The 72089-nt window shown below is 40.2% G+C and overlaps 2 protein-coding genes across 2 annotated transcripts; both read left to right on the top strand.

Moving 5' to 3' along the window:
- The first annotated feature begins 15665 nt into the window (after window positions 1-15665).
- CCDC112 (coiled-coil domain containing 112) lies at window positions 15666-24495 on the top strand. The gene is made up of 10 exons (XM_063180941.1): window positions 15666-15724; window positions 16069-16184; window positions 17337-17458; window positions 19039-19128; window positions 20392-20467; window positions 21050-21440; window positions 22234-22641; window positions 23381-23476; window positions 23980-24098; window positions 24177-24495. Exons 1-10 carry the CDS (start codon window positions 15677-15679, stop codon window positions 24205-24207), a joined length of 1497 nt encoding a protein of 498 aa, XP_063037011.1. The 5' UTR covers window positions 15666-15676; the 3' UTR covers window positions 24208-24495.
- A 44-nt stretch (window positions 24496-24539) lies between these two features.
- On the top strand, window positions 24540-61900 carry PGGT1B (protein geranylgeranyltransferase type I subunit beta). The gene is given in 10 exon segments (XM_063180942.1): window positions 24540-24744; window positions 29538-29656; window positions 37770-37837; window positions 43857-44008; window positions 45354-45486; window positions 51706-51751; window positions 53447-53631; window positions 53940-54048; window positions 57474-57608; window positions 57611-61900. Coding segments are annotated over 10 exon segments (1125 nt in total). The 5' UTR covers window positions 24540-24610; the 3' UTR covers window positions 57655-61900.
- Window positions 61901-72089: the final 10189 nt, after the last annotated feature.

The following is a 72089-nucleotide window of genomic DNA, read 5'->3' as shown; positions in this document are numbered from 1 at the left end:
TACTGCAAGACCCTTTCTGTGAGACTGCTACTTTTACCAGATGAGAACACCAGCCTTTCAATCTGGCCCAAGGACATTCAGCAATTTCTACGCTGTTTTAGTAAAAGTCCTCTTCTGGAGTGAGATGTAAGAAAACACACAAAAACTAAATATGTGCTTTGGATTTTCTCTTGTGGCAAATGTCCATGGTTTCCCCATTGGCCGAGCAGGTTTCCTTCTTGGAAAATTAGTTTTTAGTTCTTCCCTCTTCATGTGTAAAATAAATATATCTAGCAATGAGTAAATACATAGCCACCCTGGGTAGGCCTGAAAAATGTTCCCAGTGGTGCTGAAAGCCTGTTCTGAACAAGTATAGGAAAAATTTCAGGGCAGTACCTGCCAACTTGTGGTCATGGGCATGATCCATGGGCTCTAGGAGGCAAAGTGTGCACTGCCAGCCCTCTGCCATCCATGCAGCCACAACCTCTGGGCACAGCAAACAGCCAGCCTGCACCTTCTGCCATTTCAGAAACATCAGAAACTGAAGACTCATTAGAAACTGATGACTCAGGGCATTTCAGAACTGATGGCTTCTTTCTACCTCTGTGACCTTTTCCGTGGCAAGCAGTAATTTCACAGTACTTACATGGTATTAAAGGTACGGAAATAGTATGGTATTAAATAATTGGAAACACAAGATATATGTATTCTATTTTAAGTAGTAAGATGATGATCCTTTATCATCAAAGAGACATTCCTGCACAGTCTGGAGCCTCAAAGGCAGCTTTAACAGGTGAAGTTGTGTCTGTAGCACTCTTGGCTTGCCTGTGTGTCATTTCAAAGCTATGTCATGAAAATGCCCTTCTAAAGAAGTGTCAACATTCAGAAATGTTGCAAGACTAAAGTTCTAATATAGTTATGCTCCTAGAAATTGCAGATTTATTGGCAGGTGTTTTTGTTTCAGGTTCATTTTAAAGTGTCCTCCCAATAAAACAGGACAAAACTGCATGCTACTTTGCATTTAGGTCCAGGTATCTGAAGGTAAACTTAATTTATATTCATGTTGTCTTCTTCTATTCTAGTAAATGGGATATGTACACACTTTTTATGAAGAAGTGAAATTTTCTAGGATGAAACGTATCATGCAAGAAGAGGAAAGAAATCACCATAATAATACTAATTTGCATTTGCAATATCTTTCATTTCAAGTGGCTTTAAAAACCCTAGCTTTTGCTCAAGCTTATTCTTTTTGTGGACAGGTCTAAAGTTCATACACATATTTGCAGTAAGGCCCCATGAATTTATTTGCACAGAATATGCAGAATCACAGGTATATTTAGTGTGCAGTGGAGTCACAGTTGTATAAAGGAAAGCCTCCTGTGAGAAAGAAGGGATTACATTACTATCATTGTTTGTCAAAGTAGTGTTTTCAAACATTTCCTAGCTATTACTTGGCCCAAGGCTCTCTTTCAGTAAAGGACCATCCCTGAGTCCAGAAGGTGTTGGATCAGGCCTTCCTGTATATCCTCTCATGTCACAATATTTGAAGCACCATTTAAAGAGCTTGTTTTGTCTCATTGACATGGCATCTGCCTTTACAATCACCAACTCTCTTTGTGGCAGCTGTCTATTCATTCCCCAGAACATTGAACTAGCTCTAACTAGCGAGAAAGAAAGTAAAATTAGTGTAACACTTCAGGCTTCAGCAGCTGGGTCTTCAAATAGAATTCCTGGCAGATCTGTGCTTGTCTGTAGCACATTCCGCTGCAGATGTACTGCTGCAGGTTGAACGGCCCTTTATTGCACAGTTTCTAGCTGGATCTACTAGATCAACTGTTTAAAAGTCAACAGGAGAACACCAGCCAAAAAAGGTCCTGATTAAATCAGAGTTAGCACGCTACATGCAGAAAATCATGGTAGACAAGGGAAGATTGAATATATACCCAAAAATTAAAACCCTGATATTGCTCAGTCAAGCTGGAGGAAGACACTTGGCACATCTGCAGCTTCCTAAGCCAGCAGAACGACTGACCTGAATTAAATTATGTCTGCTGTGAACTGCACTCAATCAAAAGAAATAAAATTATCCATGTTAAATAAGCGATCCTTTGTATTTGCTATAGGAAATACATATTTTACTTAGGAGCATTAGGTCTTCCCTCTAACATCTAAAAGGCTTGGCCTCTGCTGGCAAAGCAAAATACAAAAAATCAGGTAAGAGAAAAGCTAAATCTTTTGCTGTTAAAGAAATCAAAAAGCTAAATTTAGAAGATATCATCCATAGCAAGAGCTATATGATGCAGAGAAAAACAATGGAGTCCTTTTCTGCAAATATCTGTCAGATGCCTGACAGGGGGCCCCGGGCAAACGTGCATTTGGGAGGTGTGCAGTATGTACACCAGCTTTGGAAGCTATTTTGGGACAGCCATGTGTGTCCAGGTGGTCACCATCCCAAGAGCAGACTTCCAACAGAAATGCAACACTTCAGCCCTTCAGCAGCCTCTGGAGGCAGTGTTTGGATTTGTCCCAGTGTTAGCTTCCAGGTGATGGTGGGCACACTGCCGCAGGGGGTTATTCCCCTGTCAGCTGGGGCTGTGGCTCACCAGCAGCATTTGCCCTTCTCGTTGCCCTCCCAGGCTGCTCTTCAGAGGCTCATCCACCACTTCTGAGGAATTTGCCACACACAAGAGCAGAAGGCAGGTCTTGTCTTCTCCTGTGAAGTGCCTCTTGTGATCCTAATGTGCATTGGGACAATAACTTCTGGTGTTGACTTATGCAATGAATCCAACATTTTAGTGTATTTTTAAATTTATATTAGTGTACCTTCAAACTGCAAGAGTAAAAAACAAGATAAAAAGCAGAGGTCTATGTATTTATTTGTATAATTTGAGCTCCTGCTCAAGCATTGTGTATTTGATGCACTTCAGAGCAGACATTATAGCAACACATTGATTTTATCTAGGTATTGTGAAAGGGTGCTAACACTTTTCTGCAAGATAAATTTCTTGAACACCTTTAATATACTGATGGGATGCCAGAAAAATAAAAATGTCCCTAGGACTAAAGAAACAGCTGGGATAGCAGTTTTAATGTTTCTCTTTCTGATTCACATTGTAATAGTCCAGGTGTTACATTCTTACTTGTCCACAGAATTTTACAGCAATTTAGAAATAAAACTTTTACTATTGTCATCAAGAGTCAGAGGCCTGTACATTTCTGGATTATGCATAAAACTTTCAAAAGGTGAGCATTCATTTTTTAGGAATAATTAAATATATTATCTGATTAATTTCTGTATCCATTATATATTTTCCTGTATCAACTTATTTTTGTTTCCCAAAAGACAGTTAAGACTTTTTTTCAGTTAAAATTTTTATATTAATCTTTTTTTTGGATTGCATCGTATTCAAAATATAAACACCCCTAACCGCTGCTCCGCTAACAATATAGGAAATTATGAAGATAACAGCAGTTCAATGCCTTAATTCAATAAGCACCAAAAATGTTTACTGCCTGGTTTCTGGCTCTGTCATTAATACTTTCAGAGTACACAGCTTTCTGCAGCAGTTCTGCAAGCAATGCATTAAATTTGTAATACTGACCCATCTCTGGCTTTTAGACAGCTGGCTTTTGCTCAGCAACTTCAAATGAAAATGATAAGTGCTTTAAACCAGCTTTTTAATTATATCTACTGGGATTACTAATGCAAATGCATGAAATGTATCAATTTACTATTACTAGTTTTTATAATCAGGGGAACATCTGATTTAGTCCATTTGGCTTTGGAACAAAAAAGCCTAAGGTGGGTCGCTCTCCCACAGTACTGGTTTCTGTAGAAAAGACAGTTATGATTTAACCCTAGATTTTGAAAGGACTTGTGCATGACCATATGTCCAAACTGACTTAGAAATGGTATTTCTGCAGGGATAAGGTATTAATTGTTTAAGAAAAATAAATTTGATCCTCATATACTGTAAGCATAGTACAGCACGTCTGAGACTCAGTGGTCATTGTCTCTATTCCACAAGGAAGTAGTGAACACTTTGTACTTTCAAGTAAAGTACAAGATTTTACTTCCTAATAGTCCTTAATCACTGTAATGAAAGGTATTTCAATTTAGTTATGTCTTACTTTAAGCAGTAGGCCAGTTTTGTAAAATAATGTAACACACTGAAATGTAATTGAGTATAATGCAGAGAGGGGTTTGTAGAGACAGAGGTTACTGCCACCATCTAGGTACCTGCACAGATACTGTGGGGAAAGGTGAAACTCCAGATAAATACTCGACAAAAAGGACAGTATAACACTCTGGGTTTGTTGGTTGTTTTTTTTTTTTTTTTTTTTTTTTTTTTTTGTGGCTTTTTGTTTGTTTTGTGTGTTTGTTTTTTCGTTTTGTTTTGGGTGGGGTTTTTGTTTGGTTGGTTTTTATGTTTGGGTTTTTGGGTTTTTTTTGTGTGTGTGGTTTTTTGTGGTGGTTTTTTTTGGTTTTTTTTTTTTTTACAGTCTAGTGCAGAAAATATATCTGAACATGCAGGGTGACCTGACCATCTCAGGCACTCAGCAGCCGTGTCACCTCAGCAGCTGTGTGGCTGTGTGCAGGGCTGCCCCAAGCCAGGACAGTATGGGGGAGCTGCACAGGCACTTTTCATGCCCCCCAGTCAACACCCAGCAGATGGCAAACATGGAATGGAAAGGTCCTCAGGACTGAAGAGAAAATGGCATTTACTGTTTATACTTTTTAGTGAACTCTGACAGCAGCTGCCATTTCAGGTGCTCCCCACAGAAAGCTTTCCACACATCAGAAGAAATGCTTAGATAACTCAAGCACAGGTCTGGGGTTTAGTCATTCTGTACAATTTTGTATTGAATTTTCTTCTAGATACAGTGTTTAATGCTGCATTTTTTTGGTCAGATGGGGCCTAACTGAGGAAAAGGGCCTATGGAGAGACATGGCCTCACCCACTGAAAAGCACACTATGATTGAAATGTTCAAATGAAATATATTATAAATGAAAAGCATCTGGAAAAATCTGATTCTTATGTTTTGGATTAATACCAATTCCTGTGCATTAAGTTTCAGGAGCTGCAGGTGGTTGCACAAGCACCTGTAAATTCCCGTGCCATTGTTTGTTTCCTTTAATTGCTGATTGTGGTCCTAGCAGTGATCTTTCTTTTAATTTCCTTGCTCTTCTGTGACCTTTACAAAGAGCATTTCAACTGTCTGGGAAACCCGACATAGCAAAATAAGTAAACATTTTAAACACATATTTTAAGAGAGATAAGATAGAGCTGTTAGACAAGGAATGGTAGTTAAGGTCATTTTTGGAAGTATGTAAAACCAGACCACATATACATATCAGCAGGTTCCCACAAGAATGTGTCCTGAGGCTATCACTTAGTATTGGCATGGGGATTGTGTTACATATTCCTCAGTACCTTGGAATCTGAGACCACAAACATTTGTTTTATGGGAGACCTACTCAACCATGTCAAGTTATCTATGCATATACCTGGTTACAGGATTTGACACTTGGGTTAGGATTTGACACCGACAGACACTACATGAGACAGGACAGAGCTGGCAGGCAAGGGCTCAGTCTGAATGGGTGTCTCCACAGCCAAGCCACTCTTATTTCCTGCAGATGGTCCAGCAGCAGTGCTAGAGAGGGCTCTGTCAGCATCTGCCTCTTCATCCATCCAAGTGTAATTTCATCAGATAAAAGCTAAGCTATGTAAAAGTTGCATGAAATGAAAGGGTTACAGTACATTTTGGTTACTTCTCATTTGCATATTCCTGAGTAAGCTATGACACATAATATTGTGTCATATTTGAAAGGCCCAGCATTCCCTTTTGACTTCATGCTGTGGACTGTGCCTGTCCCTTCGCCCCTGCAGGAACCTGTGTAAGTGCAAACACAATCAGAGCAGTTGTGAAGTGAAACATAATCTGGCAGTCAGACACACACCACACTGATTGCATCCAGAGGGAGACTGAGGGCAGGATGGAAGGCAGAACTACAGATGCTGATCTGCAGGTAAATCATGTTCCCCATGGAGGGAACTCATTGTACCAGATCCCCATCAAAGTCAGACATTTCCAGGTACGTGGCCCGTTATTTTGGAACAAGCTTTGACCCCTGGCTGTGGGGTTCCCTCAGCTGGGGAATGGAATAGGCATCAGCTCATAGCCACCTGGGACATGGGTGCACTGGGAAAATCCTTCTGGGCCATTCATCTGGCTTTGGGAAACAACACAAAGTGACCTTTAATACATAGCAGCATCTAGTGGCAAGGGCACAAAAGCCAAGTGTTAGAAGGGCTGCTTTTTTTTGAAGAGGTAGTGAAATGCTAGTGTGTATGGGCTGATGTGTTAACAGAGGCCTCTGACACAAAGATCATGCTAAATCCATGTATCTCACTGCAGGACAGTTCTTCAAGTGCAGGAAATCTTCAAATCCCATTACATCAGCATTATCAGTGCAGGAGTGTGCCTTGGCTCATGTCCCTGAGTCCTAGCAAATGGCACTCATTTGAGCGTTCTATGCATTGCTGTGACAAACCCCCACCAGTTTGCAAACAAAAACCTGAAAATGTCAATAGAGGCAGAAAAAAAAAAAAAAGACAATTACTCTTAGGCACACTAGGGTCAGATAACTCACAGTATTTTGTCATAAACTTTTATTATCCTCAGCGCTGCAGGATACAATTGGGATACTAAAAGTTCTCAGCAGAGTGGCGAGCTCTGATTTTGTAATCTGACTAGCAGGAATGGTCAGGATCCAGATTTTCTCTCCCTAAAAGAAAGTTTACTGGAAATAGCTCTTGACAGATGTCAGAGGGAGAGACAGTGTATCAGTCCTACTGGAGTTCTCCAATAAATAAAATGACACGGGGGAAAAAAAGAAAAATGAACTTTGCTTGGAAATGGAGAAAATTGCCTAAGAAGTTCTGTCAGAGCATATAACATTTCGCTTAATGGTCAGGGAATTGCTCAGGGAAAGTTTCTAAGCAGAATGTTGAACTTGAGGGATGTTATCCGGCATTATCATGCACCAATCTAGAATATGCTTCCAGATGGACTATTGTATGCTCAGGCATTTAATATCTCTCGCAACACAGCTTCAGCTAAATATCTGTAAAGGGCACACATCTGTATTTTCTTTGCCTTGAGTAAATAGCTGGTATTTATTTTTTTTTATTTATGTAGCACTGACAGTGTGTGTTTATCGATTTACAGAAGTGTGCCTTCTGACAAGAGAAAAGTCCTGGCATCCAGCTGCTCATTTCTGACTCCCCATCCCATGGGTACTGAAGTGATGACTCAGAGAGAAGGCAAGGAGGGCAGTGGCAGTGGCAACAGTGGCTTAAAACAATCTTTTGTGCTGCTTTAGCTCAGAAGTATCCTATGAAGATTTATGTGGGAAGTAGATTGAGCCTGTGATTACAGCCCATTGAATACAGGAAGAAGTGAAAACCTGTGGATGTAATTTTTAGCAATACTACAGAACAGCCTACACCGAAAAACACCAGTTTGGCAGCTGGCTTTGTGAGCATACTACTCTTACCAGAATTAAAACCACTTGTAATCTCACCGTGATCTTTAGATTTTAGGTCATGCGCAGCTAACATCATCTAATTATCCCAGGCTATCTGCTGATGAATTATCCTTGCAAATTCTCCTATTAACAGTCTGTTAATAGAAAACATATTGCACTACATATTTTTGTCCCAATCTGCCAGGAAGTTCTATAACATATATTCAAGCCTCTCACCTTTCTCATGCAGGTGATTTTCTCTCAGACATTTAATCATCAGAAATACTCTTTCTTAAAGACTTCATTAAGGGAAAAAAATCTCATTGTATGACTTACAGCATTTCCTTATCAGTGCCTGAAGTGTGACTTAGCCTGGTGCAAGATCTTGTTTGAGAAGAAATCAAGCATGTGTCCCTCACTTTCTCTTCTGTGCCCCACAAGACTGTTTTTTCCAATCAAATATATTTCTGATTCTGACTGGATTATCTCACTAAAGGCCACCATGATGTGCAGGCTCACAATCCATGTTAGCAAGAATAGCACACTATACAAACGCTCTACATGTGATTGCATGGGTTTTTTCTCCTAAATCATGTATTCTAGACTCACTGCATCACCGTGCCTCTACTGGGAGCTATTGCATTCCAGCCGTCTCCAGCACTTCGCATTTTTGATATCTCATTATGCATGAAAAGATTTTCTTCACTTAGATGCAAGTGACTGTGTTTTATATATTCTGATAGCTCTTTCATTTTCCTTGAAAACAGCTTGACAATTTGCAATTCTGCCAACAGGCAGGAACTAATAAAAAGGGCTCCGCTTTCATTTTCTGCTTTAAAAGAGATAAAATCTGGTATCTCAAGAAAAGCAAAAAACATAAATAGGAAAGAATAAAAATTGCAAAAACAGAGTTAGTGACCTCTGTTTGGCTGTGTGAGTTTCTCACTAATTAAATAATTTTCAATACCTGTTACCACAATCCTTACCTGACACGGAAGGTTTCCAACAGATGATTAAAAATAATGTTCCTTTGATCTATTTTCACTTTCTTGATAATTTCAACTATTTTCTAATTTGTGTCTACTGCAGATAGGAATCAATAATGGCTATGCAGATCCTTCTAAGGTAGCTATGCAGGAGTAGCAACACAGAAAAAAAAAAGGGTCTATGTCACTTTGTGCTTCTTGGCTAAATATGGAAGGAGAGATCATTTTCTTCAAACACACCTGCAAATTCATTGACACGGAGTATGTTTCAGGTTCTTATTACAGTGTCAGTTTCCGGGGGCTATGCTGGGAGCCATAGGACTGGCATCATGAGGTGCCAAAAGGTATTGCTACAGGCATGGTTTTGTGGCAATGGCAGCAGACTACCAGATCAGTCGCTGCATTGGTAACAGGTGCTATCTCTTCCGGCCCTGTTGCCTATCTGTTTCCACTTTTAGATTTTCTACTGGATGTTTTCTTGCTCTAAGTACTATTTTAAAATCAAGGAAAACTACAAATTAGGACAAGAGCTTAAATGAAGGCCTTTAAAGGCTCCTGAGCTGTTTCCCTTCTCACTACTTGTCAATGCTGCTTCTGTAATATTTGAGGTGGAAAAACCTATCCAAAACCTTATCAAAAGCATCAAGCACCATTTGTGTCAACTTTTCATACAGCAACATTCCTAATGACTCTACTGGGAGGTTATCGGGACAGAAATCAGGAGTCCTTCCCCCAGAATCACGACTTTGATAATGTAGAGAGAGACCATGAAAGATCAATGGGACAGACAATATGTTGAGGGTCTTCACTAAATCCCTTCCTGTAAAATAGTACCAAGGTCCTATCTAACACCCACAAAATGTCTTTATCATGTCTTGTGCACAAACACTTACTTAATATTGGCACAAACTGGTATATTCTTGCACATGTACTGTCACATATTCCAAATTGTTCTGAGGCAAAAATTAGAGGCAATGTTTAATATGGTCTGGAAGGTCACTCTTTGCTAAATGGGTGTTGGTCAAAGAAAACTCAGTGATTGTGAATAAAACCTTCTAGCAAACTGCTGGTTTTCATTGCGAGAATAAATCGGTGAAAGCCACAATGTTTAACTCTGTGCTACTGAAATCTGGAGTAGCCTTATGGTGGCCATGAAAGCAGTAAATGCTACCCCTAATTCAAGTTTATTTTTTAATCTGAATTTGGACAATATTAGGGGGGTTTTGCTGTAAGTGGACTTTATGTGTTCTTGTTTTAAACTACAAAGACATGTTAAATAGCAGTGAGTGTGTCTTGCACCTTTCAGCCATATATCTAGAATAATGGAGGTGAAAATTGTGAAAATTGTGACTGTGATTGACATATGTGTGTTGCTGGGCAGGCTGTGCAGATACAGTCCCAAGTCACACACATGCTCTTTCAGCTGCTTAAGCAAAAGGACTTAGAGTAACTACAAAGAGAAAAATATAGAAGCACTACATTCTAAATTGCACCTTCTAATTCTGACCACTAATTTAATCACTTAATTCTCATAGATACTATAGCAATAGTATCTATTTCTCAGTATCTGGTAGGAACCAGAACTGAGGAAAAAAAAGCAACTATAAAACTTAAGGGTTTTAATGTAGCCATTAGAAACTCTCTTTTTTGCAGCACACACTTCCCTGGAGAACCTGCCATTACATTGGTAATGCATTCTCATTTATTTGTGTCTGACATATTTGAGGTCTTCAGAGTGTGCTCAGTGTGACTTGAGTTAGTCAAATCTTGGCCTTTAGGTGACAGGAGGAAAAAAAGCTCCCAACAGCCCAAAGTAGGCAGCCAGCTTTTTGCAGATGCTTCAGAACAGGGCAACAAAAGGCCATAAGAAAGTCAATCACACTTGATTGCATTAATAACCAGTTACAGAAAGCAGTATAGGAGCTGATAAATTAAAAACTCATGATGAAATAGTGGCAGAGACAGCTGCTGAGTAAGGTCTTAAAGCCCCAGCATGACTGATGTAGTGGTGTGACCTATACAGTCTGCCAGTTCCCAACACAAGCAGCTGCTAAGGTTGTTGATTGAATGTACAAATGTGTACCAGGGACAGCATCCAACTTTTTGCTGTGTTGAGGTTTGGCCAAGACTAAAACCTTCTGTAATTTTGCCAGAGCACTTTTCTGTCCTCTGCTTGCCAAGATCTAAGAAGAGCAGTATTTTGGAACACAGAGACTTGAACTTAGAACTAACACCTTCATCACATCCAGAATGATTTTCAAGAAAACCTTTGAGACTTAAAACACATTAGGAATTGTTTGTTTACTGGCATGCTTGCTATCTCTTTTTGTTTCTTTCAAGTACAGTTGTGGGAAACATTTTCCTCCTGCTTTTAGAACAGAAAAGGGAGATAAATGAGATAATTACAAAAGAGGCGAGAGTCAGAAATCAAGTGAAAATATAGTAAAAATTCTCAAAAACTGAAAAAAAAAGAAGGGAAGAATTGGAGGGGAAAAAGGAATGAATAGGATTAATAATTATTCAGTTGTCTTTTATATAGTTATAAATCAGGAGAAAGGGAAGGAAACTATTATGTTCATTGCGGACCCTTAGATTTTTTCCAGGGTTTTTTCTTTTCCCGTTTGGTTTCCATTTTAGTATTAATGTGAAATCTAGATTTCAATGAGGGTTCTAACAGGGAGGGGAAGGGAGGAGAGGGGAGGGGAGCAGAGCGGATATCTCAGTGGACACTTAAAATACAGCTTTTTTATTTTATTTTTATTATTCCTACCACCTATATTCTTCCATGTCAAGGTTGTTACTGGGTCTAGGGTCTCCAAAGAGACACGAGCAGTTGTTGGCTGTTATAATGTTGTTTATTGCATGAAAACATCAGTCTCAAAGGCAAAGAGTTCAAGGTGCTAGAGTCTGTGTTAAAACCTTTCTAGTACAGAGTCCCAAGCTGGAGCAGTAGCTGCAAGGCTGCTTTCTGGTATACAGTCCCAGGTTCTGTGCAGGAACAGCAGCAGCAGCAACAGTTGTTCTCAGGCACAGAGTCCAATGTCCCAGCTGCAGTAGTGGAGTCTGATGTGGAGAGCACCAGCAGCAGGGACCACAACTTTTCTTCTTTCTTCTTCTGCCATCTTCTTCTTCTCGTGGCTGCTGATGTGTTGATGCTGTGATGATTGATGATGATGGTGAAGCTGATGCTGAAGATTATGTTGCCCATGATGATGATGATTGTATCCCACTATGGGTCTTTTCATTTATAAAACACCCAATCAGCTAAAAACACAATTCTAAAACATTCTTTCTAAACCAATCTGAACTTCATTCTAATGTGTGAAAGTAGTATGAAAGTAGTGTCAGTTCTTATCTGAAAAATGATGTATATAATATTATCTATTTACGCAAATGTACTGTCTGTTTTCTTACTTAAAATTTACGTGAATAAATTTATCTATTTATGTGAATAGTTCTATCTATTTATGCATGAAGTTTTCTCTATTTTACATAATTCTATATGTTCTAGTGGCAAGGTTCTGCTATGTTTTTTTTATGTCTAGGACTAAGTTGCTGGACTTTCAACAAGGCCTAAGGGCCTTGATACAATTTCTAAGGGCTAGTTGATACAATTTCTTAAGGCACTTAAAATGTATTTCTACTTACTTAAAACCTAAAACTTAAACTTACTTAAAATTACAACTTACGCTTCTATTTACTTAAAACTTAAACCTACACTTCTAAACTTTATATCTATGTGGCTTAATATATCTTAGTTTCTCTAAAGGCTTTAATTCCACCCCTGCATTCACCTCCCTCTCTGAGGAACTCAGAGAGGCTTGCGTTCCAACACTCCTACAAACACATACTAAAACTAAGTTACTTACTCCAGGCCTCTTTTCATATCTAGTGCTTTTAGTTTCTTTGGAACATCTACGGGGTACTAAACATGGAAACCAAGCTACCTTTCCTTGTCATCATGCCACCAACCAAATTCCCTTCTACCTAAAGCACAGCTTTATGCTAAAATGAGTTGGGGTGAGTAGAATAGGCACTCATTTAGGGAACAGAAAATTAATTTCTATGATGCCATTGTCAAGTTGCAGCTCCTTGACTTCTGGGGCAAGTTAGGCACGGGCAGGAGAAGGCGCTGGGAGACACAGACACTGGTCTGCAGCTGCAGAGCCAAAACCCCATCTACGTCCAGGCTGCCACGTCTCCAAGTCAGGACTCGCAGGAAAAAGTGATGAGCACTCAGTCCTCATCAAATAACAGGAAACTGATGGAATCAATATGGGGCCATATCATACCATAAAGAGGGATAGAGACAGCCAAAGTGCTGAATGCAGGCTCTGCTATCTACAGACACTAAAAGCTTGCTGTTGGTTTCTTTAAAAAAAAACGAAAACAAAAACAAACAAACAAAAAAAAAAACCAACAAAAACCCCCAACAAAAACCCAACAACCCAAAAGCTAAGCCTTCAGCAGCTATCGTGTTTCTCAGATGACACCTGGTGGACAGAAGCTGAAGAGATGAAAGCATTCTGCCTTCATAGTGCAGAACCTTGATCCTTACTCACAACTGTGCTACTGCACTTACTGCAGGTGCAGCTGTCCTCCATATTCTGCTAATCCACCCCACGCCCCCAGCCCGTTATTAGTTTCCCTGAATTAGCATTTATCACCCATGTATCTTCAACAGCTTTTTTTTTCAGCACTCATATCCATTTTCTTCCACAAATAAAAATACAGGGAAAGCCCCTGGTAGCAGCAACAGGGTGCTTTTATGGTGTGGGATAACTAGACAATTTTATGAGTGCCTTCATAAGTGGATAGTTGCAGAGGGTTAAAGGCTTCAGTTTCTTCTGATTATTAATTTACTCTTTTAAACTAATTCCAGTTCACTTCTGTTACAGTGTCTGTCTTTTCTGTAATTGCCCTAATGCATCCCAGTTGAGGTCTCAATATAAAGTGGGGGGGAGAGGGGGGTAGGTATCTGAAGAGAAACATATAGAAGTGTTTCTTATGGGGATGCTTATACCTTGAGGTTAAACAGGTGGTTTCCTCAAGGATCTCATGGATAGGAATATTAAGTTCTGGTGCAGTCCTGTCTCTCTATTTGGCTCAAAGGATTTCAGAAAATGACAGATACTGCTGAATCAATGCTGTGACATATGAGGCCTCTGCCATAAATAAGGTGACCACGACCAATTGTTTGACTGCTGGCATTGCATCTTCTAGGATTTTTTTTCTGTTATTGGCTTTTTTCCCTGTTTTATGTGTACTCTATTCCTTTAAATGTTAACAACTTAATTTTTTTTCCTTGGTATATTTCCATGCCTTTTTTTCTGCCAAATCTTGGAAGATTTTATGAAGCAAAACGCACAGAGAAGTTGGGGATTCATTGACTTCAAACACCAAGATAAGCCGAAAAATAATGTGGTAGAGGTCAGAAGGAAATTATTACATAATTATCTGGATTGCTTCTTCTGGATTCAGATTATCTGTTTACCTGTTTGGCAAACTGGCCATCCAAGAGTTGTGGCATTGTATTTGGTCTGGCTGAGGTGGAGTTAACATCCAAACAGCTGTGCTTTGTGTTTGTAGCCACAAAGGCTGGGCTCCTGGTGAGCCATGCTCAGGTGACATCAGGGCTGTCTCTCCAACACCTCCCTCAAAGGCCAGCAGGTCTAGAGTGTGCAAGAGGCAGGGAAGGGAGACACAGCTGGGACAGATGGCCCTAACTGACCAGAGCGACATTCCATACCATATGATGTGTAAAAACAAAAGCCAAGGGGTGCTGAATTTTTATTATTAAGGTGTTTGTCTTCTAAAGCAACTGCTACATGTACTGGGGCCATATTCCCAGGAAGTAGCTGGACATTACCTGCTAAGAGCAATTAGAGAATGGATCTCCTTGCTTCTCAATGTGGCCTTTGCCTTGATCGCAACCAATTGAGTTTTTCATCTCATTTTCTTCCCCTGTCCTGCTGAGCAGAGCAAGTGGTGAAGCATCTTTGTGGAGCCCTGGTGCCCAGTCAAGGTGAACCCACAGCAGGCATATCCTGGATGAAATGAAGTTTTCTCCACAGAAAGAATGAATAATGCCCTGGCACAGCTGAAAGCCAGGGTTCAGTTTTATACCAGCGTTGCAACTTGATGTTCAAGTCCCTGCTGTCCAAAGCCAGAAGTAACCAAATCTAACTATGTTCTGACACCTGAAATATCCCCTCATATGGTTTCAAGAACAACTCTGAAAAGTCCTCAGGACTCTGAGTAACTCACAAGTAAAGTAAAATAGTCATAAAGATTGAGCAGCCAGAAACTGATGAACTACTGAGCAGTACCTGATTTACACTATGAGTGGAAACACCTTATTAAAGCATTTTCTGAAAAAAGGTGCTTTCCGCAGAGCAGTCCCCAACAAGTGACCAATTTGCTGCTCACAGAAACAGGAAACTTGGAAGGGCTGACAATCACCAAAAGAAAGCATATGCTAACATAACTTACTTTTTTCTCTTACACCCAATAGTGAAGGCCAAGGCAAAGAGGACTTTGAAACACTGCTAAGAGAATACTTTTACAAGCTTTTCAGATAGCTATTTGTGAGAACAACACTCTTTATTTTATGCTGAAAAATACTTCCAGGCTTTGAAATGTTCACCTTTACTTTTTAATTCCTATTCAGCAAATATCAAGAGAACAAGTATAGTCATAAAATACAAAGAGGAAAATGTATCTGGAAAGTGCTCTTAAGAACATCAATTAGACAATACAACGTCTTCAGCATAGTCCTTTGGGCAGCATCTGTGAGGGCATTTGTGTCCTGCAGCCAGGGAAACAGCGGTTCCTAAAGCCTCTGGGGCAGGAAAGCCACTGGATAAATAATTACTTCTGTTCCACAGAAATGCTAAATGACCATTCATTTGAAAGTCTGACTCGCATACATGAGTGAGAAATAAGATCTTCAGAGCCCGCCCCCAAGAATTCATTGAATCATGTGGAACTCTCCACATTCTGACAGGCTAATGAGAGCCTATCCCAGTGTTCCTGAAGGAAGCAAACCCTACGAGCCCTGGAACATAGACCAGGCCCGGCAAGGGCACCCCGGGAAGGGAAGGAGGAAGGAAGGAAGGAGTTAATGGCGGCAGCGAGAGGCGCGGCCGCCCCTCCCCTGGGCGGGCCGGCGGCAACATGGCCGCGCTGGCCCCGGCGCTGGCGGCGGCGGCCGGGCGGCTGCAGGTAAAGGCCGCTGGCACCCCGGCCTGGCGGGGCCGCGCCTCCGGAGGAGCCCCAGGCTGCGCGGGTGTGTCGGGCTGGCCTGAGACAGCCCTTCGGTGTGGCGGACTCGGTGTTTCTCTGTTGAACAGTGCATTGGTGTGTGCGGGCGTGTCATACTCCTCACTCCACCTTCGTGCCCCTGCCGCTTAAATTTACCTGAATCGCGCCAATGGAAATCGAGCTCTGCCCTGTGGTGTTGTCTGCTTGAAAGTACCGAGCATTAAAAACAAACAAACAAACAAACAAACAAACAACAAACAATCAAAAAAAAGGTTGTTAATAACAATTGATTTTGTTATCTACAGAATGAGAGCTGTTCCAGTACTGCAGGTGCTGGCCGACAGGTTCAGAGCTGGAAGATCAAAGCTGAACGAGCTAAGAAAGTTGAATTCATAAGAACTGCAGAAAAGCTAAAAGCTCAGTAAGTTAAACAGTTTATCATAAGTATGTTTTTTATTCTGTTCTGGAGGTAACATTATTAACTCGAAGTAAGAATGTATGATAATGAAATCTTTAGGCTAAAGGTATCCTTTTCAGGAGTTCAAATTATTGTGGTTATTACAGTAGCTCAGGATAGGCTTATGAGCTCCAAAATGCCCTGTTGTTTGAATTACTGTTTGGACTTATGCCAGTGGTGTAGTAAGACTTTAGTTCAAATTGATGCTCTCAGGTGCACCAGAAAAGGAAATGTGTGAGGCACAATTGAGTTCTCAGTCTTCCTACTTAGCTGTGCTTACCCTGTAAAGACCTAAAGCCCTTAAGACATGCTGACAAAAGGGGAACTGCAGCAACTGCAGAAGATTGAAAGACTTCATCGAGAATATGTAGGCCACTGTTTTGAAAAACAACGGTTCAAGACATGCCAGGCACAGAAATGATTTAAACCTGCTTCCCCACATCTTGATCAAGTGCTGATGACAACTGCACTGGCAGCTGAAAGAACAGGGAGTTTTCTTCTGGAGCAGATGAGCTTTCTGGGGAGTAGCTAATGTAGCCATCTGACTGAAGGAGAGTTTTGCAGATGTGAATCCTGATTTAACAGGGCACTTAAGTCTCACACCGGTGTTTTACACTGCGTGTCTGGATCGAGTTCACCTTGATTACCCTGGATCCTGGGTTGTGGTTGAGAATTTGACCGCTGGGTAATGTAGATGTTCCTAAGCCTCTTGAAGCGAGGCATGCCATTTAACTGTGGCTCAGCGTCCCTCTGTGATGTTGTCTGTGCTGGGGCTCCATCTAGGTGTGCCACTGCATTAACACAGCCTGTCTGCCTGCACTTCCCAGGGAACAGGCTGCAAGGCTCCCAGAGAGAATGCATGCACATAAAATTTCAGTGTGTAAACCGATGCATGCCACTGAGGTGATTTCCTTGTTAATTTCTTGTTAAAGTTCTTGGGTTACTGTGGTGTGTAGTCTTATAGCTGCAGAAATACTTTCCTTGAAAACAGTTGTAGAACAAACCAGGGATTTGTACCAAATCTAAGACAGTCCTGTTAACACAGCCTGCCCACTTGCCTTGGAAAATCTTGGGGCTTTGCTGAGTGTTACTGAGAAAGGCACCCTTTCTTCCTAGGCTTGCAAATATAGAAAAAGACAAAACTGGACACCTTTATAACAGAAAGAGTGATTCCAGGGTAGAATACAGATTACTTGAGGAACTGGAACACAGCATGACTGTCAGCAGGAAAATGGAAAGTAAGTGAGGTTTTATTTGGGTTTATTTGCCTTTTTTAAAATATTATGTTGTTTTTGTAAATGGTTTAAAAATCAGTAATACAGAGGGATCAGTTTAGATAGAAGATGGATACTGGTAAGTGTGGTATTTCACCATGTGATTAGAAACACAGTTCACTGCAAAATTCAGAAGCATAAACATTTTGGGCCTCATATGTTACTAACTGTTATCTTTTAATCTTCAGTGTAAAACCACTGTGGTGGAAAGGTACTGTTCAAGAAACTTGGAATCAATTTTGTGTGTATATTGTGTGTATATTTGTGTGTCCAGCTAAGGTACAGTAAAAATATTCTTACTTCAACATTCACACACTGATTGTTGCCTATAAATACCCCTTTAAACTGTTCTGTGTTTGCATTTTTTGGGCAATGAATATTCCTACTTCAGATAGTACTGTGAGATGGTAGACAGTGTCCTATAGTATCTGTTCCACTTAGACACTATAGGATAGTTCAAGAAAAAAAGTTACTCCCTTTACTCACAGTACTTGAATTCTTTCAACAATAATCCCATAAATCATGCTATGCTATCTGATACAGATCAAAATGAGTTGAAGAAAGTAAAGGAATGTAGAAACAATTAAAAGTATACTTTCTTACAAATTTGCGTGTGTTCTGATGTGCGCCTTTTATTTAAGGAATCTTAGAATGTCCTTTACATCTTGCAGTCCTTAAGAAGTGTACATTTTTTGAGGAATGACTAAGCTAATAAGTTCAGAAATTTTTTTCCATGAGTAAGAAGGGAGCATGACATATGGATGGAAATGATGCTAAGAGATAATAAAGAGGACAGTGATGAGAGCACTACATGTCAGATGTGAAGGAGTATATCCTAAAAGATACAAAAGTGTACAACCCCCCCCCCCTCCAAATTCCCATTTTACTGTGTTGAGGTCTTTCAGCATAATCTGTATACTGTAAGATTTTCTGTGGTCTCAGCAGGAACTTGCACTTTCCTTAATGCAAATCTTTTGGGATAGACGATAAAGGTCCTTAGTATCTAAGATGTAGCCAGAATTTCATCCTCTTCAGCAGTGTATGTATGGACTCACAAGGAGCCAAGTGGTAACTTGGCTATACAAATAAGTGCACACATGCTTGGAGCACATGAAAGCATTGATTCTTCGCTATTTAACCCAACGAATAAAGGAACCTTGTTGAAGTAGTACATTCATATACACTTCAATGATTGTTTTCTCTTCATAAATGGGTGTTTTGAAGCCTAGGTCAAAGTCTGCCTCAGAACTCTAGAACTATCACCTGCATAGGCAGTATTCTCCAAGTTCCCCTTTAGAAACAGGAGCTACTAATTCTAAAATCTGCTGATGCTGTGTAGGAAGCTAACATGGACCACATGGTCAGCTACATGCAATTACCAGTTGAAATGCTTAGTGTTGTGGCAGTTTCTTATCATCAAAAAGAATTTGTGTCCCTGCTTAGAAGAAACCCCTAGTTTATTTTGGACACTTCACTGCTGTTGTTTTACTGAATACAATGCACAAAGAAACTGTCAACTATCAGCATCTTATTTTATTTAACAGAAGCTAAAATCCTGCAGCAACTATCAAAAATACAAAACAACGTGAAGAAACTTCAGCAGCAGTTGAAAGATGTGAAGCCTACACCAGAGTGTAAGTCAAGATGACAGGTTTAAAAACATTTTCCTCTACAGACAGGTTTCTTGCATAGATATCTTTCTCCTGCAGACTTGGGATACTCCTCCAGTCTTTAAGATGTTGCAGGAATCTGGAAAGGGAAGACTAAACCTAGAAATCATAAAAGACTCTGCAGTTCTATGTGGAAACAGCAAATTACTTGTCTTACAAATGGTGTATGTTTGTTCCTTGAGGTTGTTAAAAGCCCAATTTCCTATCTGTACCATTTGCCTTATGCAAAATAAACCTGATATTCTACTACCATGTAATTCCCTTTGATCTGGTAAGAGGTCACAGAGTAGGTTCTACAGGGAATTCATTTCTAGCCACTGGTTTGAAATGTAGACTGGAATATTCCACAGAAAATGCTGCTGCAGTTTGTTCAGTTTGGATGTTTTAAAGCTTTTGGGAAACGGGTTTTGAAAGAACCGTGTCGTGTGGTACATACTACCTTTTGTGAATCTCAGGTTGAGGGCCTCCTACTAGCTGAGGACTTTCTGATGCTAGATAAAATGCATCCCATTTCATTTATTCAGTGCTTTATCTATTAAAAAAAAATCATTATCTACTTAAACTGTCAGTTAAGGTACTGAGGCATGAAAGATGAAAAATTAGATTTAGTTTCTATAACTTTACCAAAATACAGGTTAGTTGAACTGCATTCAGTGTGCCCATAGAGATGTTGGGCTGATTTAAAAGAGACTTTAGTCTAATAATATAATCTAATCTAATGGGTGGATTTTCTTCCACTGCAAAATATATTTTCTCTGCACAGCTGTATTATCATCTTAAGTCAGGACTACAGCATGCTGACAGTACAGGACAAAGTCTTACTCTGATGTTTCTTTGTCAGCTTCGTAAAAGTAGTTACCTGCAGGTTAAAAGGATTGCTGTAATGTGGAATAAACCAGAGTTGAGTGTGCTTAAGTCATTAACTGCATTGCTATAAGAAAAAAGTGGAACTCTAGGATAAGTCTGTCTTAGTTCGGGCATCAGTTGAAGGTTAGTCAAGGTGAGACTTCTTTAAGGGAAGTAAACATTTATATTGGCATTTGCATCTAGTTAGCTAAGTCCTTTCATAAACACACCTTTTGGATAAATAAGAATTTGTCTTTTAAGGCTGTTTGAGATGGAAATGCATGGTTTTTTGTACAATGAGATATGTGTCCTGAAAGTCTCCACAAGTCTTGCATTTCTGGATAGTGCTTATATGCTTTTTTTCTTCTTTTCCTTTTTTAGTTGTTGACAAGATCAAGGAAATGATGGAAGAAATAGAAAATGCAATCAATGCTTTTAAAGAGGAACAGAGGCAAATGTATGTTTATATGTGCTTCAGCTACTAGAAAAAAGGCTGTTGTAAGACAATGAAAACTTTGCATTAATCTAGCAAACTGTTCTTATGATTTACTCTTTTGGTAGTGATTCCTGAGGTACGTAAATCAAAGTACAACCTGTCAGAGTTAGCATCTTGATAAACTGACTTTTAGAGAGGTTGTTTATACAGCTATTGCAGCATTCCAGCATAACAACAATTTGCCTATGAATAGGCTTTTTAGAGAGGCTGTCGAAGAGATTAGATTGTGGGGTTTTTTTTCTGTTGCTGTTCTGTTTTCTAATCGGGTTTTGGGGGTTTATTTTTCTTTCTACTGGTGTCAGGAGGGGATTGAGTTAATTGTATGCATGCCATAAATGTGTTCTTTCAGTAAAAGGGTAACTTAATTCTCATTTTGTAGGGCTTTATTACTGGATCATTACAACTGTGCTGTTACCACTCCAGTTCTTAATCTCTGAAGAATAGCTCTTGTGTGGCATTGAACAATTCCAAAATTCATTTTTGGTGAATGTACAATGAATACTGGATTTTTTTTCTTACGTTTCAGTGTTTGTCTCTTTTCAGATATGAACAGCTTTTGAAAGAGGAAAAAGCTGTCATTAATGAGCTCAGTCTCTTTGAGAGAAAGGTGGAACTGTGGGCATTAGGGAGCTCAACCACAGAAAAAGTTTGGAAATTACCATCAGCCAGGGTCACAGTTGATAAAACACTGGAAAATCATCTACCTGAAGAAGTAATAGAGTTTGAAAAATTTCTTCAGCGAACAGGGGGGCGGCAAGGAGGCTGGGATGATTATGATCATCAACATTTTCTGAAAATACGGACAAAATACAGAGGAAGGCTGTCTTACATGGATGAAGCCCTTGAGTATCTCAGTGGAAGAACAAAAGAAGATATAGAACAGCATGACAAATGGTATCAAGAATATGTAATTTTACATGAAAGAAAGAAAGAGGTAAAATAAGCCCTCTAAGGCTTTTGAAGATTTCAGAAAATGTACTTATTTTTCAAAGGCATAATCTCTTGTTTTTGTATCTGCCTCTCTGGTTGTAGTGCTAGGCAGGTTTCTGTTACAGTTGATGGTATACAACTGAGGTCTTTATCATCCCCAACCTGCCAAAGTACTTGTCTTTAATAAATAATTACAAATAGGCAAAGACCTAACAACGCAGAGAGGTGGCCTGTTGTATTGCCAAAGTATATTAGAAATGCTTTTGAAGTCAGTGATTGTGCAAGCTGGGTGCCAAGCCCAGAGCAGTTACTGATCCTGTCTTCCTGTTATATTTGTCTCTAGGAATGTGTGTCCCACTGTATAAGCAATACACCCAAGACAGACTGACATGCAGAATTATGATTCCCTCAAGAACTATCTAAGTAATAAAAGACATACTGACATAAGAACTACTATAAAACAGTGGGTTAATTGGAAAGAAAGCAAGAACTGAGATACATTTGCATTAAAAAAGCATATTGCATCAACATTCATAACTACCTGAAGTTATTACGATTGCTGTAACTGTTTTAGCAGACATATGTTGAACCTGCTTGTGTAATCCACAAAATAGGGGGGAAAAAAGAGAGGAAACACATATAGGTGCTTCTTGGTTTTAGGTTTTGCCTTCTATAGACTTTTAATTCCTATGTGCATGTTTTGTGTTCTTGGAACAAATGTCTTCATCAGATTGAATCCATGTGAATATGTAAAATTTTCATGAAACTTTGGATTTTTTTCTTATGGTCTCTTGCAGTCAATTAAAAAGTGGAAAGAAAAGCAGCAGCAAGAAAAAGAAAGAAACTTGAAGGAAAAAGAGAAATTAGAAAAAATGCTGAAGGAAAGATGGCTGCAGCGTGAAGAAGCTCAGAAGCAAAAAGCAGAAGAAGAAAGAAAAAGAAAACATGCTGCAGTTGAAGTCTGGAAGAAACAGAAAGTAGTAGCATTTGCAATAGATCAAGCATCCCAACTAAAACTAGAAGACAAAGAGAAAAAGCAGCAAAAAGAGAGCCAATGTCACATGAAGTTAGTGTTGGAAAGGAATACCTTGCAAAAAAAAGTAAAGGAGGAACTTGAAAAGCTTGAAAATGAGAAGAAAGAGGAGGCTGAAAAGGAGGGAAGGAAGAAAATTGCTGCAGAAGAAATTTCTAAGTTTCAAGAGCATGTGCGTAATTTCACCTCCATTTTTGCATGTCGTTTTAAATTTGATATGTCCTACTACAATATAATCTGTTAAATAGGTTTTAAAGTCCAAGTACTATTCATCTAAATCCATTATTGATTCATTACAAATAACAGCATCTATTGCAGATAAAGAGTATGAAACTTGATTTTAGACAAAGATGCTCCTCTTCTGCAATAGGTATTGAATTCTACAAGATTACTCAAGATCGTATTTCTTTATTGATACAGAAGTGCTTTTATTTCTTCACTAAATAATTTTTTTGAGAAAAACTGCTTGGGCTGTGCTGCCTAAGAAGACTTCAGAGGACCTGAGTGCTCTATTCAGATGGGAGGTAGAAAGAGTTGTTGCAATATCCTGCAGGTTTCAGTATCTGTTAGGCAAAGGCAGATCCCATATCAATGTAAATGCAATTACTGGAAAGTTGGTATTATTGTCAGCATTCATACTGAAATTTTATAAACAGAGTATGAACTACTACTTTTTTATTTCTTTCTTTTTATACTACTTTTATATAATTTGTTTGTGCAAGACAATCTATAGCATGTAACTACCTAGTGAAACCTTATTTTTTGCTATTACAATAATTTCAAAACAAAAACAAACAAAAAAACCAACCAAAAATAAAACCAAAAAAGCTGTGAAAAGGCTGCATCTGTATTTTTACATCATTTGTCTTACTAAGGAAGAAAAGTTTGCTTTTTCACTCATTGTGTTTCAGGATCTACATAAACTGGAGCTAAGGGTTCTACAGAAACACACTAAAGAAATAGAGAAACAGGAAAAAGAAAAAAGATTGGCAAAGTTAAGAGAGAAGGTAACTTTTTGTTTGTTTTAACCAGAGATGTGTGCAGCTCGGTGGTTTAAGCAGACTTTCTTTTCATTGATATGAAAGGCAATTGTTTTAAACTATTTAACTAGTTGATAAAGGAAAACAAAAAGTCATGCCTTGTTATCAGTAGACAGAATTGCAGTAGGCATAGTTATTCCTGTTTAAAAAAAAATGGGGGAAAGTTCCTACAATTTATGTCTCTCACAGTAGTATTTCACTGGGTAAGGCTTATAAAAGTGATTCCAATATGAGTGGTGGCTTTCATTTTTCATATAGTTTTCTACCATTACTTAAATAAATAGGCTGTCTCCCAGAAGCATTTTGCATATACTGGGTTTAAAAAGAGTTTAACCTTTTAAATTACTAAAATTTAATGTGAGCAAGCAGTGTCACTGTCTTCTACAGTGAAGACCCAATGAGCGTCATGAAACTCCATTTGTGAAGAACGAAAGAGGCTAATTATTTTTGATTGTTTGTTTCACTCTGAGGTCGAGGTTCGGGTGACCAGAGACCGATCCAGGTTGAACAGACCTTCCAAGGGCTGGGAGGAACGCAGTCAAGAGATGGCACCAGCAGCTGCAGAACCGCTGTTGCGTGTTTCTCAGAGGTGAGGAGGGGGACCGATGGATGTGCAGCATGACACAAGTGCACTTTTATATTTTAAGCCTTTCTGATTTCTTGTCAGAGCTGTTCCAGCCTGGAGAGGAGGGTCCTAGCTGCGCACCAGCCCGTCCCAGCCGCAGTACGGAGCAGCTGCCGGCACTTCCCGGCACAGAGCCGGCCTGACCCATGGCGTGCATTACCTCTGTCTTTTGCGAGTGTCGCGTTTGACACGCCGGCTGCCAGACCGGCCGGCTGTGATGTCCCTTGGCATTAAAAGCGCGTTTTCCCCGCAGCTGGTTGTGGCGGCCCCTTAAGCGTGGGGTGGCCACGCCGGCCCCCGCCGCAGTGCACTGAGGCGTCCCTACCCTTTCCCGTTCCCCCGTTCCCTTTCCCCCCTGTCCTTCCTTTCCCTTCCCCTTCCCTTTCCCCCTGCTTCCCCCTTCCGTTTCCCCGCCCCGGGGCGGGCGCCGCGGCTGACGCTATCCGGGCGCGCCGGGCTCGGGCAGCAGCGGCGAGATGGAGATGGCGGCGGCGGCGCCGTGCCCGGGGGAGCCGGAGCGGCTGGACTTCCTGCGGGAGCGGCACGTGCGCTTCTTCCAGCGGTGCCTGCAGATCCTGCCCGAACGCTACTCGTCCCTGGAGACCAGCAGGTAGCAGCGGGACGGGCGCCGCCGTGTCCGCCCGGCGCCCCCCGCCCGGCCCGGCCCGGCCCGGCCCGGCCGCGCTCCCCTGCCGCCGGGCGGTCGCGGTGCCGGGGAGCCTCTCCCAGAGCGCTGCCGTGTCCCCCGGCCGGGAGGAAAAACATCCCTATAAATCTGCCCACCAGCAGACGGCTCCCAAAAAATACGTGTTAGTGTAGGGGTGTAGTCACCGCTCGCGTAAACTGCTTGACATCCACGAGGGAAGACTTGTTGATCCTTCTAATCTGTTTTAAATCTAGTGCTTCACTCTCTTAATCTGCCCTGGAAGCCATTTTAAAATAAATCACCTAAGCTTCGGCACGCAGGGGACTCCTCTTCATGTAACAAATATTTTTAAGTCTTCATTACCTAGTATAAAAGAGAAAATACTAGTGAAATGTGTTCCTCACTTTGAATGGAGCAGCATTTGTTCCTTTAATGGCTTCGGAATGTCTTTATTTGATATCCTTACATCGGAAGTATAAGAATACTGTAATGTGATTATCAAGCTGCACTTGGTAAAATATTGGAGACAGGTAGATGGTTTGATAATCTTATTCAGCCAATAAAATAGTAAAATTCTTTTCCACTTTATAATGTCTGTGCAGCAAGCTCCATGGCTTTGATCAGGTCATCCTGCTTTATTTTGGTTGAGAGCACAAACGCCTGGCATAAACATGTAAGGACTAGAACAGGTAGTGCTGAGCTGTGTGTGAAATAATGTAACTTTATATTGAAAAGTTAGAAGTGGAACTACTGGAGAAGGGCCAGCAGAAGGCTTAGAAGATGGTTAAGGGACTGGAGCATCTGTCCTGTGAGGAAAGGTTGGGTGAGCTGGACCTGTTCAGCCTCAAAAAGGGATGACTGAGAGAGGGTCTTACCAATGTGTTCAAGTACGTTAAAGGGTGGGTGCTGAGAGCATGGGGCCAGACTCTCTAAGTGATCCCTGTGACAGGGCAAAGGGCAGCAGACAGTAACACAGGAAGGTCCATCTCCGTGGAGAAAAACTTCCTCATACTGAAGGAGGGTAACAGCATCAGGCTGATCACTGAAACAGACTGCCCAGGGAGTTTGTGGAGTTTTTTTCCTGGAGATATTCAAAACCTGCCTGGACACAATCCTGTAAAAACTGCTCTGGGTAAACCTGCATTAGGAGAAGGGGGTTGTATGAGATGATCTCCAGAGGTGCTTTCCAACCCCAGCTATTCTGTAATTTTGTGAAATTTTGATTGCAGAGCTGTAGATCATTTATTCATTAAAAATTAGTTGGTGTTTCAGTCTGCTTTCTCATTTATTGTAGGTGACAGCAAGGGGAAGTCTAGGCATCCTATGCCTAACTGTGTATAGGCCTTAAAATGACCACAGCATGCAGATGTACCAGAGCAATAACACAAATAGCTTACCTTAGCCCCACTGACATTTGAAAAGAGTTAAAGAAATGGGATGTCTTCAGCCTAGATAAGGAGGGATCTAATCACAGTCTTCCATGGGTGGGTAACTACTTCCAAAGAAAGACGGAGGTGTGCTGTTGGCAAGGGATCATGGTGACGGGGCAGGAGGCTGTGGGAATGAGGTACCTGGGGGAGAATTGTGTGGCTGTAGAAGAAATGTCCTTCACTGTTAGAAGAGTTAACCGTAAAAAGCTTGCCTATTGAAATGATGGAATCACCTTTGAGGATGTGGCTTCTCAGGATCCTGGGTCATCTCCTCTGAGGCCCTGTGTTCTAAAAGTGGGACCAGTGATCTCCAGAGGCCCTTGACAATGTAGACATGTTCTGCAGGGCTGCACACCTGTCTGTTGACAGATTCTAATTGGGAGATTGAACCACAAATGCATAATTTCCAGCTTGATTTCAAGGGTATTAAGTTTCCCTTCTTGCCAAGTTCAAGGTCACTGAGTTCAGCAAACCTCTGGAGCTGATTCAGCTGCAGAAAGAAATGCTGTTACCCTTTTATTTATATTTCCCCTGTTCCTGAATTGGAGTTGTTCTATTTTGAAACTCAACTAAAACTCAACTAAATTAAAGAGAGATGTGTTGAATAAATAAATAAAGTAATTTGTCAGATTTTTTTTTCACTGCACTGCAGTAGAAAACTGTGTTTGTTGTCACCAGACAAGGATGGTAGAGGAATTTTCCTCACTGTGATGGTGCATTCCAGCTTAAGCTGTCGATTGTCAAACAATAACGGAGATTTAAGAAAATTCATTTCATGTTCTCTACTCAACTTCTTGCCTCAAAACCCTTTGCAATTATTTTTATCTGTAGTTACTCACATGCAACAGTAGCTGCCACAAGAGTAGTTTAAACATTCTGATTGATGGTGTTTCATACACGTTGATTGTCAGCACTTTGAGGTTTTGCAACTTTCTGGTCTCTGAAGTCTTTAAGATTCTGGTACTTCCCGGTGCTCTTTGTAGCACAATCAGTTTCTCAAATTTGTCACTTCCAATGCTTTTTGAATTCTTCTGTAAAACTGTAGCCTGTGTCCTCGCTTGAAGACAAAGAGGTCTGAATTGGGCATCCAAAGTGTCCTGGTGGCCATCCTCTGTGGAAATGGCTATAGATAAAGTTTTACACTTCTTGGCATGTGTCTGTCACCTGAGGTGCTGCTAAGAGCTGCTTTTGCTAGGACATATGTCTGTTAATTTTCTGTGAGGGAGGATAGCGTATGGAGAAAAGATGCAGTACCTAAACAGCTGTATTGCAACCTGTGTATGACCAGTGCTGCCAGACACTCTTGCCTACCATAAATAAATTCCATCACACTACAGGCTGTTCTTTAGTAAAGCTGGAGACAGACAGTCAACTCTGAATAAATGAGCTGAACCCTAACTATACTGAAAACTACTTTTTAAGTTCATATATCTGACACATGCATTTTCAACTGTAGATGAGATTTGCTGTCTGTGCTGTATGTATAGCCTTGTGGTTTTGGACTTTGCAGCAGTTTCTAGTGTGGGTGTTGGCATGTTTGTGCCTCATTGGAAGTAACTTAGCTGGGTAAGATGGAGTGAAAATGTATTTTTAATAGCTGTAGTAAAAGATTGTCAGTGTTCATGAAAATCAGAACATACAGGCAGTGTTTCAAAGAAATAGTTTATTGTAGCTGAACAGTAAATTCCTTGGTTTTTTAAAATAAAAGTAGTGATTTTTATGTTGTTGTTGTTAGTTATTTATTACCCAGGGTCAAATTCTGGGTTAAACAGAAATCTGATCAATGGGAAAAGTTGATATAAGCCTTGAAGTGTTCATTTTACACTTTGAAAAACAATTTCTTAGTCATCAGAAGGGTTAAAATATACTCTTGTTCTACATAGAATACTTTTGTGTGCAACATACTTTTTCTGGCTTTCTCTACTCAAAATTTATTTGAAATAATGACAGTAAATATACATATTTTACTAGCCTGCTGGTAGGAATGTCACCTTAGGAGGTTGTGCCACTGTATTGAGATTAACATCTGCTGCATTGCCATTTGGCTGCTGTGTTTTAATTAGAATAATTCCTTTGCATGTGTGCTTTGGGCTGACTCACATGGTCTTACTGTTTGTGGTTCTGATGCAGAACCTCATGCAGACATTAAGTGGCTGTGGCGGCTCCTGTCCACATCTGTCTCCTCAGAGGTGCCAACCTCTGGCCAAGGTGGCTCACCAGTTTGTGAGGTAAATACGAATTACAGCTTAATCTTGTAAGGAAAGTTGGTATTAACTGTTGGCTTTCCTTTGCATACTGAATTTTGGTTTCTGCATGTGTAGCAGTTGTTTCACAAGCCGTCATCTTATCTGGTGGGTGGAGAGCAAGAATTTCTAGAAGGGTCAGACAAGTGTGGGTGGCAAAATAAACATCCAGCTAATTTCAGTGAGTCAGAACATCCAAGGTACCATTACAAGAGCGTTTTCTCTCACAGTGAGTGCTCCCAAGTCCTAACCCAGTGCTGTTGCTTTGGTGCTCTGTCAGAGTGAGTAATGCACTGCTGGAGGGCCATGCCACCGGTGGCTGCAATGGTTTGAGTTAAAACAAGCCCAGTAAAGAAGGTGTTAATTAGCAGATATGATAGCACACATTCATGGAAGAAAACAAGTTGTAGGAAAGAAGGACATTCAGCATGCTAGCTACTCCACTGCTCTGTGGGATACTTGAATGTGACATGCTTAATTTTAGATGTTTAAGTGAGGTAGTCATCTAGGCTGCTTTACACCCAGGGACCAGAAATAAGTACCTCTAGATGTTAATTCATTCTATATGCCTATTTATGCATGTTTGCTTACAAAGTAGGCTTTGCTGTTTGACATTGACATCTAAAATTGGGTTTGTGACACAGTAAGAGGCAGCTTACTATAGTTAAGGGTTACCTTGCATATCTGCCTAATGCATGTTTAGGGAATTGTTCATGTAAGAATTCTTCACAGAGAACTAGTGCTCCATATGTTAATATCATAACCTAGTTTACTTCTTAGTGGGTTGTTTTGTTGGGGTTTTCTTTGGGTAAACAGCCCCTTACATAAATTTTTAATTGACATATCATTGTTATATAAAAGGAGGGACAGCTTATGTGAAAAACCTTGATGAGGCAGAGAAATGTTTTCAATACAAAGAACATTATTTTGTCCAGTAGATGACTTTCATGTATTCTAAGCTAGGCTCTGTGTTGCACCACTATCAAAGGCTGGCAATTCATAGATGTGTCTGTTGCTGCAACCGTTTGTTAATTTCCCCATGATATTTATGGTGGGAAGTGTAAGTCTTATCTTTTTCTTTTAGGTTGACAATTGCATTTTTCGCACTCTCTGGTCTGGATATGTTGGATTCCTTAGATGTGGTGAACAAAGATGATATAATAGAATGGATTTATTCCCTGCAGGTCCTTCCCACAGAAGACAGTGAGTGAGTTTTTAGTTTTTTTTAAATTGATATTAACATTTTTACTTTTGCTTTTTACTTGGGGAATAGTGGATGACTCTTGTTTTTATAAAATACAAGGTTGACCTTCCTGAAGTACAGTCCTGATAATTTCAGGTAGTGGTGTTTAGCAGATCTTGGGTATAGATCCCTCACAAGTAATAAAGCTAGAAAAAGCTGAAATTAATTTCAAGATCACCCAGTATAAAATAGTATAATAAAGTTATTTATATATATATATATATATATATATATATATATATATATATATATATACACACCTTTAGATATTTCAGAGGAATGTTTCACCTGCTTCTAAAAGAAATGCATTTGTTTTAAAAGTATTACAAGTGTAACAGTGATTATATTGACTTCCACTTCAATGCCAGGAGCTGTGAGCATAGGTGTGGTTTTTTACAACTGCTTTTGGAGATTTGGAGGTGTAAGAGTAAGAAGCAAAAAGGAATAACGCAGTCCCTGCCTGATGTTCCTTAGATCTGTGAAGGTTGAATTTACCCTAGGTTTTGAGAAGGAATAATGCTGCTGCTGAATCCCAGCTGTCCTCAGAATGGCAGGTGCATAGCAGAAAAGCTGGCGAGAGAACTCGCAGGGATGTCCCTTTCCTGGCTGGTTGGACAGGGGTTCGGGAGGTGCTGTTCCTGTGGGCTGGTTGTTGTTGGCAGGTTTTTGCGCGGCCGCCCAGGTGAATGGCTGTCAGCGCTGTGAGGGCTGGCAAGGAGGGAGGGACACGGAGGCGGCACCGCTGCTCTGTGACAGAAGGGGCTGGCCTGTTAAATGCTGCTGTGGGCATGGCTCCAGGCTGCTGGCCTCTCCAGTTGCATGTCTGTGAAATCATTCATCCATCCATCCATGTACTTTGGATGGATATAGGCAGAAAATTCAGTGTTTCCTTCTGTTATTTATTCTAATTATATACAACAAATGGGGTCTCTAAATACAACAAATTAGGTCTCTAAAATTAGTTTTATGAAATAAGCATATGGAAGTCAGGACTGCTGATGCTTTATTTTTACAGTAATAAAAAAAAATCCTTTTTCTTACTCTGGAGATTTAGAAACCATCCGATCCACCACAGGAACTAGTTTTGATGGATTTGTTGTTTCTCGTATTGTCTTCCAGGACTGATTTTTGAAAAATAGGAATTTGGATTATATAAAAAATCCTACGAAGTTTTTTAATGATTAGAAGGTTCCTGTGCCTTACTGTTAAGAAATCTTTCCCCAGTGTACATGCTTTGTTTCTAGGAGTTGCTCACTTTGTGACTTTTATACCAGTCTTCAGGATTTAATTCCAAAAGAAGAGGGAAGTTTGCAAGAGGAGAGATTAGAACAGGCATTTCTGTTTGGTTGTTTGTCTTTGATAGTATGCAGTAATTCTCTGGGGATTCTACCTGGTCAGTGTTTAGAATATTGCCATTGTCTGGAGCCTCCTAGGGAGGGCAGTAAAAATATAAATGTGCTGACGTGCAGGCTGACAGTTTGGCAGAGATGTGCTCCTTCTTTTTCTACCAATCATCCCCTCAAAACTGAGAGGAGTTTTGGGGAGGGCACTTTTGGCAGTGCGCTCTGTGCTTTCCAAGTAATAAATCTGCTTTTCACTAGAAGAACAAGCTGCCCTTCAGTTCTGTGTTTTTGTATCATACTGTAATAACTCTTGTTCTTCCTATGCTTTTGGTAATAACACTGCTCTTATCTGGTCACTTGACTGCTAAAACTTCAGCGTCATTTGTTTTTCCTTTTTCTGTTGGACAAAATGTGCAATAGAAAGTGCAAAATGTAAATGATGCTGATAGCAGCAGGCTAGATACTGAATGACTAAATGTGAAGAAGAACACCTACACTCTGGTAATGTCTACTTCCAGTAAAATGTATCAGCTCTCTGGTTTATAATCCTGAATGGGTGCAACGCTTGCTAATTGGCAGCCTCCCAGCAGCAGAGCTCCTACTCCCTCTTTCGGCCTCTTTGGAAAAGTGGCTAAACTGTGGTAGGCTACAGCACGGAAGTTTTTGGTTTCAAAGTGCTTGTGCATCTCTAGTTAAAGAGGAGATTCCTAGCTTGATGGATTGGAATCTGTCCGGATCTAAAAAAAAAGAAAACCAAAACCAAGAAAGCACAATGTTTTACTTTCAAAGAAACATTCTATTGCAGCATTTTTTTTTTTCATGCATTCTGATAAATGTCTCTTTCCCTGGAATATTGATTTATAAAAATTGCATCAGTGGTTGAATTTCTAAAATTTGGTATCAGTCAAAAAGAGAATTCCTGTAATTCTTATTAGAAAATAAATTTCTTTGCTTTTCATATTTGTCCCACCAAAGGTTTCTTTATGCACAGCACTTAACTTGATTTTTATTTAAAGCATTTTTAAGAGGGTAAATTCATATTATTTTGAGAACTACTGCTGCCTTAGAGTCTTCTTTCCAGTGGATGGGAGACAGAGTAGTTGGTGCTCCACAAACTTAGTATCTGTTTGTTTTTATCAATAACTGTTATAGTGGGTGCACTGGCTGGGCTAGAATTAATTTTTTTTACAGTAGCCTCTAATCTGCTGTGTTCTGAGCCTGGTACCAAAAGAGTGTTTTAGTCTTTCAGCTATTGCTGAGCAGTGCTAGTCAGGGCTAGCTCTTTTTGCCTCCTCTGCACTCCTTTTCCAATGGCAGATACCGCAGGGGACACAGCCAGGACAGCTGACCCAGGCTGACCTCAGGACCATCCAGAGGGACACTCCATAGCATCTAGCATCATTTTCAGAAAAAAAAAAAAAAAAAATTTAAAAACTTGGTAAGAGAAGGAGAAAGAGGGCAATATTCATGGTTCTGGCATTTGTCTTCCTGAGTAACCCATACACTTGCTGAGGCCCTGCTTTCTGGGAAGTGACTGTATACCTGCCCAGCTGATGGGAAGTAGTAAATGAATTCCTACTTTGCTTTGCTGTGCACCCACAACTTCTGCTTCACCTATCAGACTGTCTCTGTCTCACTCTCTGAGTCTTCTGTTCATCTCTCTGTTTTCTTGCCTCAGCTGCTGGTTGGAGTCAACCCACTACAGCAGAGTGTTACAGAACCTGCTAGAAAATTCAGAATTTGGTGGTTTAGAGCGCTTCTTAGATAAAGTCTCGCAATATCCTGTGATAGCCTTAAGTGACATGTTTGCATTTACTGGTATGTAGTATGTCTGATGGCTAATGACAGCTTCACTTCAGAGGTTTGTAGTTTTGAAACTAAAGCACACTAATGTTGAGATCTTGATCTACTGAGTAAGAAGGCAAACATATGCTCTGTCAGCCTAATCAAAATGCACTTGAGGAAGTTGAAGATTAGAATCTGTCAGGATAGACTATATTCTTCTGTGGGTTTATTGTAGCTGTGATTCAAACAGAAAATGTCTTTTTGGTACCATAAGTTTAGCTCAACTCTTCCAGAAGCTGGCTCAATACCACTTCTAATTAGGAGGGAATGGCAACACATCCCATGTGCAAACTGAGCCTCACACAGAAACACATACTTAGCTGAATGCTTCCACTTACTGCTGCCTTCTGCTTGTTTGAAGGATCCCCGTCTTCTGTAACTCATGCTAAATAGTTTGGCTTTATCTTTGATTTTGGCCATTGTTACCTTTCCTTCCCTTTTAGTGAATGCTTTACTTAGGTGCATAGCTACTGTGGTTTTGTTTTCTTTGTGTGGTTGGTGCAAGAAGACCTAACTATGTTTCTTCTTAGAAAGAAGTTGAAATCTTAAAAAGTGCTTTTTTCTTTTTTAATTTTGTGGAGGGTAATGTTCTTTTACAAGCCTTGCCAAAATGATACATTGTTAGATTAAAACGCTACTTTTTGAAGTGTTAGTGAAATTGGGAAAGGGTTGACAAAGCACCCTCTTTTAGCTAGTTGCTTGTTCTTAACATCATGTCAGTGTTTTACTGTTTTTCCTCTCATAGTGCAGCTCCTTGACAGAGCTATTTCAAGTTTATTTTAACTAACTAAAGTGCAACTCATACAATTTAAGAAAGATATATTCCAGTTTCTTGCAAGTCACATTCAGGGCCAGTTCAGCACTTTTAAAAGAGAGTGAATACAGAACTTTGTACTCAAGTAATCTAATTACACAGTGGAAGCACACTGCTTGGCCATATTCATCTACCATCCTCCCCCATAGGAACAGTGGCATTTGTTTGACCCTGCTTGAGAGCTTGCTGCAGTGGCAGAAAAACACACATTTATTTATCTCACAGAAGGTTAGCTTTGTGTTGCATTGGGTGAACTGTGTTGATTGGGAGCGCCAGTGCCAGCCCATTATGGGAGAAGGAAGAAAATTGTACTTTTTGACAGCTGGATGCTTCACTAGCTTTGCTGTACTAAAAAAATGGAACCAAAAGGAATAACAAAACATATGTTATTTATTGGTCTGAATCCCCAGGACCCATGGATACTACACTGAAAACCAGTATGATAAATGACAGACCTAAAACTTACTTCTATCAAAGTCTAAATTCAGATTTGTATGAATGATTCTTTCTTCTTATGTGGCAGTACTGAAAAAAATGTATAAAATGTCATTGACTTTTTTGAAATCATCAATACATGTGAGCTTTCTGATCATGAGTTTCTTGAGCAAAAATGCAAATTTTCTTCCAGCACGACTTGCTTTTATGGCTGCATTTGAAGTGTTTATCTAGATGTATAATGGGCATTTTAGAGAATGGAACTTTGCATTTAGTGACATCCTCTAGTGCTTCGATTTACAGGGACAATTACAAGCTCTAGTTCAGTGAGAAGAGCTTATGCTTACTTTTATCTGGATGTATGGACTGAATAATGATTAAAGCTGTGATTTTTTAAATATACTATTTTAGTAATAAGTGTAAACTCCTGTAGTTAGCAAAAGGAGACTAGTCTTGCAGCCAGAGGAATGTATGGATAATCTGAATGTTAAAAATTAGTGGTAAAAGTTTATCAATTCTTCCATGCAGTATAAATAACAAATTCCATAAAATATAAATAACAAAAATTCCCTGTCTGTAAAAAAAGAGCTCACAGGGTAAGTTGTCTGTGGTCATCACTTGAAGCTCTTTTACATATCTTAAGGACTTTCTGGTTTAAGGACACATAAGTAACATCTTTTTCTTCACAGGAAAGTTTCAGCTCTTGATTTAGGCATTGGAGTCTCTTGGTTTTGGAAAAGGGTCCATTTTCTTTAGCTGTCAAATGTGAAACGTTTTTCCAGGTGTGTTTTTTCAAACCACCACAACTGGTCACACAGCAGTTTATGAAGCACTTGCTACTTTTTGCTCTGTCTTAAGCCCCTGTAGGAGGAGGTGGCTGAGTGAGGCTGGTGGTGGAAGTGAACACCAGGAGGAACCATTTCTCAGCTGCAGCGGGGACGGGGCGCAGCAAACTCTGCTGCAGCCGGACTGGCCACCCCAGCAGCTTTTCCCCAGAAGGGACATGGGCTGCCATCACGGCCTTTTGATTTGTTTCCAGTTCGTTTTTAATTCCGTTTCTGATTCTGACAGCCCATTTTTGGTTCAGGAAAGTGAAGAGTTTGATTAGCAATACTAAGCTATTACATAAAACAAGAAGTACAAGTAAATTGCAATAAAATAGTAAAGCCAACTTCACAGGAGATGAAATTTCACTTTGTAAAGTTTCTTTCATGAACTGAAAGACAGTCATTTCCTGTAACTTGCCTTTGGTTTTCACTTGATTTTCAACTAGTATGCTCACAGGATGCTAAAAAACCATTTTGAGACGCTACATCAGTGTTCCAGAGTCATGTGGTTAAAAACAAGCTGTTTTCACTTCCTGTTTTAATGCTTCCTTTATCAACTCAAAACTCTATTTTTTACTTCATGTGCTGTGACTAGAGATTTAGCAACTCCCTTGTGATAGTCTAGGAAGGTCTAGGAAGCATCTATTGCAAGCACATTAATGCATTTAAGTGAGGAGATGATCAAATTCCCTGCAAAGTTTGCCCTAAAGTTTTCCTAAAACGGCATGCTGGTCTCCTCTTTTTCCTAGGAGCCGGTGTATGAAGTTTGGAGTGGGAGATGAGAATACTGACAAAAAGTGTCAAAATAGATTTTTATATTCTTAGCAATTCAGTTAAAAATCCCAATTTTAAAATTGTGAATGCGGTTTTCTAATTGATAAAAGTACAGTAGTAGAAGAACGGTTTTGAAATACTACATGAAAATTGAACATCTAAAGGGAGTAATGCATCATGATTTCATTAATGTACTTTATTTTTAATCTATTTGTATAGCATCTGTGAACTCAGAAGGGGATCAGGCTGACCCAGTAACAGCACACAAGCTTGGGTTTCATGCTGCCATTTCTACCTTGATAATGAATTATAAGCTACACTCCAAAAGGCCAGTGATGGGGATTGGTATTTCTGGGATGAATCGTTCCATCTAGCAGCTGTCAGCTGAGTTCTGGTTCAGCTGCAGAGCTGTCTTAATTGTAGCATGTGTCCTTTGCAGTAGGCCAGAATAGCTGTGTTGGTAGCATAATATCTCTTTTCTAGGTAAAGGGTTTCCCTACCAGTATCATTTCAAAGTGAGGGTTCTAGTTTGCTTAAGCACTTAAGACACAGGTTCATTTTTACTGAAAATGAATGTGAATGTGATTTTTCCCCCCTCCCATGATGTCACCTAGGAAATCTGGAACTTACTAGGCAAGAATTCTAGGTCTTCTCTTACTGATTTGTTCACATTGTGTAATTTTTGAAATTGTGATGCTTTTTTGGGCAGTGTTCTTTGGGACCTCAGATTAGTCTTTAAGACTCATTTAATTTTTTATGCTTTCCAGAGGCTGAGGTGACATAAAATGCAAGTTTTTGACTCTGCAAGTGAATAGACAAATGTTCTCTGCTAAGAATGTTTATATTATAATAAAATGAAACAGATATTATTTTTGTCTTTTTGTTTTCTTTGTGTGGATCAGACTATGGCACACCAGCTTTTAAGCAGGCTGAAGTTTGCTTTTGTTACATGTGTAGAATCATTAAGAAGTACTTTTGACTGAGCTGTGGAGGAAGTGGAGAATTGCAGGTGTTTCACCCTATGTCAGTTAGCTCCAAAGACTTATCTGGCAGAGCACCTTGCATACTTCAGGCCAAGCAGAAATTCTTAAGCTAACAAAACCTTTCTAGTTTAAATTTTGCATATAAACAGAGTATGTTTAGAATTAGAAGGTAATATGCTGCTAAATTATACCAGAGCTTGTAGGCCACATTGCACAGTGATGTTGCTTAGAGCTTTCAGCCTTATAACTATTCATTCTTATTTATTCTGAGGCAATTTCCTCTAATATCCATGAGGATTTTTAGCTTAAAGGCTGAATAACTTAAGAGGTCAGTAGTATTTAAGAACAAGCAGCTGCTGTTTGACTGTGGCATTCATTAGGTTTTTAGTTTCAGACATTGACCAGTAAACTGAGGTTTTGCCATGCAAAAGCAAATCTGAGTCCTGCAAAGCTGTACTTAAACTCTTGACAGCATTTGGTTCATGGTTCTTTGTGCCACATGCTCAGGTATTGTGACGCGTTTGAAACAAATTACACTGTATCACTGACAGAAATGTTTGATAGCTACAATATGCTTAAAACTGCGAATTGTTTATCCTTGAACGTGTTGCGAAGTATCTTGAAACAGTTCTGCTTGAGAACAGATGGTATTACCAGGCAAGAATCCAGACAGGAACAAAAAAAATATGTTAACTCTGGCCATTTTCCCGGGGGAGCAGTCCTTTTCTCTTTTTTTCTTGTGAGCATGGAAGACAAGTCTGTGGTGACACAAACTGTACTTCCACCAAATTAAAAAAAACATTAAAAATCTGATGTTTTGTGTTTTGTCACTACAGCAATAAGTAAGTTAAGTTTGCTTGTGATTTTCTTAATTTTTTTTTGTTAATGAGAGAGATACCAAACTAAGGTTGGGAAATGAGTGACACATGCACACTTTATTAAGCCTGTGAATAGTGTTGAACTAACGGGTCTTGATCTCATTAGATAATTACAGTTTATAATAAATGTTTCAACAAAACAAATTAATTGAGTATTGTTTTAATCTTTTCCAGGATCAAATATGAATCGCTGTGGATTCAGAGGTTCTTCATATTTAGGGATGCCATTCAATCCCTCCAAGGTCAGTTAAGAATGTGTATGTGAAATGTTTTCAATTAGGCAATAAATTATCTTATGTCATTTCTATGATATTAACTGCATAATTACAGAATGTCTGGACAGCAGGGAATTTTGTACTGTTAATACTGAAATGTTTGCAGAACTTTTAAGAAACGTGTGTAAGAAACATTCTAAAATGATACCTAGAACTTAAATTCTCACAGCAGTGAAGAAACTGACACACAAATTATGGCTTATCTCAGTGCAGTCTCTTCCTTCTCTGGTCTTCTCCTAACAAAGGAAAACTTATCTAGCTGAAGAATTGTCATGAGTTAGAGAAGCTGGCCAGAATAGCCCTAATTAAGTGGTGCAGAACATGCTGTTCTTTGCTATCACAGAAAGGTTCAGGCTGGAAAGGGCCCTTAAGATCATCTAGCTCCTGTCCTCTTGCTGCAGGCAGGGACACCATACACTAGACAGATTGCTCAGCATCTCATTCAGCCTGGCCTTGGATGCTTCCAGGGATGGGGATTCCACAGCTCTGGACAATCTGTTCCAATGCCTCACCACCCTCACAGTTAAGAATTTCTTCCTAGTACGTGATCTAAACCTGTCCTCTTTCATTTTGAAGCCATTCTCCTTGTCCTGTCACTGCATGCTTTGGTAAGAAGTCTCTCTCCGTCGTTCTTGTAGGGTTCTTTCAGGATCTGGAAGGCCACAATTAAGTCACCTCAAAGCCTCCTCTTTTCCAGGCTGACAAATCCCAACTATCATAGCCTTTTTTTATAGGAGAGGTGCCTCAGCCCTCTAATGAACTTAGTGGTCTCCTCTGAATGTGTCCCAACAGGTTCCTGTGCTCCCTGTGCTGAAGACCCCAGGCCTGGACACAGCATTCCACATGGGGTCTCACCAGAGGAGAGCAGAATCCCCTCCCTGCCCTGCTGCCCACGCTGCTTTGGACGCAGCCCAGGGCACGTTTGGCTCTCCGGGCCGTGGCTGCCCAGGGCCAGGTCATGTCCGGCCTCTCAGCCACCAGCACCCCCAAGCCCTTTGCTCTCCGTGACTTCTCTTCCTCTCCCAGTCTGTACCCTCCCAGTCTGGGGTTGTCCTGACCCGGGTGTAGCACCTTGCACGTGGTCTTGTTAAATCTCATGAGCTTCTCATGACCCACTTCTGGAGCTTGTTCGGGTCCTCTGAGAAAAGTGAATCCCATCTGATGCTGCCAGTGTGTCTGGTGCCATGTCGGCCATCCCACTGTCAAAAAACCACCTAAAATCTTGGCAGTGACACCAGCCAGGGAGGCATGTATTAATAGACTGGGCCTGGCTGTTTCTTCCAAAGTGAGTGTCTGCAACTGGTATTTCTCTTCCTGTGTTGAATCATTCATATTTGACTGCACCTGATACCCACCCAGACTTAAGCACGTCTGTTCATCCCTGTTTGTCAGGACAATGAGAGCAAATGCTTTGAAGCCCAGTTCAAGAGAGTTCTTACATGTGAAAAGAAAATTCTTTTAATAAAAGACAGAAATGAGGTTAGCAGAGGCTAGTTTAGTGCTTTCACAGATTTTTTCATCCACTTTTCAGTACAATTTGATTCACTCTCAAACACAGGACAGAACTACTGTACTTCTTTTGTCCTTCCTGCACACTGGCCTCTACTTTCCTTTTCCAGTTGTGTCATACTTTTAGCAGCCGTACAGTGTAGTATTTTAAATAGTAGTAATAGTGCATACTTTTGGAAGCCTTTTTCAAATCCTCCCCAGTGTATGAAGCTAGAAGAGTTTATTCTGGACATAGTTCTGAGATCTTACAAAGGGCCATGAAGGCAAAAAGTCTGTAAGATTGGCAGAGCATTGTTTTCTCCTCCCAGCACTTTCTGGTGTTTTAATTTAATTCTCGCCTTCCAATAGTAAATGCTTCATACTGAAATATTGTCTTTACTGGAAATATGTTGCTGTCCACTGGTGTCTTAGAATGTGTTGGCCACTGTACATATGAGATAAAGGGGTGGAATCAAGTTATTTGTAGAAATTAGCTACAAGGTCACTATCTCTAGAAAATTGTTTGCACATGGATGAGGTTTTTATTCAAGCATTGCAGTACTTTCTTCATTGTGTCTGCATTTGAAGGATTGCATCTGTTTGATTTATTGGCAGATAAAGGTTTAAAGCATTTCCAGCACTGTTGCCTGAAATGTCCTGAAATAATTCAGAAAAAAAAGAGTTAGAAATTCACTGCCATGACTCTGGGATGTGTTTATGGTCAAATCATTTTTCTTTTTTCATTATTTAAAAGTGTTCTATTAAGTCTGCCATAAAAAATATTTTCTGAAAAAGTCTGTAAGCATTTTGGATTTGCATGGACATTTGCCATCTATTACATGCCACTACAGTGATTTCATTCTTGAGCTCTTAAGAAAGTGATAGCCAAATCTATTCAGTCAGTAGGGGCCCTTCAAACTAATAGAAAAAAAATGAAGGTTATGTTAGAATATCCAGCTTTACTAAATCTCTGAAGAGCAGGTTATTTGAGTTTGATTTGGGAGTTGTGGGGTTTTAGCTGTTGCCTTTGAGGTGTTTGACAGCAGTGTCTTTGCATCTTTTTGGGACAAAAGCAAAAGTGAAACAAAACCATATCCACTTCACCAACTCACAACATAGCCCTCATGAACTGTAGCAGTCTTAACTGTGAATGAATGCTAGGAGTGACTCCTCTAGCTTCAAATTCAAAACATGATTGCTTTTAGAATTAGAAAATAATTTTATACTGAAATGGCCCCAGATTTTGAAGTGTCTCAGATTTGCTGTTACTGCAGTTTAAACTAGCTTTTTAATTTAGGGCTAAACAGCCTCCTCAAAGTTTCAGGTAACCTAGGTCTTTTCAGTATTTTCAAAGTGTTGTGATTAAATTTTAGTATGTTGAAAGCATTGTGAATCAGAATTTTGTTTTCAATAGCTGCAACTTTTATGTAAGATTGTGGTAATTAACATGTCCTTTCACTTGGGGGTAAGAAATATATCTTTTGTGTTCCTGACACAACATTGTTATTTTCTCAAGGCTGCAACACTGATACTGGTGAAAGATGAATAGTTATAAATATTTTGCAGAGTGAATCACAGAAAAGATAACAATAAATAGAATATAAAAGTAAATGTAAGATAAAAATAAGTACTATAAAGACCCAGGTAAGCCTGGGCCAAAATATCTCTGTACTAATATTTTTTTTTTATTTTAAGCAGGCATCTCTGTATATTTTAAGGGATCCTGTGAAACATGGTCTACTGAAAAGTGTCTGTCCATGGCAGGGGAGTTGCAGCTAGATGACCTTGAGGTCCCTTCCAGCCCAGGCCATTTTGTGGTTCCATGAAGTGAGAAACTTAACAACAATTCTTGCAGAATAGTTTTGAAACTATTAAAGAGATTACAGAAGCAGAGACACCTTGAATTTAGCCACTAATTATTTGGCAACAGCTAAAATCTTATACTTTCAATGAACTTAAGAACATGAAAAAGATGCCTCTAAAGCTGAGGCTACCCATGTCCAAGTGAAGACCCCTACCAACTGAACACCTGCAAAATGTGTTGTGAAATACATCAAAGCATGCAAAAGATAGATTGTCAAATAGCTATTGAGTAGACATTTATTTAGAAATTAGGTAACTACATGTGGTATTCACATGCCCTCTGAATGCTGAAAAGCAGAGAAAAGAATTACCAAAACAATTCTTATCTCCTTAGCTGTTCCTGTGTTTTTGGACTTGTGGAATGTGTTGGAAGATTATTTACCTAAAGGGATTGCTTGATTGGATTCTGGTGGACACTGTTTGTGTTAATTAGCCTATCAGTCAAGCTGTGTTGACTGTCTGGTCAGCAGACAGTCATGAGTTTCTTCAGTTTACTATAGTTCTTGTTAGTGTAATACAGTGTAAAATAGTTATAGTATACTATACTATAATAAAGTAATTAATTAGCCTTCTGATATCGTGGCATTCTGCGCATCATTCTTCCCTGCATTGAGGAATCTTCATAAATACAAGAACTACATACTTGCGTATTTTGAAAGTATAATTATGCTTCTTGGCTGTAACCAGGTGTGTTGGCTTGGTGGACTTAGCACTCAGCACACACCTCTGTGCAAATGTGTCAAAACCACTTAGCACCGTGTGTGGATTGGCACCTGGGTGAAGGAACCCTGTCTTTGAAAGTGGGACTGTACCAGTGCTAGTGCATGTTTAGTAGCATTCTTTACTAGTGTTTGAAGAGATCTTGCCCATGCTTCTGCAGGAGAGAGAGTTTCTTGGCTCTGCGGTGGTCACTGGGAATTTTTGGTGGCCATGAGTTATGTTTTAATAGCTGTTTTAATTGATATAGTAAGGAACACTGTCACATCACTGAGCCAAGTTTAGATGCTTGAAAGCTTCCCCCAGCTTAAATCTTTTAAGTGTTAATTCTTTTAAAAAAGGCTGAGATTGTGAGGAACATGATGGTAATACCAACAGAACAGAACTGTTTACTCCATCTCTGAGATCCAAGTAAATCTATTTCCTGTGGGACCTACAGACTAATTCTCACAAAAGGTAAAGTTCATGGAGAACAGACCCTGGCCATACCCCCTTTGTTGTCTTCTCGGAGCATACTCTGCACCAGTGCATTAGCTGAGGTCAATAGAGACCACTTAACAAAAGCAATTTAATGTGCCCTATATGTGTATTTAATGTTAGGGTAGGAGGCAGGGATGGGAGTGGGAGCTGTTGAAATTTGTGATGCCTCCTCAAGAGAGGGTCCAGGACTGGAAGAAAGGGAGAGGAGGTGCAGCTCTCAGCACATACACTCCTGTTCTCCTCTGTTACATAGCTTTTTCAGTGCTGCTGAACCCACTTCACCCTGTTTTCTGCCTCCCTTTCCCAATTGTCTCTGGTTCCCTTGTGTGAAAGCAGTCTCTTGCTGTCTAGTGGGTAATAACAATTTCTCTCCCCGTTTCTTACTAGAAGAAAAGCCTTTTGGCTTTGGAAATAAGCATGACTTGCCTGAAAAATACCAATTACACATAACATAACATTAAATTTGGTTTTATACTGCTTTTTCCTTGTGTTTTTAGGATTAATTGCAAAATAAGAATTGCAGCTGATTAGGCAATAATGATAGTAAAATATCATTTAAAAATCTGTCTCTAATACTCAGTATTGAAATAACTTTATGTGTTTAAAATAGTTATCTTCCAGTTGCTCCAAACTGAACCATCCCAGGTATCCACAGTCATCTTGTTGCATGTGGCTTCTGTTTTCATGAAGTAGTACAGTCCAGGATGGGCCCTTAAAATACCATAAAGAAAAACAGTAGTTTTAGCATAGCTGTATCAATCCCTTTCCCATTTCTATGAGTTGTATTATGGGACTGAGTTAAAGGCTGAGCAGCCTTTAACTATGATTTTGCTTCTCAGTTGACACTCAGTGATCCTTGTGAGTCCTTTCCAACTCAGGATATTCTATGTTTCTGTGGCTATTTGGTATATAAATACTGTATTTGAACTCTAATTATTATTTTAAAATAGAGATCAAAGTAGGTAAGTGGCTAATTTGGTATTGCTTCAGTTGACAGAGAGATTACTAATAATCTCTCACACTGCTTTCTCCTTGTAGATCATGATGTTGTAAAATCTCTGCTGAGGGACCTCCAGAGTTAAGCTGTTTAAGAGTGCTTACCCAGCTGCCAGGAAGCTAATGCCCAGTGGTGTGTCAGGACAAACTTAGGTACAGGTGAAGACATCCCCTTTTTTCCTTAATTGTTCCTCAGATGGAGTTCTTGTCAAAGCTTTTTTCTGACCAAGTGTTTACAAGAGCAGCAGTTATGCAGTAACTTAGTTTGATAAGGAAAGCTGAGCAGAGTTTGGTGAGGAAAGCTGAGCAGGATACCTTCAGTTTAACCATAATGAGTAAAGGGAAAAGTAATTTGTTTACCTCTTACCTTAAAAAAAAAATATTTACTGTAGTGTAAGCTCTTGCGATGTTTCAAAATTTCTATTTTTTTCTCCTTTTTTAGGGTCCAGGTATATCTCATCCCTATGACAGTGGGCACATAGCAATGACTTACACAGGACTATCATGTCTGGTTATTCTTGGAGATGATTTAAGTCGAGTAAATAAAGATGCCATACTGGCAGGACTGAGAGCTCTCCAGCTGGAGGATGGAAGGTAAAAGATGCTTTATATGCTGCAACTCCCACTACCCACATGTGGAATGGAATGTAAGAGACATGTTCTTTATAGAAGTAGCTATAATCTTTTTGTTCTATTAGAAAAATAGTTTGATTAGGAGTAACATAAGTCATAGAACATGTGCTGACTTCTTGGAAATGGTTAAGTCATCAGAGAGTACTAATAGGCCCTTCGAACCAAATGGAGGCTTGCCAAGCAGCAAGTCCTAGAAGAAACAATTAAAGGTTTATTTATTGTCACAGGTAATTCAACCATTTACCTAGTTTTGTATATCATGGAAGCATTTAGGTTGTAAAAGACCTTTGAGATCATGAAGTCCAACTCTTGAACCCAGCGCTGCCAAGTCCAGCACTAAACCATGTCCTTAAGTGCCACATCTACATGTCTTTGAAATACCTTCAGGGATGGTGACTCCACCATTTCCCTGGGCAGCCTGTTCCAGTGCTAGACAACCTTTCTGATGAGGAAATTTTTTCTAATACCTAATCTAAACCTCACCTGGTACAACTCAAAGCCATTTCCTCTGTCCCACATGGGAGAGGAGACCAACCCCCAACTTGCCACCTTCCAGATAGTTGAGTGATAAGTTGTCCTCTCGGTGTTTTTTTCTCTGTGGCTCATTCAGCTGCTCCTCATCAGATTTGTGCTCCAAACCCTTCCCAGCTCCACTGCCCTTCCCTGGACACACTCTAGTACCTCAATGGACTTCCTTGTCTTGAGGGGCCAAAACAGAACTCAAATCTCGAGGTGTGGCCTCACCAGTGCCCAGTACAGGGGGATGGTTACTGCCCTGGTCAAAAAAATTTAAATATTAGTAGAGTTTGGTGCAATTGTAACAGTAACTAATTTAAAACTGATTCACCATTTGTATTAGAAATAGTAGTACGAGCAATTGCCTTTATACATACCTGGGAAACTGGTCCTCAAGTTGCAGTAAGGAAAGAAAGCCTTGTGAGCTATTAGAATTCCTAGGAAGTGAAAGAATTCTGCCTAAAAGAGGTAAAATGGTAAGTCATGTATCTGTATATACTGTAATAGGTTAAAGACTGTAAGTATAAACATCTTGGAATAAATAAGCACCAGTATCATTATGTTCCTGGAAATAGTTACTCAGGTTCCTAAGTGTTTAGAGTTCTATGCATTTTCCTTGGCTTAGAATCACATCTTCTAAAAAGAAAATCTAGTGTAGCTTTGGGTTATATTTATGAGACTACTATAAACTAATCTTTAGAGAAAACACTGTGCAATTCTTTGAACCGCATTTCATATTTTCTGGTGTAACAGGCAAAACAGTGTTTAAAGACAGAAATGTTTCTTTCAGTTTCTGTGCAGTGCTGGAAGGAAGTGAAAATGATATGAGGTTTGTGTACTGTGCTTCCTGCATCTGCTACATGCTCGATAACTGGTCAGGCATGGATATGAAGAAAGCAATAGACTACATTAGAAGAAGTATGGTGAGTGTTCACAAAATGTTTCTTCTTCCTATGCTTTCAAGCTTTAAGCTTTTTTTCTTAACTGTGGCTTAAAAAAATATCTGTCCAAACTGTATTACAGTAATTTCTTTATTTTTTCTTCCTGCTCTAGCGAGTTGAGAATTACAAAGTACATTGGCTTTTTGCATTTGTATTTTCATTAAAATATGTGTGCTAGCAAGATAATTTTATTTGGTGTGTTTGTTTGCTGCAAACTGTATTAAAAAGCCTCTTTATTTAAAATAATTAAGTAGTTAAAAGCAAGTTTTTGAAAACTAAGGTGTGATGTTTGTGTTTAGAAAAAGTGCAGAAAGCACTTTGGAAAAGCGTACCAATAAAATCCTCATCTTTGATTGAGCTATAGTATTGCTTTTTAAAAGATACACAGATTCAAATAAACTAATAATTGACATGAGTTCATCCTGAAGTGTTTCCAGTCATGCACTTCATAATTTATTTATTCGATACTTGGAATGAAAAAATGTATTCATGAGTACGTACACATTTTTTTCTGTGTCTGTGCAAATTGTCTTTATATTCGATTGGAGTAAAGGAGATTTCCATTTTTTTTCATGTTGTTTCATTCATTTAATTGAGTTACATTTTCAAAGAAAGAAATACAATTTTTTAAGGAAGCTGAGCAAGCTTGAAAACTGCAGTTCCCTTAGTGTGAGTAAACACAGGTTAAATTCTTGTGGTCCACAAAGAAGACTCAAATTTATGATGACACACAGCTTCTGTTGTAAATGACTATTTTCAGTAGTTGCTGTCAGCAGCAAGATTTTACAATTTATGTGAGAAACAAGTTTAAAAAAAGACTTTAAAATCTCTTGCTTCAGACCTAGTTGTTTTTTATTTGTTGTTTATTTTTAAAGCAGGTATTTGGACGTCTTAGTATTTCTTACTGTACACCTCAAGAAGTTTTCTGGCACACTGCCATAGTCCTGGACAGACAGAGATGATCAAGGCCAGGGCTCAGTCATACAAGGATATGGACCTGCAGTCTGTTCACATCCTAGTAGCACCTTTTATCCCATTTTCCCCTCTGTTTCCCCTTGTTCTTCTCCAGTCTGCTTTGATATTTCTGTTTCTTACCATTGGCCCTTTCCCTAGCCATCCCATAGTAAGTTATGCTTACCCCTGCATTCCCCAGAAAACAGTCCATGATAAGGGGATTGCTATACAATCCTAGAATCTTCCTCCCCTGCTTCCCATAAGAACCCTTCTCCCATAGCTGGCAGCTCCCCTTAGTTAGCATGAGTTCTCAGCATGAGAATATTCCTGCTGAGTCCTTTCAGTGGATTTCACCCAAGGATGATGATTTATCCATTCTGTTTCAGTCTGAGAGAGGAGCTTAGGCAGAGTGCTTGCTCTTACCAGTTAGGCAGGGAACATTCTTCATCCTCTGACCATTTCTGGACCTTAATGTTTGCTGAGATCAGTCTTTAGTAAAATAGCTTAGCAGAGTTACAATAGGAGAATCAAGTGTTAAAAAAGAATAGAAAACAAAACCCAAGAGCAAAATCCTCGTTGTAGTTCTGTACATCACATTGTCTGTTAGTTGTGAACATTTGAGTGCAGTTTTGATCCCAAAGGAAATGGTGGAACTAGGAAGGGGACAAAGAAAGTTGAGTTGAACTGTGGAAGGTATGAATCAGCTTGTGTAAAAGGAGTATTTCATATACTAGGAGTCTTTATTCTGGAAATGAGATTGTTAAGTGGAGTGTGACAGAGATACATAATGTAACAGGCAGCACTGAAAAAATAGAGGGAGAAGCAACTGTTTCTTTCTAAGACAAAACAGACAGCATCAGATGAGGCCATAACAGAGCAGACAAGTGGAGATTTTCTGAAAGTTTAGAGCTTTGAAGTGGTACTGGAGATTTATTGTGCAGTGTGATCGTGAACCAAATTTAAACTTTGCTTCTAGAGCTTAGCATTAATTGTTGGACCTACAAATTCCAGTCATTATGTTCCTATTGGAAAAAGAGATGGATTTTAAAAAAACCTCTCATAATTGAGGCCTTACCATGGCAAGACATCTTGGAAGGCCTCCTACTAATACTTCAGTTCACTAGTAAAGTAGAACTAAGTCTTGCCATGGTCAAAGTTCAGAAGACACTGTGGCTTATCACAAAGATTGTCTTTTCCTGGCTAGCTTAATGAGTAACTTAGAGAGATCCAATAAGCAGTGCTCTTTAGGGAACAGTCATTCTAGCATGTAGAAATGTGCAGCAAGACACGCTGTATTTTTGTCCAGGTTTACTGTGAATTAGGTTAACTCTACACTGTGTTCAGTGGGACTTCTTTAAACCACTTCTATGCTGTGAATTCACTGAAGAGTTGGCATGCACATGTACACTAGTTCTGTGTTTGCTGGGTTTTCACTGCTTGGCCAACCAGTATTTGTGTGAATTAATTCAGTTGCAAGGTGTCTGGCAATTCTGAGAAAAGACACAAAGCCTTTGCATCCTGCTTGGTCACATTTAGAGCTGCAAATGTATCTGAAGAAGTGTCAGACATTCAGGGAGCAGCCCATTGTGAAGATCATTTCACAGCAGTAGTTGTTCTTTCCTTTCATTCATTCATCTCTTTCCACCACTTTCCTTGAGATGTATTTCAGTTTAATTACCTATCACACGAGCCTGGTATTTCTTAAAGTGTATCTCATAAATAAACACGACGACTATGAAATGTGGCATCCAAGAATGTTAGCTTGATTTCTCTCATTAAGATTTTGCAGATGGTGCTAAAACTAACCTATAAAATGGAACAATTAAAAGTAAATTCTCTTTGAGGTTATTTCATTTGTTTCTCCTTGTGTAATTAACTATACTGTTAATAACTATAGGCTTTATTGTAAGTGCTTATTCCTATTTTGCTGTCACAATGACACAATGTCACCTCATTCTGTCACTTTCTTTAGTTGTAGACAAAAAGGGATTTCATTGCTCAGTACCAAACTGCTTTTACAGAAGGGTGTGGTTTTGATTTACTATTGTATGTCACTCATGTGCACCTAGATGAAGCACATAACAGTTAACAGAACTTCCTTCAGTTTTTCAAATTGCCATCCATGTGAAGTACAACTCATCTGGATTGAGAGTAATGTAATTGGTTGACCGCAGTACTGTTTGTAATAAGCTTTAGAATTTGTTACCTTTAGTGATGCGGTGTAAGGATTGTGACATACAATTCAATACAGCTGAATGATGGAGTGCATTTGTTTAGTTAGGCATTTCAAAAACAGCAGGAGATTGGAACATAAACCGTGTTTAAAATGTTAAAAATAATTGAATCTTCATACAGAATAGATAGCCTTCTTGTTGTAGTTCGACTAAAAAAAGTGTTTATGCAATGCCGATCACAAAAATAATTCCAGGCCAGTTTTATTGTCAGTAAAATTGTCAGATTTCAACACACAATTTTTAGCAGTGTAGATTGACTCTTAGTCTTTTGCATTCAAAACTTAGATATATCACTCATCAAAACACAACAAATACTAAGATGCTGAGATTTTGAATGACTTACAGAGGCTCAATAACACTGTCCTTCAGCGGTGTGTATTTAGCCTTCTAGAGCAGAGAAGGTCAGAGTCCGGCTAGCTGAGGTTAAGGCCGACACCCAGCTGCATAACCTGCCAGCACCCCTCAGCATCGTAAGGCCTCGGGCTGTGCTGGCTGCGGACTGGATCGCTGCTAACGAAGAGAAGGAAGGAGCTGGACACTCGCTGGAGGGGGGCTAAAGTAGTTTATTCGAAAGCTCACGATGTCCCAGCGAATGACCAAGAACAAATGGTGCTTAAGGGTCTTAAAGGGAAGGAGTGGACCCGGGAGGGGTTTACAGAAGACCAATGAGGGGAGAAGAGGGGATGAGCTTAACACAAATGACATAGGGGAGAGCCCAATAGGTACCAGGTATGGGAGGGGCCCCGGGACCACAGCCAACCACAACCCCCAAAGAGGAGAAGCTTCTGGAATACTAGGTGGAGTGGGAGGGTGATTGACTTGGCCCAGGGAGGAGAAAAAGCATACATATAAGGGAAAAAGGGGAGGAGGAATATATAACCTAACAGATTGACAATAGAACTGGCAGGGCTGTGGCGGGAAAACTGAGGAGGGCAGAACCATTTTACACAACATGGGGGGGAGCAGGTACATAAAATGGGGAGGAATTAAATGAACGTAATGAACACACTACAACACTGTTCTTTGCAACAGTACTTTTTTTTTTTTAATAGAGATTTTGCAAGAAGCTTTAAAAATATCAGCTGCTTCTTCTAGTATAGTCTTCAAATGCGCTTGTATTGGTCTGTTGATATAGTTAAGCTGGTTGTAAAACTTGTAGACTTTGCAGTGAAGATTTTACCAAACTGCATTTACACATTTCCTGAGGATAGTATTTAATTATACAGTTGTCATGTTGCAGTAATCAAGAGCTCCTTTTGCATACAATTTCTGGAGTCTTTTCAAAAGGACCAAGAAATGAAAGTATTCCCTAGCTCTTTAAGGCACACAAGTCCCCAGAGACCAGCTGCTGTCTGTAAATAAATAGGTGTCAGTTTGCCGAGGGTCAGCTATTGTCTGTTAGAGTTTAAAGCTAATTGTACAGCACAATATAGTAGTGTCTGGGATGCACACTTAACAGCTTTTCTCCAGAGCTAATTACTTTGTCATACATAAAGCAAACCACCTCCTCTTAAAATTGCTGTTTGTAGAGTTAATTAGCTTTGCCAGCATAGCTTTGCTAATCAGCTTGCCTTTTCTTAGCAATTAATGCATCTGTGGAGTGTGGTGGCACATTTGTATTGCATTCTCAAAAGGCCGTGAAAAAGGAAGAGTTCACACTGTGTGCTTTAACATTCAGAAGTTCATAGAGATTACTAAAATTTACTGGTTCAAACCTGAGAAATCAAGCTGCAGCTTGAAGTGTATGTATCAGATATTAGTATTTTCAGTTGCTTCAGCTTTCAGCAACAATTCAAAACTAGGAATACAGTTTTAGTGTAGCTTCTGTGTCTTCTTCTGTTTACTTTTTTCTTCTCAATGTCAGCTTTAAAAGCAGATGCACAAAATAATCCCTAGGTAGTTTCTAGAGATACGATAGTCCTGTAGCCATTCTTTGATTACGACTATGGGAGTCATTATTGGTTTGTCAAGGTGTCCTGTATCTGCTAGCCACTCTTTCAGAGAAAATGTGAGAAATTCACAGTCAGCACCTGGAGGATGTGGAGGAAGGATTTTTAGTGCTTTGTGTCTGATCAGATACTGATCCAATCATTAATTGAGCAGTTGATGTAGAATACGTAGGGTTGATGTAATTTAACTTCAAGAGTTACACCTCATTTTTCCTACTAAGCAATTTGGTATTTGTTCAGAGATAATTCATTAGGTATTCTATGAACTCTTGTAAAATAAATATTTGCTATTTTATGAATAATTTCTTACATGGTCTTTTGTTTCTTTTCAAGTAAAATGACTTAATGGATTTTTAGGGAAGAAAGATTATTATTCTTACATATACATGTGTCCATGGATTGCTCATGACAGACATGAACTATGGTATTCTTGGTGCTTTGTCAGACTTGAGTTTCCCCTTCTGTTGCGCTTAACAGAGTGATTTTTTAGCACTGTAATGGTATTTTTTAACAGTAATATTTTATAAGCCAATTTAAGTTTATTGCAATGTATGTTATAATTTTCTTCTTGCTTCTTGTTCCCTTCTCATTGTTTTTTAAAGCCGGATGTACTTGATTCCTACTAAAGAATTGCTTGGATTTGAGTATTCTACACACAGCAATACTTTTCATTTTGCCTCTTTTTTTAATGTTGAACTGCTCTTGGATTAGAGACAGATTAAGTTATCCATTTAATTCTGTTTTGTTTTGATTACGTAGCCATTTTTTTCTTTTTATACCTGCGTTACAAGATTTTTTTTCTTTGTTGCTTACCCTTTTTCAGGTTTCTAACTTGTGTCACAACTAAAATTAATTCCATGAAAGTCATAAAAATGTCCTGCATTGAAAAAGAGCTGATTTATTAACTGTGTTGTGGCAAGAATTTTTGGAGGTTCAGAATTTAATGAGGTTAAATCATGGCAATGATCTGATGATAATTTTGCTGGTAAACTAAGAAATTGCAATGTCTGTCAAAGTGCTGTGGTTCTAAATTAACTGCTTTCTGGGATTTTTTTTTTCTTCAGTCTTATGATAATGGCCTGGCACAGGGAGCTGGACTGGAATCTCATGGTAAGAATGTCAAAGTGCTCTACACCTTTCAGAGTGGTATTGAAAGTGCTGTAGCAGGTGCAGGGTATGCCATACCTTTCCTTCTTTTCTAAGGAATCTGTGTGAGGAGGAGCAAATCCAAAACATGCCTCCAAATGTCATTTCTTCCTGTAGATCTAGCTTAATATCTGAACAGACAGGCTTTTTTTAATCACTCCCATTAATCTTATGAGTGTTTTTGTTGAAATCTTATCTCGTGTTTTGTTGAAAGGTGTTGCTTTTAGTTCTCAGCTGTTGCTGACAGAGCAAACTTTTTCCACATGTCATTGTTACTCTGAATATTTTATCTGCAAGAGATTTCGTGCCATGTAACTGACCATTTCCAATTTCAACAGCTTTGGTAAAACATAGAAGCATTTCCTTTGATAGGTACAGAATCTGTTGTGGGTTCAAATCTCGAAGCAACAGTTAATTTTTGTAAAGAGTTGCTAGATCTGAAGATAGGAATCCCCGAGAGACTGCTATTTTTAGGCAAAATGTTTCTGTGCCATGAAGTAGCAGTCTGCTTGTGACAGAGGAGTTTTTGGCTTTTAGGTGACTCATACTAAATCTAGTGCTGTAGTCTGTTGGACTGATTTGTCCAAGGTTAGACTTGATGATCTTGGAGGTCTTTTCCAACTTAATGATTCTATGATCCTATCAGATGTTTACCCTTAGTATTGAGCTTTGATAGGATTTTCTCTGTTTCCTTCTTGCTGGATCAATAAAGCTGAAGAATTTAAATTATACCCCTAGATATTAAAACAATTGGTTAATTAACTTTCTGTAAACTGTTAGTGATAACAAATAGCAATACTTCAGCACTGCATTTCAGCATCAGAGTAAAAATAATCTTAAATCTTCTGGGGTCTTCCAGCACCAGGAAATTGTAAGGAACTTTGGGGCCCAAGTCTCCTGTCAGCAGCTTGCTTATGTTCTTTCCCAGACTCTGATTTTATCATATCAGGTATTAGACTCAAAATAAACTTGGATGGGCTTTAAAAGATCATACATTTATCTTTTTTTCCATACAGTTTCCTTGACAGCAAAAAAATCCTTAGAAGCACAATTTGTATGTATTACAACCACGAGAGTCCAGGAGTATTTTCACCATATTAAGTGCGCACGTTGTTTGGGGCTTTTTTAATAATTTTAGTTCGAGTTTTTTTTTCTCCTTCTGCTCTCCGGATACTTCTGTCTGTTTATATCCTCTGGGGCATTGTGTCTGAGGCTGGCTTTGGCATCTCTGCTTCAGTCTGATTGCTGGATTTCCAATAGCTTTCTTTTTTAAGTTACAAGTGAAGAAATATTTCTGTTGCAATTCCTTTTACTTGTTTCTGGACTGCTGTGTAATGTAAATTGCACAGCATTGTGAGAAGAAACAGCTTTAAGAAAATGATCTAGTTTATTTCTACAAGAGCTGGGTTGAGGGAGTTCCTGAGTTTCCCCTCCCCACCTTTGACGTATCCGCTGAACTTGAGTGTTCTTATTTATTTGGATTTTAGACTCAAAATTAACTCTTCCATACTTTTAAAAATCCATTGATTTCATTGCTAATAGCTTAGTTAAAGTTCTGACTGAGATCACACAGGCTTCAGCAAATCTGTGTATCAAAGCATAGCAAACCCTGCTTTCTCTTCACAGAAGCAAACCCTTCTCTTCTCTTCTCTTCTGTAGGGGGCTCTACATTTTGTGGTATTGCATCACTGTGTTTGATGGGCAAACTGGAGGAAGTTTTTTCAGAAAAAGAACTGAACAGAATAAGAAGATGGTGTATAATGAGGCAACAGAATGGCTACCATGGGCGACCCAACAAACCTGTAGACACTTGCTATTCCTTTTGGGTGGGAGCAACATTGAAGGTAGTGTACAGAACAAGTGTAGGGATAGCTATTGACTTGTTTTGATTTCTTTAAGCACTGTTTTCTTTGCTTGAAAGTGTTAGATATTTGACACAAGTACACCAATATGCACCAATGGCTATAAATGTCTTTCATCTTGCAAAAAATGCAGGAAATGGAGGTTTACCAGATTAGTGCTGTGCTGTTACTGCTTATCTCAAAAATAGGCGCTATATTCTAGTGTTAAAAATATACTAACACTTAGTTAAGACTTAGTGTTAAAAGTATACTAAGACTTATATTACTGTTACAATCTAATTTCTTTTCAGCTCTTGAACATATTCCAATATACAAATTTTGAGAAAAACCGAAATTACATCCTGTCAACTCAAGATCGCCTTGTTGGTGGATTCGCCAAGTGGCCCGACAGCCATCCAGGTAAAATAACTTCTCCAAATTGCAATGAGTATGTTTTAAGTAAGAAATAAATTCCAGCAGTCAGACATCTGAGAGGTGTAAGAGAAAACATACCCTTTCTAAAAAATCCCAGAAAAAAAAAAAAAAGAAAAAAGAAAGAAAACCAACCAACCAACCAAAACCAAAAAAACCCTCAAAATATAAAGGCGTTTTTATTCTTGAAGTGGAAAGAGAAAGATGAAATTTGTCCTTGTTCAGCCACAAAAGAAGTGAATCTTGTTGTTTAGATTACTGTTAAAAGAGTATCTCTGTCTATTTAGTATGGGTTTAACTGTTCTGCTTAAAGGATATATTGTGTTGTAGGAATCTCTGTAAATTGTGCTTAATATATCAAAATATTTGTTTCTTTAGAAAATTAATAATTCAATTAATTATTCAGAAGTCATTGATATAAGTAAAAAGAGTCAAAGTTTTTGCAGTTATGTACTATGATTTACAGATTGTGTTTATACAAGTATGTCTGGCACTTCTTATGCTTTCAGAAGTGGATCATTTGAAGTAGTGAAAAAAACTCAAAAAGGTGCTAAAATCTTTTAATTTTAAAAGTTGTTAGAATTCAATTAAGGTATTGCAAGTTTCTGAAAACAAAGCTTGTGCCAGTAGGTTTTCAGTGCCCATGACATTTCGTACAGAGAAGATAAACAGTCTTTGTAAGTGGACCAAATAAGATAAAAATTTAGTCATAATAAAGGAAGAGTATGTTTAGAATCTGTGCCCCGGTACTAAATCTGTTGATAATTTCATTTTGAACAACATTTCAGAATTTTTCAAGGTGAACCCACACTGAAAGGGTGAAGCGCTTGTGATAAATTTGCATTTCCTCCTCATCGTATAGATTTAACAGTATCATTTGGAGGGAGTGTTTTGGTTTGTCATAATGAAACATTTACTTTGTGAGTCAGAGACTAGAAAAGTCTGTTTCAAATACCCATCATGTGTTTACCTCTGTTAATTGGCTTTTATGACAAGGTTGTCCCCCCAGCTGACCAAGGGAAGCCATTTGATGTAATCTAAGGCTTTCAGTAGTGTCCCTTCCAAGATCCTTCTGGACAAACTGTCCAGTACATGGCACCTCGAGTGCCAGGGACATTTTTGGGTGCCACAACACAAAAAAGGCATTGAGCTGTTAGAGAGTGTCTAAAGGAGGGCCATGAGGATGGTGAAAGGCCTTGGGGTGAAGCCATGTGGGGAGTGGCTGAGGTCCCTTGGTGTGTTCAGCCTGGAGGAGGCTGAGGTGGGACCTCACTGCAGGTGCAGCTTCCTTGTGAGAGGAAGAGGAAAGGCAGGCATTGATCTCTTCTCTGCTGTGACAGTGACAGGACACAAGGGAGTGGCCTGAAGTTGCATTAGGGGAGGTTTAATTTGTATATTAGGAAAAGGTTCTTCACCCAGAGGGTGGTTGGGCACTGGAACAGGCTTTTCAGGAAAGTGCTCATAGCACCAACCTGTGAGAGTTCAAGAAAGTTTTGGGCAATGCTCTCAGGCATGTGGTGTAACTCTTGGGATGTCCTGTGCAGAGCCAGGAGTCAGATTTTGATTGCCTTTGTGGGGTCCCTCCCCACAAAGTTAGTGCAGTTCTGATACAAAGAAAGACTATAAATGCAACATTGCAAAGATTGCTTCTGTGTTTTCATTGTTATAGTTACATAACTAAGCTTCCTGCAAGCTCTGTCTCATATCTGAAAGGCAAGTTGTCTTTTGATATAAAGGTTCCTAAGGCTTAATCAGAATTAGATTTTAATTTCTGGGGCTCCTACTTTATAAAAGCTCTGTTTAAATTTGGGGACTCAAACTGTATTTGCTATGCAATAATGTTTTTAAGAAGACTAGAAGAAATTTCAGAATACAGTCAACTGCTGGTGATAATCTACGTGTGACATGGACTTTCAATGTTAGCAAGTAACTCTTTCCAGCTGATTATTCAGGAAAATAATATTTTGTAGTCTTGCTGTTCCCATGCTAACAGACATCAAACTATTGTTGGTTGTGGAGGCCACTAGCATTATTTAAAAAGAACTGATGGGATAAGAAGAAACAGCCTCAGGTTACACTAGAAGAGATGTAGATTGAATAGTAGGAAACATCTTCACCAGAAGGGTTGTGAAACATTGGAACAGGCTACTTGAAGTGTTTGAGTCACCCTCCCTGGAGATACAATATGACACTTAAGGGCAGGGTTTTGTGCTGGTCTTGGCAATGTTAAGGATTGGAATTTGATCTTAGAGGTCTTTTCCAGCCTAAATGATTCTGTGATCATTTTAGTGAGATACTAAATTATTGACACCCACACAGAGTGCTCATGTTGAGCTTTTTCAAGGAGCACATGAAATTCCCATAGTCTTTTTACCTTTCACCTGTGATTTCATGAGCAGATAATCCAATCTGATAGCTTGCTGCTACCCAGAGGAGGCAGACTCAGTGAGCTGCAGCCCTGGTGTAAAGTGGACATCAGGAGCAGAATGGAACAGGAGAGAGTATCCCGTTTTGGTGGCAGCCATCTCTTGATCAAGCTGCATGAATTCCTATCATTAGGATAATCTCTATCCTTAGGAAAATAGGAAGCTAGGGAAAGTAATGCCTTCTTCAATTTCTTTAAGTCTTGCTGTTGGCAGCTATTTGCACTAATTTTGCCATTTCAATAGTTAGCTGCTCATAAAGTAACCAGCCAAAAGTGCTTGCAAGAAAAAAAAAATTCTTTCTGGACTGGTTATTTTTGGATATTTAAATTCTTTTGCTTTTTGGCTGTGGCACTCAGAAAAATGTAGTGCACAAGGTGTTATAAAAGAAATGTGGACTTTAGTTCATGCTGGTAACTCTGGGCAGAAATGTTTTCCTTCCATCGAAACTCAAGTTTAAATTACGGCTGTGGTATTCACATGTCCTCTGAACAAGGGGAGACATAATTCTCTCTCTCAGTTTTTTTTCCTGGAGAAGCACAGAGGGAAAACAATTCCTATCTCATTTGCTGATTCTGTTGTTTTGCAAACATGTGGAATGTGTTGGAAGATTATTTATCTGCAGGAATTTGATGATTGGATTCTGGTGATGGTGTTTTGATTCATTGACCAATTGAGTCCACGTCTTTGTGTTGGGACTGTCGGCGGACAGTCACGAGTTTTCAGTTTAGAAAGTAGAAGTAAGGATGATGTGGTATAGTACATATCTCTTTAATACAGTATAGTATAATAAAGTAATCAATTAGCCTTCTGAATCAATGGAGTCAGATGCATCATTCTTCCCTGAGGAGAGGGATTGCCTGCTGATCCACTATATGGCACCTGATTATTTGTTTTCCTTGGTTGGAATTACTCAGAGGTGTTTGAATATGGGTTGAATATTGGCTGTTACAGCCTGAATTTTTTTTTCCTTTTCTCTCTTTCTTTCAGATGCTTTACATGCCTACTTTGGGATCTGTGGTTTGTCGTTAATTGGAGAATCTGGTATTTGCAAAGTTCATCCTGCCCTAAATGTAAGCACAAAAGCAGCAGAGCGTCTTCACCACCTTCATCAGATCTGGAAAACACGGACTTTAAACAGCGTTCAGATGACACACACCTCTCTACATGACTGATTTAGACTTGAATTTAGTTCTGGTAGCATAATTGTAGCCCAGGGTTAAAAGCCATGTATAACCAATGTGCTCTTTTAAGTGCTGGAGTCATACAATCAGATCTGTGTTGCTGGCATCACTTTGATAGGGAGTTGCCTTCAGCAGGTTATTCTGCATTGTGAAATGGGGAATATTTTGCTTATATAGAAGTTTGTCACCGCAGACCGTAAATGGCTTTTCAAATGGCTTTACTTCTGAGAAATCCCTTGAGGCATTTAAACTTCATTTTAATTTTATTTTTTTAAAATCGTGCATACTGTGTCGAAATATATAATGGGGAAGTATTTTCAAAATTGTTTACATATCATACAGTATAGCACAGAATGTGGAAGTTCTTTATAATCTTACTGTTTGACATATTTTTGGGTAGAGAATCTCTCATATTAAGTCTCAGTTAAAAATTACCTATTATCATCAACTTTCAGATTCCATAAACTTTGTTTTTCACAAACAAATTAATTAAATACAAATAAAATTATTTTATTCAATATACTGGACTTTTAAGGTTGTGTGGCCTTACTAAATGGATCTCATAATTCTTCTGAGTAGGTTTTACACAGATGCAGTGGATTGTTAGCCAGACAGAGTTTTCATCTGAAATAGTTTCTTCATGTGAAGTTCACTAAGAGTGTGGCATATTGATGTGCATCAATAAGAGATATTCAGCCCAGTCTTTTGGAAGCATACCTGTATGCAAGAGTAGCATTAGAACCTGCTTCCAAAGACAAACCTTTGCAATACATTGAAGTTGTTTGAATTAGAGTAATGATGAACATTCTCAGCTTCTTTAGTGCTTTACTAGTGCCTTACTTTGTATGCTTGAAGTGCTGTTCAGAGTTGAAGGAAGTAACTTTGCAGCTGGTGTGTTTGTGGCAGGTCAGTTTGTGCATTCTGTAGACACCACATCTTTCAACTTGCCAGTCATTAACAGCACTTTTTTTTCTTAAAGGTTCCAAAGATAACTGAAGACTTCCTAAGACAGATTAGGTGCACCATTTGCCACTGCTGAGCCCAAAGAAACAGGATGTAGATCTTTTTGGCTAGCAAAAAGAGCTTTGGGGATAATCATGATTCCTGTTTTGCAATGCAGGGCAAGTGGAAAGTAGTTGTACCCCTAGCACACATGTCAGAGAGGTCCAATAGGTATCTTTAGGCTACCAGAACAATCCCCTTGTCCAAACCTGTAGCAGCCTTCCTACCTAAATAGATAGGTTTTATTTCTGTAGCAGATTAATTTTCATGGCAGCATTGGGAGCGTGACTAGTGATAATTGTCTGCTTGGAAAAGCAGAGGACGAGTGGGGTAGGGTGTGTGTGATCCAGACGTGTCCCAGTAGACACTTTACTTGGAGGAGGAGAGACACAGTAGTTGTAAAAACTGGGAAGTCTGGAACCAAGAGAACTGTGAGGCCAGTACTGGAGAGGGGGAATGAGGTGCTTGAGTAGGACTGTTGCAGAGTGAGAGAAATGAAAACTGGGAGATACTAAGGCTGGAGGCACCAGTGAAGAATATGGAGTAGTAATGGAGCCAAACTGGTGGAAAGGATTTGAGCTGTGTAGGGTAAGACTGGGGAGCAAAAGAAAGGTACTGACTGAAGGAACATGAAGGAGTTAAGGAGCAAAGATAGAGTTTGGGAATTGCTTTTACTGACCACATGCTGAGATGACCAAAAATCCAGCCATAAGTAAAAAGAACTAGCAAGATACCTGAAAGAGAGTGTCTCCCAGCTAGGGGGCTCACTACTGCAATTCCTGTGGGAATCCCATTTTCCTGAATAGGCTTAATGGGATGTTGGTCAGCAAAGGCTGAAGTAGCTTCCCTGAGCAGAAGTCTCTAAGGTCATAGGGGTCTACCTAGAAAAAAATCCATTTAAAACCAAACAATAAAAATCTTGAAGTAAAAATTGATCAAAAAAGCATGGTATTTTCTTGTCTTTGCATCAGATGGTGATGACAAGTTGACTTCATGGTAGGATAGGATGGATTTCTGTTGTAGTTACAATGAAGGTGAGATGTAATTGTAGCTATCCATCCCCACCGCTGCTTCTTTGCCTTGCCGGTGAACCATCTTTGAGTTTTTTAGCTTTTACCACATACCCTAGTAGAGGGAGTAGCTTTGAGTTTCAGAAGAGTTGAATAAAGTATTTGGAGTCTCTGCTGGGAAACAGTCAAAATATTTGTTCTTACTTAGCTTAGTGAAAAATTATGTATTTTACTATGGTGAGGCAAATCCATACTTGCAAAATCCTGAGCTATGGCTCCTGAGTTGTCCTGTGTGTGACCACATTCTCATCTGTGAGGGACATCGGGGTCCCTCAGCAGAGAATATGGGGGTAACAGTGAAAAATCATACAATGTGAATAAGAAAAATTCTCGTGGAAAGTAATTTAACAGTTTTCTGTCTCAAAAAAACCAGGTAAAGTTTCTTGCTATGTTTTCTGTAAGCTACCCTGGGTTCTTTGTATGGATTTTACATTTCTTATCTCCTTGGCCCCCAGTTATTCTACAACATCTTTTCAGGCTGCCTGTTGACTGCAGAGCTGGCCTTTCCTAAAGGTTGCCTAAGGTGTATTTGTTTCTCATTAACCCAAATTTTGATGAAGGCAGCAAAATACCTATGCTTTCATCTCACACTGAGTATCTAATTACTTTAATTCTTTTGAAATCTTTAATCTTTTTTAAGTTGATAAAAATCAGTACTAATAACCAACTCTGCATATATGATTTGCCATTCTGAATGTCCCAATTTATGTCAGGCAAACAAATTATGAACATTGAATGTTCCTGTAGCAGACATCTGGATTCTGACTGTATTGAATTGTCTCTCTGATTTTTGTGGTTTATTGTGTCTTTTGACTAGAAAAATGTTAAATGAGAAATCAGTGGACAAGAGTTTCACACAAGTCCATAACGTAAAATCACTTTTAAAGGGGATACATCAAAATAGAGCTAAAACTTAAATGTGAACTGTGAAGTTTAAATGTAGCTAGAAAAAGTAAACCGTGTGATTATTACCTACCTCTAATAATTTTGTGTTAACCACAGCTTTACATTGCTGAGACTGAACCTGCATAAGAAATTCATGCATTGAATGGCTTTACCATGTGCTTGAGGACAAAAAGCCTCTTGGCTATCAGGCTGACAAATGTGAGTGCCTCTATCCTATCTGAAACACTCCCAAACTCTGTGTGTGGCCCGAGTTTCTCTTCCAGAAAAACTGCTTTAAAATGGTATGTTGAACAAAGGAAGTCAAATGTATCTTTTCCATAGGATGTGAGGACTGGGGATTTAAACATTGTCACTAGGGCTTTCAGCCCACTTGATTTGTACATAGCTGCTGACAGATGTAACACCATTTTGGAAGGCTGCTTCTAAGCATGTTTGTATTTATAAATTTTCATATTGAGAACTATTTTTTCTAAATGGAACAATCATCGTCACTGAAAAAACTAGCAAGGAAATTGGGTATTGCAGAAATACCTGACATGCATATGCTGAAGCACATATTAAGAGTACCGTGCTCTCTGCTCTGTTGCCCAAGGTAAAAGACAACCTGAGAGGAGCTGAAGAAGCTGCCTCAAATTTGCTTTCTCCATGGATGCCAGTATAGAAATTAAATATTCTGTAGAAACCGCTGTGTTCCCTAAAAAATACATTTCAACTTTGTGCCAAGTGAGCCATTCAGTGTGGGGTTGCCTGATATAGAAGGGAAGAAACAGTGGTTTCCAAAGTCAAAGCCTTTTATGGACAGCCCATCTCCTGGCATTTTGGAGAAACTTGCTATCAGTGTCCCTGTGGAGGTCAAAGAGATGTCAGGACATGCATAAGAAGCAGAGAGACCTTAAGTAAGAAGATGCTATTGTTGCAACTAAATATGAGACATCTCCAAAATTAATCATTGAATGAGATTATTGGTCTGTTTACGTTGTTGTTAAATACTGTGGTGGTTCTGAAAAGCTCTTTTTTTGCTGTTGCAAGAAAACACCACTTAACAAGTTTTCCTCACTTCAGATGACACTGGGTGGGAAAAAGGAAAGTCTCAACATCTTTATACTAAATGGTTATTAAATTACTCCACTGAGTGGTTACAATGTGTTGTAGATTTACACTTTCTGTTCACCATTTTTAAGCTCTTGTGTTCCTGGATCTCTATTTGCCTGGTTAGTTTCTGAGTTTAATAAAAATTGATGAGCTGTTGAGAAAATGTGGGAAAACTGTAATTTCTTTTTAACTGTAGCTCTTGTCATGTGTTTTTTCCCAAGTTACATGTTCTGGGTGAGGACCTGTCTTCCTAAGGGCACAGAGCACAACAGCCTCCAAAGGTTTTCAAGCTGAACCCATCAAAGGCAGCAAACCCTGACACTACTGCTTTATTTTTGAGGCACTGGAGAAGTGCTTGTTTGATAACTGCATTGTGAGAACATAGAATCATGGAATGGTTTGGGTTGGAAGGGACCTTAAAAATCATCTCATCCAACTCCCCTGCCAAGGGCAGGGAGACATCCCGCCAGATCAGGTTGCTGAAAGCCCAATCCAACCTGGATTTGAGCACTTCCAGGGATGGGGCATCCACAGCTTCTCTAGGCAAACCTTTTCCCAATGCCTCACCACCCTCTATAGTGAAGAATTTTTTCCTAACACCTACTTTGTCAGTTTTAATCCCCCTTGTCCTGTCACTACATGCCCTTGTAAAAAGGCCCTCTCCCCAACTTTTTTCTAGGGTCCCTTCATGTACTAGAAGGTGCTGTAGGTCTCCCCAGAGCCTTCTCCTTCCCAGGTCAGACAGGCCCCTCTCAGTCTGTCTTCACAGGAGGGATGTTCCAGCCCTCTCATCATCTTTGTGGCCTCCCCTGGATGCACTCCTGAAGGTCTGTGTCCTTCTTAAGTTGAGGATCCCCAGAGATGGATGCAGAATTCCAAATAGGATCTCACCAGAGCAGAGCAGAGGGGCAGAATCCCCTCCCTCCCCTGCTTTGGATGCAGCCCAGGGCACGTTTGGCTCTCTGGGCTGGGAGTGCCCATGGCCAGGTCGTGTCCAGCCTCTCACCCAGCACCTCAAGCCCTTCTCAGAACAGCTGCTCTCAATCCATTTGCTGCCCAGCCTGTACTTCTGTCTGCAGGACCTGGCACTTGGCTGTACCAAACTCCTCCATGAGGTTCACACAGGCCCCCTTCTCAAGCCTGTCCAGGTCCCTCTGGATGCTATTCCTTCCTTCTGGTGTGTGGATAGCACCAAGCAGCTCAGAGTCACTGGCACACTTGCTGAGGGTGCACTCAGTCCCCCTGTCCCTGCTGCCCACAGGGTTGTGGAGCAGTGCCAGTCCCAACACCAGGCCCTGCAAAAGGCCACTCATCACTGGTCTCTGCTTGGACATTTGGTGTTGACCACAACTGTTTTGAGCAACACTGTACAGCCCATTCCTTATTCATTGAGTGGTCCACCCTCTCCAGTTTGGAACAAGGATGTCATGTGGAACAGTGTCAAAGGCTTTACACAGGTCCACATATATCATGTCAGCTGTCCTTTCCACATCCATCGGTGTAAGCCCATCTACGAAGGCCACCAAAATTGTCAGGCACTGTTTGCCCTTAGTGAAGCTATGCTGGCTGTCACAAATCACCTACTTATTTTCCACATGCCTTACCATAATTTCTAGGAGGATTTGCTCCTTGATATTTGCTTCCACTAAGGTGAGACTGGCATCCTTTAAAATGTTTTGTCTGCAGATACAGGCTCTGTACTTGGGAATAGGACTGGACAGGCTGCTATCACTGGAGAACAAGTAGGATTCTGAGGAAGAATATGGTCCTTACTTACAGTAAAAACAGAAAGTTCATTGAGGAAGAGAAAGTCTCTGTGAAAACAATCTGCATGCTCTCTCACTTGGGAATTAAAAATGTTCTGGGAAGAGGTTTCAACTTGCCACACAAGTTGTTTATATTAAATTTACAAATGCAAGGAGGGAGATATGAATGTAACAACTGAGTTTTGATAATTTTATTCTGTTTGTGAAAGTGACTTCCATGTTAACTCCTAACAGTGATGATAACCAAGTCCTAGGATGAGGACCAGGAGCTGATCTGTTGTGTTGAGTCTGGCTGAGTTCATTTTCCCTTAGCAGCCCTCATAGTGCTGTGCTTTGCACTGGCAGCTGGAAAGGTGCTGATAACACAGTGCTGCTCTGGTTCAGCTGGGCAGTGCTGGCACAGTGTCAGTGCTGTCTCTGGGGCTGGGCACAACCAGCCAGCTGATTGTTCTGGAAGACACAACCAGGCCAGCTGATCCAAACGGACCCAAGGGATATTTCGTTGCATATGACATTAGCTCAGATATAAAAGCTAAGGAAAGCAGGAGGAAGTGGGACATTTTTATTTACAATGTTTGCCTTCTGGAGCAACCACTCCAGGTGCTGAAGCCTTGTTCCTGGGAAGTGGCTGAACATTGCTCGCCAACAATGGGAAGTAGAGAATAAACCTATTTTTTTCTCTTTGCTTTTGCATGCGCAAACTTTCACTTTTGCTTTAGTAAACTGCCTTATCTGAACCTGTGAGTCCTTTTCAATCTTACTTTCTCTCTCCTGTCCATCTGGGAAGGAGGGTGATAGAGTGGTTTGGAAGGCATCTGGTGCCCAGCCCAGGTCAGCCCACCCCACCCCAACCGCTTTGGATGCTCGGTCTGGGAGAGCGTGGAGGCTTTCATGAGGCTGTTTCTGCAAGATCCAGCCTGAGCTTCCATCAGAACTCTCCCTGTGTTCCCTTTGCTCCAGACATGAGACAAAGGCTCGTCTCACCCTGGGAGGGGGGATCCCACCTTATACTTTTACATGAAATCTGCAGAAGAAAAATTTGAAGTGAAAATGAGTCAAGATTTTCTGTCATTTATCGCTCTTTGTGAGTGCTTGTGGGGCAGGTGCTTATGCTGCCTGGAAAGCTAAATATGCAAGAGTGCTGTTGAAATTGCATGCTGCTTTTGTTTAATTTAAAGGTTTCTGTAAGCACAGAGCTATATTTATTTGCTGTTGTGCTGTCCAGAAATCTTTGTGTAACAACCTTCTTTAAATTACAGCCAAGCCTTACTAAAATAAGCTCACTTGACGAAAGTGAAGTTTCATCTTTTTCTCAACATCCATTCTGCTTATTTTATCATTAAAACCTCCTTTGAATTCAGACCCTACAATGGGCAAAGGGATCCTCTGTGTAAACCTGTTGCCCAGGGAGCATTTGTCAGGGGTGCTCTTTCATAGCAGGTTAGACTAAGAACTGTTTGGCATGGTATAGGAACAGTTTATCCTGCCTTGGGGCACTTTGGTGGACTATTTCTTACAGTTATTTAGATTCCACTTTAATTTATTTTTTTACCACCCCTGAACCCCAAACCTGTGGATTCTTAAAGCAAAGACAGCTTTGCTCTGTTGGGACAGTTTATTGTAGAGCCAATCTGTGAGGTACATAGATGGGAAGGCGGGACAGGGGGAAGGTTTCTACAAATAGCACAAAAATACTTCAGAAGGAAATCAGAAATCTTAGTTCGATTGGACATACATGCACTCTGGTCTGTACACTTGTATTTTACAGATCAGCTGTCCTCAGGAGGTACTTGCTGTCCAGCATCTTTCCAAAATACCCTCTGAAATATGCAATTCTCTGGTGAGGTCAAGGACAGGAGTCTGCTCAAGAGAAGTCCTGATGAGGCTTTCCAACACAGGCATGGGGCTCTTCTGTATTTTTGTATACAGCTCTATATATAACTCCCTGTATGTGGCCAGAATGAGTCCTACAGGGTGGTGATAACATGCCCTCTGTGACTTCCCAGTTGCTATAGATAGCTTCCTGTGCACACCATGCAAACTGCTACTACCACCAATTTTTTTTCTGATGGCTCCATGCCTTGACATCTGTTTTCAGTGTAAAGAAACTCCAGCCTCCAACAACTTAATTCTACAGAATGAGGAGCTGCTGGTACAAATGAGGACTGTGATGGTGGGCATCTGAAGAAAAGGTGTTAACTGCTTTAACAAGGTGAGCTTCCCTGGCCTTAAGACAAGTCCGGTCCCCTTCCCTTCTGCCAGCCCTGGTTTATCCTAGTTTTTATTAAACACAGGAATGAGGGAACAGCAGAGGCACAAGTTTACTCTGCCCAGGATGCACACTTCTCCCTGCTGAGGGGCGTTGCCAGCTCTGAGCACGAGCTGGGAATGGCAGCTATCAGTGGGAAAGCTGTTCCTCAGCCTTGTGACAGCTTCTGAGCTCAGTGGCCACCAGCACAGACCTGGCCAGGCATCCCAGCCTGGGCTGTGCCCCATGGGCCCTGTGCAGAGCAGCAGGAATGCTCCCGGCATGTTTCTCCTTCTGCCCCTGGATGGTCCTAACACTGCATTTCCCTTGGCCTCTACCTGTAACCTCTCAGGACTGTTGAAGGCTTTCTCAGCTCCTGTGACTGCAAGTCATGGTCCAGAAGCCACAGAAAAGGCAGGCATCACAGGTCCCTGCATAAAGCAAACACAAGCACACTGTTTTTGGCTGCAGCAGAAACCTGAGCAAACACACAGGCATCTGAGATGTTACGCAGTGTCTGTTCCCCAGGGAGGGCAGTTTCTTAAACCAAAGGCTCCACTGACTTTGGAGAGCAACAGTTCCCACAGTTTCCCTTCTATAAAAGGAAATTAAATTCTGCAGCAGCTGTTGATATGATAGCCAGTCTGGACTGGACTCCCTCCCATCCCCTTACTGGCTGCCCAGCCTACTCCAGCTACCCACAGGCTGCTTGCCCTGTCAGAACAAATTGAGCTTTCTGGTGCTTTCTGATGCTAGCTGGATTTGGGGTCAACAGGAATATAAAGAAAGATTTTTATTTTTTTTAAACAAGTAAATGCCCCAATCCCAGTCACTTCAGTAAAGTTTTGTGCTCTGGAAACGCTGGAAAATGAAGATTCAGGCACTTTAGGTGTGCCTTGTCTTATGGGTTGAGACAGCTCTAGCCTAAGAACTTCTGCTCGTCTACTGCTGTCACTCAGGAACAGATTTTTCTTGTTTACTTTAAAGTAATGGTAAAAAAAATTAAACCAGGCTCAAATGTTCAATTTTGCCAACATTTTACACACCTCAGTGTGTAACATAAATGCAGTTCAACATAAATGCAGTAAAATTGTAATAAACAATACAATATTCCAAACTAGTATGAGTTTGTCTACCTTTAACATCTTTGAAATCCTTCCCTGACAAGTTATTTGGGGAGGGGACTGAGAGGGGTCACCCTTGGCACGCTAACATGCATTTGACTTTCCTCTCCACAGCAGGGCAAGGTGGGTGTGCCTCTGTGGATTTAGTGTGCTGTAACTGAATTGGAGGGAAGTCTGTTCTGCCCAGTTAGGCTGCTGCGTCAGGGAGGCCTGATGAGAACTGCTGTACAACTGCTTGTCAAGCAGTTGTAGAAGTCAAAGGAACGAAAAGAAATTTTCATGGGAATCCAGGGAGATTTCATTTCCTAGAAACTCCAGAAGAGTGTGTAAGTGCTTGTGGGCCCATGGCAGGGACTCATCATGGGAGACTGTGCTGTGACCCATGAGATGAAGGCGACCAAGGCCACACAGCAAGGCTAACAGCTCACTTTGCTCAGTGGTATCTGTGGGACAGTGCCTGGAGCCACGGCTCTCTGCCTGGCTCTGCACCTCGTGATGCTTTGCTTGCAGAGCAGCTCACAAGGGGAACCAGGCAGAGCCATGATTTGGGGGTTTGGACCCCAAATACTGCTGGCCAGGAACAAATTTATGCCCCACACTCCACACAATGGGACCAGGGAGTAGGAGTGTTACTGTACTCCACCCCTGGCTTTTCATTAGCACTAAAAGGAGCAATTCTCTTTGCAGTGACTCCAGACAAAGTCCCCCAAGTGACATTTCTGACCTTTTGCTCTGCGATGCACATCCCTTTATACTCATAAGCCAACTTTGTCTGAGCCACTTGTTCTTTGACAGGTCACCAGTGCCTTTGTCAGCCTTGGAGGCTGTCAGAAGGAGGCCCAGGAGTGCAGTGCTGCCTGCCCAGAGGCAGCAGAGTCACTGCTCCTGCAGGCAGCTACTCCTAAATGCTGATCCCAGCTGGATACTGGTATTAAATGGAGCCTTTGGGGGTGCAGTGGGGTAGTGGGGGCTCTGGAGAGCCTCAGATGCCCAGCGGGCACACGGGTGACACAGGTGACAGGGCAGGCTCGCTCTGGTGACACAGGAGGGTCACACAGCACCCTCGGGCACAGCAGGGCCTGCACCCGCCTTGCTCTGAGCACAGCCCGTCTGCAGGGAGCTTAATCCACCTTCAGAGGGGATTAAAGACTTCATTAACCCATGGGTAAATGCAGGCGATGAATTTCAGTGTAGGAGCACAGCATGCCGCTTTGAAAAAGGAAAGTTAATTCAAACCTAATCCTGGTGTAGTTAAGCTGAAAGAAAAGTGTAGGAACCCAGCTGACACACTTAAACCTTGAAGGCATGAATTGGATAGGCCTTGTAGAAGGGTGTAATAGTCTCTGAAGGCCAGCTGAGTCTAAAAGGCTTTCATGTCTATGCTTCATTCTTCAGAGCCTTCACAATTACAGACCTGCCCCTTTTGAAAAACACACAAAATTACTAAAACATACATGACAACATTTGCATGCAGATCTCAGCAGTGATCATCTTTCCCTTATCTTTCTCTGATTTGCATGTCTCTGATTTCTTCATTAGACACATTGTTTTAAGTAACTGAATAGAGTCAGTAAATTAATAGACTTAAGCTTGCTGTATTTTGGTCAATTAATATTTGTTAAAACTTTAGATAGCCCAAATTCTCTTTGTATTGTCAAACTTGATTAACAGTAGTTGCAACAAAAAATGGCAATTACATGATATATTCATGGTATGCATAATGATGTACTTTATTCCTCATAAATATCTAATAACATACTCAATACATTAAATATTAATAGTGGTCTACATACTTAACCCATATTTTTTAAATGAGCTTGTTCCCAGGGGCATGTGATACTCTTCTAGTGTCACATGGGACAGGCTAGGAGGAAATCATACATAAAGATAATTTTTCAAACAGTGCAGATGTTTTCTCTCTGTACTTTATTTTGTGTGCTTGTGTGTGTCTCAAAAACACTGAATGAATATATTAATAGAACTTGAACAGAGGTCTTTAAAGGGAGCAAGAAAAAAAAAGCCTAGGGATAGTTATCTCCAGTGTCAAAAAGGTTTGAGCACAGTAGAACAAATTATTTGGCTCCAGTAGATCATGGATTTGGAATTCACTTTTAAATTTTATTACATTTGCCAAGGACTTACAGCCAGAATAGAAACGAGAGGTACAGGCAAAGGGTGAGAATCTTTCTTCTGGCCATTAGCAACCAAGTGGGTTGTGTTAGCCACTGCTTCAGTATCTCATGTTGTTTATTTGCCATATTAAGCCCTATGTATTTAGTGACCTTCACGTTTTTGCTGTTTTCTATTAAAGTACATGAAAATAAATAAAACCCCATTTTGGTCTGTGATGATCAGGGATAAAAACGAGATTACTAAGGAAGTTTAGAGATATTGAAAGGGTAAAAATCAAACTCTCTAGCAGAAAGTGAAGATGTGTTTTGGCAGCTGCATCATGTGAGAGATCTGGGGATCCCAGGCTAAATCTGGATCCTGAGTGGAGTTCATTAACATGGCTGTTAGGGTGAAGGTGCAGGAGTTGGCCACCTTGAAAACAACATCAGTTAAAATGTGGAAGAGATGCACAAACAGACAGTTTTCTGACTGCTTGTCAAAAGACTTTGGAAACTTTTGCTTCTCTGTTTACCTGAGAGCAGCACAGGTGGGGAAAAAATGGCAGAAAAAAATGCCCCTGTGGTGCCTAAAAAAACTAGAGATGGGGTTTATTGCAGGGAGAGGTTTAGGTCTGCATGCAAGTACTCTGCTCTTTGAAATAGCTTGGTCTCATTTGTCCTGCTTGCAACACCTTTCCAGCCAACATAAGGTCTCATCTGTTCCATGGCAATTTTCTTCTGCCAGTGACAGTTCACATCTACATCACTCCCTGCAGAAGGAAGGAGTTTATATAAAATTCATAAACTATTCACATGTATTCTCTTTCATATTACTCAAGCAGGATGCAGGCTCAGAGAATAAAAGCAGGTCACAGTCTTTACCAGAGACATGCACACTCTCCTTTCAGAGGTGTTTCTTCCGGGATTTCAAATGTTTGCTCACATGTACAATTCAACAGTGAAGCATTTCATGCTGAACACTGGCACAGTTTTCCACTAGTGATCTTTAACATCCCCTTTCTTGCATCTCCATTGTTCAGTAACATAGGAGTTGTCTGAGATGAAAGTACATCTACACAGATCCCTGCGTCCTATAAAATGGAACTGCTCTTTCTCTCCTTAATACTGAATTATTTAGCTAGCCCTTAACCATACCACCTGCAACTGGTTTCAAACACCCTTTAAGCTGATTTCCTCAGGTGGTGATAGCCAACAGGTTCAAGTGTATTTACAGGAGCACAGTGGGAGAAGATCAACCTCCCCATGGTGCTAGACAGCTACTGAGGCTGTGTGCTTGGCTGGATTCCCTGTGCCATGGAAATGGGAAAATAACTCACAGTCCTAGGGGAGCAGAAAGACAAAAGCATCTGAGTGAGCTTTACCATTCAGATTTAGTTTAGAATTCAACTAAGACAGAGAAGGAGATCAAAGAGAAAATCTAGAGCTGTCATCATTGTCCTGGGAGAATCAACATAATTCACAGGTCAGGAAACACAAATTTCCTTTGTGTTTTCATTTGTGTACCAACATGCCACAACAGAACCTTGTGCTGCATGACATTTCAGGATTAAAATTCAGGACCAGTTTTTTCACTGATATAAAATTATACCGAATAGTTTATATAATTTGGTAATCTGACTGGTATCCTTATTATCTTTTGGAGACCTGCTTCAAGTTTAAGTAACAGAAAACAAATATGATCCTGTATGTTTCACTTTAACATAATATGATGTACTCTTAGATAATTTCATGACAACAGAAGGTTTGATTTGATCCTGATTCCTTAGAAAGAAACCGATGTAGAACACAAAACAAAAGAAGGAAAAGCATGAAAAGCAATTTCATATCTTGTACTTGTGTGGAACAGGTGAGGAGCTCCCAGCTATTTTCAACATACAGCCCACCTCAGCAAAGGTTGTGTAAAACACAGCCATCAGTTTCCAAGAGGGGTGAAAGCCCCTGGGCCACCAGCTGCAACTTGAAGCTTCCCCATCTGTCTGCAGCCTTCCAAGTGTGCATTCCCCTGTCAGCCTTCTGCCACTCAGGGCAAAGGCTGGCACAAGCTGTCTGCTATCCAAGGAGAAGTAAACAGGGGCCCTCGGAATGGCTACAGGAATCGTTATCTTCTGCAGAAGATAGTCCCAAATTCCTAGCTAGTCTGGATATATGGAGAGAGCTTGTGTAAATGACGCTGAACGGGCTCTGCTCAGGCTTGCTGGACTTGCAGAAAAAACACTTTTCTGCAGGCCTGATGGCAGAGTGCCCTGTCATGCAGGGGCCAGGATCATCCTGGCTAGAGCTGCTTGGGAGGATGCCATTGCTGAAGCTGTGAAATCAATGCAAAAGTGGTTTGTGGCTTCCTCATGCTTAACTATCACTGGCAGCCATCTGAACCTGGAGTGCTAACAGAGCTAATCCTGAAACAAAACCACTCCAGGAAGAGATCATGAAAGAACCATCAGCTTCTTCCACCTTCTCCTGTATCCTTTTTACCCTGGCTGATTTCATGACTTGAGCTACATTTACATCTCTTTACATTTACATTTACATTTATCAATTTATGGAAGTGGGACATGAGGAGGCGAAGGAAGGGGGACAAGGAATCATCTTTTTTTTTGTCCTAAGTCCTTGAATTGCAGCCCAGGCTGGCCACAAACTACAAGGTTTGGCAGAAATAGAGAAAAAAGCACACAACCCAAACCCAACTGTCAAAGAAAAAAAATCATGAGACAGCAGCCAGAAATTCAGAGCACACAGTTCACAGTACCGGTATGGTTGGTGGCTGAAGAACACCAGACAGAGCTCTGATTTGGAGCAGATCCATGGTGCAAGAGCCAGGAGGATGCTCTTGTCTCACACACGTTGGCTGGTGGCTGTTGGGGGTTGCTTGACCAAGAGATGACAAAGCTGCAGTGAGGCCCAGTGCAGGCGTGCCTTCCGCAGAAAGCATTCCAGGGAGTGAACAGCTTGCGCTGTGGAGCTCAGAGGGCTGTAAATTCCCTGGCTTTTCACACAGCCTGTCATTAAGGAGCTGTAGGGTCAAAGGTATGTTTGCTCTTGGTGCTGGTTATGGTTTGGAGATTCGCTCTGATATTGTGGTACA

The sequence above is a fragment of the Melospiza melodia genome, chromosome Z, assembly GCF_035770615.1.
Source record: "Melospiza melodia melodia isolate bMelMel2 chromosome Z, bMelMel2.pri, whole genome shotgun sequence".
Classification (NCBI taxonomy): Eukaryota; Metazoa; Chordata; class Aves; order Passeriformes; family Passerellidae; genus Melospiza; species Melospiza melodia.
The sequence above is the reverse complement of the archived record's forward strand: the minus strand, read 5'-3'. Positions and strand labels throughout refer to the sequence as shown.

Coding starts and splice junctions, on each gene's coding strand:
- CCDC112 (XM_063180941.1), top strand. CDS start 15,677: ATGGCCGCGCTGGCCCCGGCGCTGGCGGCGGCGGCCGGGCGGCTGCAG. Junction 15,725..16,068: donor CGGCGGCCGGGCGGCTGCAG/GTAAAGGCCGCT, acceptor TGTTATCTACAG/AATGAGAGCTGTTCCAGTAC. Junction 17,459..19,038: donor TGTCAGCAGGAAAATGGAAA/GTAAGTGAGGTT, acceptor TTTATTTAACAG/AAGCTAAAATCCTGCAGCAA.